Genomic DNA, 64,275 nt, shown 5'->3' on the forward strand with positions numbered 1-64,275 from the left:
CAGGCACGCTTCCCCAACCGTCCTATGAAAGGACATGTCAGAAAAGTGTTTTTGATATCATATCTTAACAAGACATACAAATCCCTGATAAAATAGTAGAAGCTTCTGTCGTACGATCTGCCTGTTGACTATGCCTTGTTGTCAGTGGCATTACCTCCCAAAGGGATAGTAAGAGATCGGGAATGGTCCCACTGTTCGGCCGAGCGGGGCAACCGCTCGGCTGGGACTCCTCAGCTTGGTCGACCTCTGCTGATTTTCCCCGTCGTGACTTGGTTCAGTAGATTGCTTTTGCCCGACCGGACAAGTGCTCTGATCACCATAACGTTCCTCCGATTCATAATGAGCATTTGATGTTCTTTGCGTAATGCTCCTAGCCGAACGGACGTTCTGCTCAGACAAGTTATAAGTACCTCGTGGTAATTTTGATGTGATCAACCAAGTTAAGTTAGGTCCTGATATGTTTTAATACCCTGTGTCTAAGTGTGTAGGAACTTGGGAGCACAGAAGTCGAGCGAAAGATGCAGCTAGCGAGAATGACAGTACAAGAGAGAGCCGACGGGCTCGGTACGTCTGAGGGACGAGATGCTGCAAAAGAGTAAGCTGGCGGACGAGAAGGAAGCGCGTGGCGGTTCCGAGAGACAAGAAGCCAGAGCGAAAGGACGCTCGAGAAGGCTGGAAAATGGGTTCGGGTGAGCTCTATTCCGGATGGCAATTATCACCCAAGCGAGCGAAGCCGAAGCGGAAGACCCGGAGGAAAAGTCAATCGGAGGTTGACTGTGCTTCGAAGGCCCTGACCGCCCGGACCCAAGGCGCCCCAGGCGCGTTCCCTGGTCGAGCTGGATCTGCTCGATCCTGGTGCCCGAACCTAGTCCAAGCACTTGGACTAGAAAGTTTATCGCTTTGTCAGCTGCCGCGATCCGTTGCGACGGGGATAAAATTTTCTCCACCTCCAGGTACCCCGATCAGGGCTATAAATACAGTCTTGATCCTAGAAGCTAAAAACAACACTTGAAAATGATTCCATTTTCGTTTAGCTTTATAATTGTGAGCTTTAACTGCTGTAATAAGATGCTCCGCCCAAAGGAGATTTTTAATGATCTTTAATTTACTTGGATTAGCAATCCGCTGATTGCAAACCAAGTAATTATTTCATGCCTCTTTCTTTTAATTAGGTTCTTAATTCTTTTATTAAGTGTTTATTTTAATCAAGCTATAAGTTTTGAGAAAGGTGTTTCTAGTTTTTTATTTCAGACAATTCACACCCTATTGCCGACCTTCAAGGGTCCAACAATTGGTATTAAAGCAAGAACGCTTCAGAAGGACTAAGCGCCGACCGAAGCATAAGAAATGGTCGGACCAAGTATCTACTCACCGAAGTTCAAGGGGGAGTTTGCAATTTGAAGAAGAAAGATGGAGGTATTCTTCAAAATGAAATTTTATTTACTACTAATATTAAAATATGATTTTGTAGCTCTAAAAGACAAAGAAAAATATCAATAGACCAAGAAGGAGCAAGCAGATTTCGTAGCAAATAGGCGAGCTGAATTTCATCTACTGAGCGTGCTACCTCCTCAAGAAGTTAATAGAATCAGCGCCTACAGATCAGCAAAGGAGCTTTGGGAGAAGTTTCTAGAGCTATACAAAGGTACGCTCGAAGCCAAACTCACGAGACGGTACCTGCTCCGGAACCAGATTTGCAACCTCCAATTGGAGGAAGGAGAAATCGTCGCACACCTCCACTCAAGAATCAAGGAGCTCATCACCGGGCTCACGAATCTCAGAGAAAAGATAACCTATTGAGATTCGCTAAGGTACACGCTTAACGCATTTTCTAGGACTTCGGAATGGTTAACCCTAATAGATGCATACTTCATCTCTAGGGACTTAGAGATAAATGATTTAGAAGAATTATTTTTAACATTTGAGATTCATGAATCTAGAAATGCAAGTCTAAGAATGAAGACAATGCAGAACATTGCCCTTAAGGCGAAAACTGACGAACAAGAGTCTGAAACATCCCTTGATGATGATGAAACGACGTTCATGGTACGGAAATATAAAAAGTTATTTAAAACTAATAAGTTTAATCAAGTGCAGGGTAAAAGAAGGAAAAGAAGAGTAAGATGAGACCACTGTAATGAAGAAGGACACGTGAAAGACAGCTGCCAACTAAAGAACAAGGACACAAGCAAAGACAAGAGACCAACCCAGAAAAGGCACAAAAACCTAAAGGCGACGTGGGACGAAACTTTATCAGAATAAAAAATTGAAGACTTCGCCGGACTTGCATTGATGGCAAGTCACCAAGAAGACGACAGAGTAGTTCATTGGAGATGAGCATCAAAGCATTGATGAAGGGAGAGGAACATCAGGAAAAAGCAGCTCTACAGGGGGAGCATCAGATTCTGAAATCGACAAGATAAGTCAGGTACGATCTTTACCTCCAGACCAGTTATTTAAATTCATAAAAACGTTGTTAAAAAACGCATGTAAATTAGAGATTGAAAATATTAAATATAAAAAGGAAAATGATGAATTAAAACTAACCTTAGCAACATCCCGTCGATTAGAAGATTTCGATAAGATAAAAATTGAATATGAAAAGCTGAAAATAGAAATAGAAAATTTGAAAAATTTTACATGCTCACTTGTTCAACCAGCTCGAAATTATTCAGGACTTAATTTATATTATATATATCATAAGAACTAAATCAGAAAACTATCACCAAAACATATTCTTAAAAAAAAATTTATTAATCTGGTAGGAAGGAATCTATTTTGAATTCTAAAATCATGCTTGGATTGAATTTTTATGTCTTACATTTGAATTGACTTAATATTTTTTTTGCTTAGAATTGGCTAAATAATTTTTTGATATAATTTCTATTTGAAATAAATTTGATCCTAATTTTTCTGAGAAATAAAATTTCATTACTCATCTATGAAAAAATTTCAAATTTTTTTGACGATTGTATTATTTTTCTATATTTTTTTAAACAAAATTCATATTTTTCAATTTAAAAATATCTTATCATGCTATTTTTTTTACAAAATTTATTTTTCTATGACACTTTATCATTTTCTCTATCTAAAAAAATATTTTTAAATTTTTTTTTATCATTAGTGAATTTTCTATGAATTAATTATCTAAATGTAAATTTTAATATTAAAAATTTTATAAAATTAAAATTTTGAAAGTTAAGTTTTTTTATAAAAATACTTCCTCTATTATATTAACAAAAAATTTCTCACAATTTTTTGAGCTCAGAAACCATTTTTAAGAAAATTTTAGCGAAAATGAATCATTATAGAAAAGAATTTATTACTGCTTAAATTTAATTCAAGTTTTCTTGAAAATTTTATTTTAACTTTGGATATTTAAGCTTATTAGTTAAAAAAAATTCATAATTTTTTGAATAATAAAAAGTAATTTCTTTCAAAAAAATTTTAGATTTTTTTTATGATAATCATTATATTTTATTATCCCTTAGATTTTGTTTCAATTTATTTCTAGTTATTTGCATAGATTACCTCATTTTAATGTGATCAAAGGAGGAAAATTAAATATTAAGTATAGGAGGAGGGTGCATTTTCTTTTAGGGTGTTTTTTTTAAAATCATGTACTTACAATTTTATAACTGTTATTTGTTTGTCATTTACCCTAACTTAACTTAGGGTTGCTCACATGAAAAATGGGGAGATTGTAAGTATCCCATGGTAATTTTGATGTGATTAACCAAGTTTAGTTAGGTCCTGCTATGTTTTGATGCCCTATGTCTAAGTGTGTAGGAACTTGGGAGCACAGAAGTCAAGCGAAAGACATAGTTAGCGAGAAAGACAGCACAGAAGAGAGCCGACGGGCTCGGTGCATCCGAGAGATGAGATGTTGTAGAAGAGTACGTTGGAGGATGAGAAGGAAGTGTGCGACGGTTCCGAGAGATGAGTAGCCGGAGCGGAATGACTCTCGAAATGCTAGAAAATAGGTTCGGGTGAGCCCTATTTCGGATGGACGATATCACCCAAGCGAGCGAAGTCGAAGCGGAAGACTAAGAGGAAAAGTCAACCAACTGTGCTCCAGGGGCCCAGACCGCCCGGACCCAGTGCACCCCAGGCGCATGCCCTGGTCGAGCTGGATCAACTCGATCCTGGTGCCCGGACCTGGTCCAAGCGCCTGGACCAAAAAGTTTATCGGTTTGCTAGTTGTCATGATCCATCATGATGAGAATAAAATTTTATCCCCCTCCAGGTACCTGGAACTCTTCAAGACACCCCGATCAGGGCTATAAATACAGCCCTGATCCCAGAAGCTAAAAACAACAAAATGATTCCATTTTAGTTTAGCTTTGTAATTATGAGGTTTGACTGCTGTAAGAGGCTGCTCCGCTCAAAGGAGATTTTTAGTGAGCTTTAATTTACTTAGATTAGCAATTCGTTGATTGTAAACCAAGTAATTGCCTCTTCCTTTTAATTAGGTTCTTAATTCTTTTATGCAAGTGTTTATTTTAATCAAGCTATGCATTTCGAGAAAGGTATTTCTGGTTTTTAATTTCAGGCAATTCATCCCCTCTTGCCGACCTTTTAAGGGACAAACAATTGGTATCAGAGCAAGGATGCTTCAGAAGGACTAACGACCAACCGAAGCACAAGAAATAGCTGGACCAAGTATCTACCCACCGAAGTTCGAGGGGGAGTTCGTGATTTGAAAAAGAAAGATGAAGATATTCTTCAAAACGGTTTTTGATTTACTACTAATATTAAAATATAGTTTTATAGCTCCAAAAGACAAAGAAGAATATCAATGGACTAAGAAAGAACAAGCAAATTTCGTAGCAAATGAGTGAGCCGAATTCCATCTACTAAGCGTGCTACCCCTGCAAGAAGTCAATAGAATCAGCGCCTACAAATCAGCAAAGGAGCTTTGGGAGATGTTTCTAGAGCTACACGAAGGTACGTCCGAAACCAAACACACGAGACGGTACCTACTCCGGAATCAGATCTGCAACCTCTGATTGGAGAAAGGAGAAACCGTCGCACACCTCCACTCAAAAATCAAGGAGCTCATCACCAGACTCACGAATCTCAGAGAAAAGATAACCAACCGAGATTCACTAAGGTACACGCTTAATGTATTTTCTAAGACTCCGGAATGATTAACTCTAATAGATGCGTACTTCATCTCTAGGGACTTAGAGATAAGTGATTCAGAAGAATTTTTTTTAATATTTGAGATTCATGAATCTAGAAATGCAGGTCTAAGAACGAAGATAATGCAGAGCATTGCCCTTAACTCAAAAACTAACGAACAAGGGTCTGAAACATCCCTTAACGATGAAGAAATGACGTTCATGGTAAGGAAATTTAAAAAGTTATTTAAAACTAATAAGTTTAATCAAGTACAGGGTAAAAGAAAGAAAAGAAGAGTAAGATGCTATAACCGCAATGAAGAAGGGCACGTGAAAGACAACTGCCCAAAACTAAAGAACAAGGATAAAAATAAGGACACAAGCAAAGATAAGAGACCAACCCAGAAAAGGCACAAGAACCTAAAGGCGACGTGGGACGAAACTTCATCAGAATCAAAAATTGAAGACTTCGTCGGACTTGCATTGATGGCAAGTCACCAAGAATACGACAAAGTAATTCATTGGAGATGAACATCAAGAGCATCGATGAAGGGAGAGGAACATCAGAAAAAGCAGCTCTACAGGGGGAGCATCAGATTCTGAAATCGACAAGGTAAGTCAGGTACAATCTTTACCTCCAAACCAGTTATTTAAATTCATAAAAATGTTGTTAAAAAACGCATGTAAATTAGAGATTGAGAATATTAAATATAAAAAGGAAAATGATGAATTAAAACTAACCTTAGCAACATCCTGTCGATTAAAAGATTTTGACAAGATAAAAATTGAAAATGAAAAGCTGAAAATAAAAATAGAAAATTTGAAAATTTTGCATGCTCGCATATTCAATCAGCTCGAAATTATTCAAGACTTAATTGATATTATAGATATTATAAGAACCAAATTAGAAACTATCACCAAAACATATTCTTAAAAAATTTCTTATTGGATTCCAAAATCATGCTTGGATTGAATTTTTATGTCTTACATTTGAATTGACTTAATATTTTTTTTCTTAGAATTGGCTAAATAATTTTTTTGTATAATTTATATTTGAAATAAATTTGATTCTAATTTTTTTGAGAAAGAAATTTTCATTACTCATCTATGAAAAAATTTCAAATTTTTTGACTGTTATATTATTTATCTATAATTTTTTAAACAAAATTCATATTTTTTCAATTTAAAAACATCTTGTCGTGCTATTTTTTTTTTGTAAAGTTTATTTTTCTATGAAACTTTATCATTCTCTATCAAATAAAATATTTTTAAATTTTTTTGACTGTTGGTGAATTTTCTATGAATTATTTTTCTAAATATAAATTTTTAATATTAAAAATTCTTGAAAATTAAATTTTTGAAAGTTAAGTTTTTTATAAAAATACTTCCTTTATTATATAATCATAAAATTTCTCACAATTTTTTGAGCTCAGAAACTATGTTTAAGAAAAATTTAGCAAAAATGAATCATTATAAAAAAGAATTTATTATTGTTTAAATTTAATTCAAATTTTTTTGAAAATTTTATTTCAGTTTTGGATTTTTAAGCTTATTAGTAGAAAGATTTTCAGAATTTTTTGAATAATAAAAAAATAATTTCTTTCAAAAATGTTATTATAAATCAAGAAACTTAAATTTCTTGTTTTTTTTATGATAATCATTATATTTTATCTCTTAGATTCTGTTTAAATTTATTTCTAGTTATTTGTATAGATTACCTCATTTTAATGTGATCAAACAGGAAGAATTAAATATTAAGTCTAGGGGGAGGGTACATTTTCTTTTAGGATAATTTTTTTTTAAAATCATGTACCTGTAATTTTATAACTGTTAATTGTTTGTCATTTACCCTAACTTAACTTGGGGTTGGTCACATGAAAAAGGGAGAGATTGTAAGTATCCGATGATAATTTTGATGTGATCAACCAAATAAAGTTAGGTTGTGTTATGTTTTGATGTTCTGTGTTTAAGTGTGCAGGAACTTGGGAGCACAGAAGTCGAGAGAAAGACGCAACTAGCGAGAAGGACAACACGGGAGAAAGCAACGGGCTCGATGCGTCCGAGGGATGAGGCGCTGCGGAAGAGTACGCTAGCAGATGAGAAGGAAGCGTGTGGCGGCTCCGAGACATGATAAGCCAGAGCGGAATGAGGCTCGAGAAGGTTGGGAAATGGGTTCGGGTGAGCCCTATTTAGGATGGTCAAAATCACCCAAGCGAGCGGAGCCGGAGTGGAAGACCCGGAGGAAAAGTCAACCAAAGGTTGACTGTGATCCAAGCGCCCGGACCGCTCAGACCCAGGGCGCCCCAGGCGCGTGCCCTAGTCGAGCTAGATCAGCTCGGTCCGGGCGCCAAAACCTGTTCCAAGCGCTCGGACTAGAAAGTTTATCGCTTTGCCAACTGTCATGATCCGTTACGACGGGGATAAAATTTTATCTCCCTCCAAGCGTCTGAAACCCTTTCAGGTGCCCCGATCAGAGCTATAAATACAACTCTAATCTCAGAAGCTAAAAACAACACTTGAAAATGATTCCATTTAAGTTTAGCTTTGTAATTGTGATCTTTGACTGCTGTAAGAGGCTACTCCACCCAAGAGAGATTTTTAGTGAGCTTTAATTTCCTTGGATTAGCAATCCGCTAATTGCAAACCAAGTAACTCTTTCTGTGCCTATTCCTTTTAATTAGGTTCTTAATTCTTTTATGCAGGTGTTTATTTTAATCAAGCTATAATTTTTGAGAAAGGTATTTCTGGTTTTTGATTTCAGGTAATTCACCCCCTCTTGTCGGTCTCCAAGGGACCAACACAAGTCACCTGGCAGATCGGACACTTCAGGACTGATCGACGATTGGAGTCGATTTCTACTCGGCCAACTTTGGTGGGGCTGTTGACCACCGTTGATCATGTTGACCACCTGAACTTTGACTTCCACATTGACTGCTGTCTCTACATTTGACCCACGCTTGGTGGGCACCCGTTATCACCATATCACAAGCCTTCTCCTCAAGTCTAGTCGAAGGAGGCTTCTCCCCAAGCCAATAGTGTCTTCGATGAACTTTCCCTGATCGAGTGTTCTCTATTCTAAGGCTGCCAATCGACTTATATTATCTTCACAGTCGTCGTTCTACCTCATCTTATTAACTCGAGCCTAGAATCACAGCTCGGCTACAATGAACATTGAAGCTTTCTTGCTGATCTAGGTTTAGAGCCACCACTCGGCTATCATCTGACCTGGGTTTAGAGCTGTCGTTCGACTATTTCTTACTGACTTGGGTTTAGAACTGTTACTCGGCTATCATTTGACGGACCTGGGTTTAGATCCGTCGATTGGCTATCATCTGATGCACCTGGGTTTAGAGCCGTCGCTCGGCTATGGTAGTCGACTTCTGAGTTTATAGTCGTAGGATCGAAAAGACGCTGGGGGGGGGGGGGGGGGGAATAGCGTTCGTCAAAAAATCAAGAGTGAATTAAAAACAAGTACGCAACGGAAGGAAAGACAATAATGCTAACAAATCAAGTTTTACTTGGTCAGAATCTTCGACGACTCCTACTCCAAGACCCACACTTTACGAGTACTTTCATTGAGAAATCCACTATCAGTTCATAAATATATTACAGGAATTGGTTACAAGAACTGAAAAGAATAATGTTACCAACACAAAAAGGAAATATGAAAGACTCTTCATTCTTCGAACTTTGGAGCAACCTTTCGGTGTCGTTGGAACCTTTTTGAAGCAGCACATAAGAGAGAAACTTGTAGTAGTTGTTCTTTTTAAGCTCCTAGTTGAAGGCCTTTATATAGGCCCATTCCGGGAGCCTGGAACCCCTCCGGGCACTTGGACCACGTGGCTCGGCCAGTCGACATGCTCCACATCAGCTTGTGGATGAATTTTGCTATCCAGGCGCCTAGACTCCGGGCTCTCAGATCGCCAGGGCTCCCTAGGCACCTACCCGGGCGAGACTGGTTCGAGCACTCGGATCTTTTTTAGCTCCTTCTTTCTTTGCAAAAAAGAGTTAGTCCTGGGCAACAAAAATAGATTCATCCTGCAAAATAGAGTTAGTACAACTCAGCAGATAGGAGTAGTAATTAGACCTTGTCTCCTCGAGACCAGGATCTAGTCAAGACCTCAACTTAGGTTTCTCAAATAGCTCTAAGTTTGATTGAAGCCTACAATTCCCTCAATGGGGAACGCGTCCTCACTGGATTTCTCCTCTAGTTGCTTACCTTCACTTACCAAATGCAGTCACTTGACTTGCCTTTGACCCACCAGGTCTTCTCGCCAATTATCAGGTCTACAGACCCAACTGGATTTGGGTCGGTTGTCAGGTTCTGAGGACCCAACCAGACTTGTCGCTAGATATCGGGCCCAACATACCTATCTAGACTTGTCACCAGCTATCGGATCCCATGGACCTAGCTGGATTTCAGCCTGGTGTCAGGTCCTTCAGACCAGTCAACTCCAGCACACTTAGTAGAAAGGTTAGACAAACAACACATCTAACTTTAACCTATTTGTCATACATCAAAACCAGATTATTACTGCAACCTACACCAACATATAGCCACCGTTCTACTTTTGTTCTTATTGACTCATGGGTTCATAGTCGCTGCTCAACTGTTGATCCGGGATTTATAGTCGTCGCTTGCCTGTTGTCGCCGACTCCCGAGTTTATAGTTGCCGCTTAACTTTTGATCTAAGGTTTATAGTCACCGCTCAACTGTTGATGGCGTAGACTCTCGGGTTTATAGCTACCGCTCAACTTTTCTTCTAGGGTTTATAGTCGTAGCTCGACTGTTGATTTCATCAACTTAAGGGTTTATAGTCGTCACTCGCTTGTTGATTTTGTCGACTCAAGGATTTATAGTCGTCGCTCGATTGTTGATCTGGGATTTATAATCGTTGCTCGACTATTGAATTCATTGACTCAAGGGTTTATAGTCGCCGCTCGACTGTTGATCCTGGGTTTATAGTTGCCGCTTGACTTTTGTACTTTTCTTGAATAATTTCATATCTCGAGGGTTTATAGTCGCCGCTCGATTGTTGATCTGGGATTTATAGTTGTCGCTTGACTTTTTGATCTAGTCGCTCGACTATTGATCCGAGGTTTATAGTCGCCGCTCGATTATTGAATTCATTGACTCAAGGGTTTATAGTTGCCGCTCAACTGTTAATCTGGGGTTTATAGTTACCGCTCGACTTTTGTTCCAGGGTTTATAGTCGCCGCTCGACTGTTGTTGGTGAAGAGTCAAGGGTTTATAGTTGCCGCTCGACATTTAACTTGGCCGATCGACGCAAGAGTCTGTGATACTTGTGATTTTTTATTTATCGTTCCCATGCACTTATAGGATATATGTTTACACAAGTGTATCTAAATTTAACCACGCACCTCTCACCTGGCTCTATAGGGTTGGAGGTGGTTTGCGCTCCAGGCCTGCTCAAGCTTTCTCTCATCTTTGTCTTGCAAATAGTAAGTTCCCGATCAGAGCTTCTGAATAACTTTGTAGGGTCCTCCCCATGGGGCTTCTAGCTTGGTGACGTCGCCAACCGACTTCACTCTCTTTCAAGCCAAGTCGCCGACCTAGAATGACCTCGATATCACCCTCTGGTTATAGCTCTACTACCTGCGCTATCGGTATACCATTAGTCGAACCGCAGCCTTTTCGCACACTTTATCTATCAAGTTGAGCTCCTTGAGGCTCCGATCGGCATTTCCATCATCATAAAGCTGCACCCAGTCAGACTCTACTCCGACTTTCACAAGAACCACTGCTTCAGCCCCATATATTAGGTGGAACGGGGTTGTGCATATCGCCTGTCTTGGTGTGGTGCGATGAGCCCAGAATACCTGGGGAGTTCATCGGCCCAGCTGCCTCTAGCGTGGTTGAGCAAAGCCCGGAGTCCTCTAAGGATCTCCCTGTTGGTGACTTCTGCCTGGCCATTACTCTACATATAAGACACTAAGGTGAAAGTCTGTGGAATGTCATAGCCTTCACACCAATGCTTGAGCCTCCTTCTTGCGAACTATTTCCCGTTGTCTGAGATGAGCCGGCGAGGGATGTCGAACCAACATAAGATGTTTTGTCATATAAATTTGATAATCATATACTCAATTATGTTGGCTAGCGGCTCGACCTCCATCCATTTCGAGAAATAGTCTACTACCACTAGTAGAAATCTTCGCTAACAGGTTGCCATGAGAAATAGTCCAACGATGTCTATGCCCCACTGGTCGCCGCAGATGTTTTCATCTCCTCGATAGGTCAGTGAGGGATGTTATGATACTTCTGGCATGCCAAGCAAGTGACAACCATCCGAGTGGCACCATTTTGCAATGTGGGCCAAAAGTACCCTGCCAGTAGGATCTTTTGGGCCAGTGATCTACCACTCAGATGACTGCTGCAGGAGCCTTGATGAACCTCTTGCAAGATGTACTCAATGCCCTCCGATCCAACGGACTTGAGCAGCGGCCTTGAGAAAACTCTGTTATATAACTGATCTCTAATCAGAGTGAACCACTCGACTCTCTTTTTTAACAAATGAGCTTTCTCCTGATCGGCCAGTGTAGTGCTCGATCAGAGGAATTCTATTAGGGGTGTCTTCCAGTCACTCGGGAAGTTTGTCTTAGCCGTCTTGTCGATGTGTACCATCAATAAGACTTGTTCGATCAGCTTATCAATGACAATCAACGATAACAAACTAGCTAACTTAGCCAACTTGTCTGTGGCCTGGTTGTCTGACCGGGGGATCTTCTGTACAATCACTTCTTGGAAACTTACCTTCAACTTCTCAAAAGCTTCAACGTATAGCTTGAGCCGGGTGTTACTTATCTCGAACATGCCCAGTAGCTGCCGAGCTGCCAGTTGAGAATCTTAATGAATGAGGACTCTTATGGCCCCTACATGTCGAGCTGCCTGTAGGCCTGCTATTAGAGCTTCATATTCTGCCTCATTATTTGTAGCCCAATAATCCAACCGTATGGATAACTGCATCCTATTCTCTCACGGTGATATTAAGAGGATGTCAATCCCACTACCTTGCCGAGTGGGTGAACCATCCACATATATCTTCCAAGTCACGTCTGACTCGACATTCTGGACCTTAGTGACAAAATCAACTAAGGGTTGGGCCTTGATTGCCATCCGTGGTTGATATTGTATGTTAAACTCGCTTAGCTCGATTGCCCATTTGATTAGCCGTCCGGACGCTTCTCGATTAAGGAGAACTCTTCCTAGTGCGTTGTTAGTCACACTATGATCGAATGTGAGAGAAAATATGGATGAAACCTCCGAGCAGCGAGTACTAGCGTGTACACCAATTTTTCGAGACTAGTGCAGTGGGATTCTGCATCTTTTAATATATGACTTAGAAAATACACAGGTTGTTACTCAAAGCTGTTTTGCCGCCCCAACACCGAGCCAACCGCATACTCTGTGGATGACAAATAAATCCAGAGCAGCTAGCCGATGTTGGGTTTTGCCAATACAAGTAGGGAGGTAAAGTACTCCTTAAGCTCCTCCAACGTCTTGTCGCACTCCGCGCCCCACTAGAATTTCGTCGCACGACGTAGTACCTTGAAGAACGCGTGACTTTGGTCAGACGATTTGGAGATGAATCTTGATAATGCGGTGATCCGTCCAGTCAACCGTTGGGTCTCCTTCAAGTTGCAGAGTGGGGCCATGTCCTACAACGCCTTCACCTTGCTCGAATTTGTTTTAATCCCCCCTTCGGTGATAATATAGCCAAGCACCCACTCTTTGCTCTGAACAGACACTTGTTCAGATTCAGCTTTATTCCATATGCCCTCAGAGTTCGATAGATTTCTTCGATATCTACACAAACGTCTGGAGCTCAGAGAGATTTTATCAAGATGCCATCAACATATACCTCCATGTTATGGTCAATCTATCGTCGAAACACCTTGTTATCAATATTTGATAAGTAGCGTCGTCGTTCTTCAGCCCCGACATGACGTTGTAGCAATAGGTACCATCGGACGTAATGAAGTTGACATTCTCTTGATCTTCATGGGCGAGCGACCCTTAGTGGTAGCCCTGGTACATGTCGAGCATGCAGATAAGCTCCCAACCCGCCGTGAAGTCCACTATTTGATCTATTCGGGGTAGGGAATAGAAGTCCTTCAGGCAGGTTTTGTTTAGATCATAGAAGTCGATGCAGACTCACCATTTGTTTGTCATCTTGGAGACCAACACGACGTTAGCCAACTAACTCATAAATTATACCTAGCGGATGTGACCATCTGCAAACAACTTTTCTATCTTCGCTCGGATGATCTGATTTTGCTCCAAGTTGAAGTCTCTCTTTCTCTATTTCACTGAATGAGTGTCATAATCTATTATGTTGTGCTAACTCTGTTTTGTAGGGTAAAATTTATTTTTTGATTGTCTGGACTAAACTTTTCTTGCGGGTGGAAAGGTTGAAGAAAAGGGGTCTGGGCACCCGAAGTTGGTCCGGGTGTCCGGACCAAGCTCGCCTGGGTAGGGGCATGGGCGCCCGAACTCGGTTCAGGCGTCCGGACCCAAAAATTGATCCACAAGCTTACGTGAAGTGCGTCGATTGGCCGAGCCACATGGTCCAGGCGCCCGGAGGGGTTCCAGGCGCCCGGAATGGACCTATTTAAAGGCCTTCGACCTGGACCTTTAGCACAATGACCGTGCTGAGTAACACTAGGTGAGATGCCTGGGAGCTCGTGTGTCGACTAGGCGAACACATCGTAGTTTTGCCTAAGACAGGTGACCAACTCTGCCTTCTTCTCATCTGTCATATTAGCGGCGACAAATGTAGTGGCTTTAGCTAGGATGAATCTGAACCTCCTCCTTTTCATTATAGATCAGCGCGGGAGGTTCCTCCATGATGGTGTTCACCTCCAAACGTTGGATCTTCCGCGTGGCCCTTACCTTCGATTTTACCATCTCGACGTAGTACAGTCGAGCGGTCAACTGGTCACTTTTGACTTCGCCCACCTCATTGCCCACCGGGAACTTTATATTTTCGTAGAAAGTAGGCACCACAACTCGAAACTCATTTAGGGCCGGTCGGCCCAATATGACATTGTAGGAAGATGACACATCTACTAGAATAAAATTTGTGGTCCTGATCCTCTTGAGAAGTTCCTCTTCGAGCAATATGGCTAGCTGAGCCTGGCCAATTGGCAATACTTCGTTGCTTGTAAACTCATAAAGCGGGGTTGTCGTGGGCTGCAATTCGCTCCGGTCGATTTGCAATTAGTCGAATACCTTTTTAAAGATTATATTCACCGAGCTACTTATATCAATAAAAGTTCGGTGAATAATATAGTTAGCTATTACCGTTCGGATGATTAAGGCGTCATCGTGAGGGATCTCCACTCTCTCTAGGTTCCGAGGGCCAAAGTTGATCTTCATCTCTCGACCTACTCCTTGTTGCATCCTATAGCATGTATCTTTAATCACCAAGCATGCGACTGTTGGTTGCTACTTGGAACACCGTTCTGTTTCCCCTGTACAAAAATTTGTACAAGCACAGAACTTAACCTATCTACCCATGTGCTCTACTGAAGTTAGACTTAGATTGCAAACGATGCTTAACATTATTAATCCAAGTTGCTCTTCAGAAGTTAAACTTAGATTGGAAACGATACTTAACATTTTTACTCCAAGTTTAACCTATGTGTTCTTCAAAAGTTAAACCATATTAAAGAAGTTAATTAAATATCTATTTCAAAAATTGGCTTCCAGGTTAAACATGACGAGACACTAGACTTTCTTGGTTATGGGATCATCCACCACTTCCTAGACAAATCCTTTCAAAGAAATTAGATTTTTAACTTCTTACAGTAATCCTAGGTTTAACTAAAGAGACCTTAATAGAAGCACAAGATCGAAACACGAAATCGAAACATGAAATCAAAAATCTAAAAATGATAGCCTCTTGTGTTGGAATTTCAGGATCCACACAAAGAAAACAAACTAGTACGCAGCGGGATAATAGACTAGTTGTACCTTTCTTTGTAGACAAAAGACCTCTTGATCTTCTGTTGTATTCCTCTTCTCCTCTTGGACGTCGTGTGGGCGACGATCTACCAAGATGAAATCCACCCGAACCACTTCTTCTCCTCCAAGACTCTCGAGCCACCAAGGGATTCCAAAATAGGAAATTTCCTTCTTCTTCTTCTCCTCCAAGCAACCGACCACCAAGTGTTTCTCCTCTTCTTCTTCTTCCTCTCCAAGTAATCGGCCACAAGGATTTACCAATCCTTGATGCCGCCAGCCCTAAGGAAGCAAAAGAGGAGACAAGAAGAAAGGTGCCGCCGGCCCTTATGGGAAAGAAAACAAAGAAAGAAGATGAAGGGAGAGGGTTGCCCAGGGGGCAAGGCTTAGGTTATGTGTCTAATGAGGCACCCTCTCATTCTCTTTTATAATCTCTGGTCATGGTAAAAAAGGAAAGTTTTAAACATAATTAAAACTTTCTTATTAATGGCCTCCCCTTAAAAAAGAAAATTTTAACAACAATTAAAATCTCTCTTTTCTAAATTTCCTATTGTACATGGCAATAAAGGAAAGTTTTAAAATTAATCTCTCTCTTTTAAAACATGTAGACAACTACAAAAAAGGAAAAATTAATTAAAACTTCTCTTTTAAAATCATGGTTACAAAAAAGGAAAGTTTTATTAAAAATTAAAATATCTCTTTTAAACATTATAAATAACTACAAATAAGGAAAGATTTTAACAAAATTAAAATCTCTCTCTAATCTTTTGTAGATAGTTATAAAAGGAAAGATTTTAAAATTTTAAAACTCTTTTTTAAACCTATGAGGATGACTATAAAAGGAAATTTTAAAATTAATTTTTTTTTTTAAATCCCTTCATGAATGGCTACAAAAGGAAATATTTTAACAAAAAATAAAATCTCCCTTTAGTTCTAACGGTGTGGCCGGCCCCATGCTTGGACGCCAAGCATGGCTTGGCCGACCACCTCTTGGGCTCCAACCAAATGCTTGGCCAGCCCCCTTGCTCCAAGCAAGGATGTGTCCGACCTATTACTTGGGTAAGAAGTGGACTTGGTGGATTCAAGGCTTTATAGAGGCTACAATAGGGACCAAGAGGAGAAATTAGTTTTGGTCTCCCGATGAGCTTAAGCTTTCTGTGTTCGCGCCGAACACCCAACTCAAGTTCATCAATAATAACTCATACCACTAAAGAGTTATTATTGAACTATCGCATCAATCCCAAATTACATTATGAGCTTCTTCTTATCATGAGTGCATTAATCTCCATGTGTTTAAGATATCGAATGCCCGCTAATTAAATGAGTTACTGACAACTCACTTAATTAATATCTATCTCCAAGAGTTGTACTACTCAATTTCATTGTCATGCCAGACTAGGTCCACCTGCAGGGTTTACATGACAATCCTTATGAGCTCCTCAAGGGGACATCATCAACCTAGATTACTAGGACACAGTTTCCTTCTATAATCAACAACACACCATATAAATAATATTATTTTCCAACTTATCGGGCCTATTGATTTAACGAACTAAATCTCACTCATTGATAAATTAAAGAAATACATACTAAGTATATATGCTTGTTATTATATTAGGATTAAGAGTACGCACCTCCGTAATAACAGAGGTTTTGTTCTTTTATGTAGCCAGTATAAAAAGAAACTTCCTCAAATGATCCTGCTCAATACACACATAGTGTACTAGTGTAATTTTATAGTTAAGATAAACTAATACCAAATTACACTACAATCATTCCAATGGTTTACCCCATTCCATCTTAGTTGTGAGCTACTATTTATAATTTATAAGGAACTGATAACATGATATTCTGTGTGACACCACACACCATGTTATCTACAATATAAATTAAATGGACAACTACATTTAATATAAATGTAGACATTTGACCAATGTGATTCTTATTTCAAAATAAATGTTTACAAAAAGCTAGACTTTTAGTATACATCCTAACAGCGACTTCCTTGCTCGGTTGGAATCATCGCCACTTGGCCCCCCGACAATCATTTTGATTTCGCCCGAGCGGCGTTGCTTCTATTTTCCTCTTCCCGAGCCAAGGATCTGGTCCACTCAACCGAAGCTCAGGTAGGACTTGCATTTCCCCTTCGCTGAGGTTGGTGATGGCACTGCTCGTCTACCGGTCTCTCTTCTTCTCTTTGCTTGTCCGACTGTCCGACTAGCGTTGATGTTGTCGATCGAGGGTTGGTGAGCGACGACGGTATCCTGGAGGAGCCGGTTGGTTGGAAATTGGCCTCAAGTCATAGCAGTCTCGAGTGTTGTGGGTCACCGATTGGTGGAATGAGCAAAATAACGACGCCCAAGTCCTGCCTTTTGCAACTTTGGGTCGACCTGCTGCTATGTGCTGCACGGCATGTGCTTTGGGCTCTTGGTGCAGTTGTGTTACTTCTGATCGGGGGCCTTTTGGTGGTTGATAATTGGTGGTCGACCGTCGTTCAGGGGGAGCAGTATGCTCAACCGACTCTTCCTTCCTTCGAGCCACTTGAGCTTCCTCCACGTTTATATATTCGGTGGCATGCCTGAGTAGGTGGTCAAACTCTTTTAGCGGCTTCCGAATGAGTGAACGAAAGAATTCCCCTTTGGTAAGCCCCTGAGAGAAGGCGCTTACCAATATCTCCGAGGAGACCATTGGAATATCTATGACCACCTGGTTGAACCACTTGATGTAGACCCTCAGTGCCTCTTTAGGCCCTTGCTTTACTGTGAATAATTAATGATCATCTTCTGGTGACAGCGATTGCTAGCAAAGTAATGCAGGAATGTCGCTCGGAAGTCCTTGACATTGTGGATTGATCTGATCGGTAGTCGTCTGAACCAGCGTCGCGTTGATCCTGAGAGGGTGGTGTGGAAGACTCGACATTTCACTCCATCGGTGTACTGATGAGTGTGGCTGCATTGTCGAATCTGATTAAATGATCTTTTGGATCAGTCATTCCATTATATTCCCCGATCATTAGTGGGGTATCGTGTTGCGGTAGTGGATCATCCAGATCCCCTGAGATAATTGCCCATTGATCCGTTCGGGCGAGTCATCGACCCGAGGTGTCTTTCCCTTCCTTCCGTCCCGGATAGGCGCGTCGTCCGAGGACAACTCTGGCTCTCTATCCGCTTGGCCATGTTCCTTTAAAGGAGTTTAGAATAGTGCCCGATGGAAGGGGATAAGCGCATTGGGCGTGTCCTTGTATGTGTCGGTCGACTTCTTATTCTTCCCCCAAATGGAAACATGTTCTGCTCGGTCTCTATTTCCTTCCTGCTACCCCGCTGCTGATGTCGCGGGTTCATCTACCTGGTGCTCAGCCATCGCCTACTGTTGTTGTTGCTCCACAATCTTGGCTGCCCGGGCTTGTATCTGTTGGATCATGAATTTCGATAGAGGGGGTGGGGGGTGAATATCGATTTAAAAAATTTCTAAAAGAGTGAGCACAGCGGAAAAGTAAATGCAACGCTAACACAGAACCTTTTTACTTGGTTCGGAGCCTGTGTCGACTCCTATTCCAAGGCCCATACTCGTTGAGTACTTTCGTTGGGCAATCACTAATAATTCGGAAGAATGTTTACAAAATTGACGTACAGGAATTAATTAGTAAAATAAAACAATACCGACAAGAAAAGAAATTAAAGGAATGACGCGTTGTTTGAGATTCGCAGCGTCGCAGGAGCATAAGTGAGCAGATCGTTCGTTCTAAGTTGTGTTCTGAGCTCCTCCTTTGACCCTCCTTTTATAGGATGCTCGGGGCGCCTGAATCCCTTCCGGGCGCCCTGGTGTGACGTAGCAGTCCCAACCAGCGAGCTCCACGTGTCGACGCTGCGTCTTGGATATAACTTGCCTCCGGGCGCCCAGATCCCTTCCGGGCGCCCGGACCACCTTTCTCCAGAAAAGTCCTCCTGCAAGACAAGGTTAGTCCGAGGTAAAATATCCTATAAAACAACGTATTAGCACAGTTTATAAATTCAACATAAACACTATGACTTAGATTCCGTCTTTCCGAGACCGGAATCTAGTCACGATCTCGATTTAGAGTTTCAAAATGGTTCTAAGTTGGATCGGCGCCTAAGTTCCCTTCCCGGGAATGCGTCCTCACAGTCACTACCTTCCAGTGACTTACCTTTACTCACCTGCCAGACGTTCGGTCAGCCCTTCGACCCGTCTGGACTTCTCGCCAGCTATCCAGTCAGCCCGTCGACCTAGCTGGACTTCGTGCCAAATGTCCGGTCAGCCCTTTGACCCATTTGGACTTCGTGCCAGGCGTCCGGTCAGCCCGTCGACCAGCTTGGACTTCGTGCCAGCTATTCGGTCAGCCCATTGACCTAGCTGGGCTTCGTGCCAGACATCAGGTCAGCCCGTCGACCTGTCTGGACTTCGCCTGCACACTCGATCAGAGTGTTAGACAACGACAAACCTAACTTAACCTAATTTGTTATTCATCAAAACCTGAGTTAGACCGTTAGTGTTAACCGCACCAATAGTATCAACATATCCAACTCCTCATGTGTTAGTGTCACCATCGTGGGTCGTCCAGCGTCATCTTCAAGTTTCGGATACAGGCTATGTTCCCATAGACGGCGCCAATGCGATCCTGTCCAAAAATTATGAAGAAGGCTAATTAGGGATGTGGCTCCTTGGTTGACTGTGTGTAGACTTTGCTTCGCTCTATAACTGATGTGCGTAAATATTATGATCGTTTATGCATGTTTTAACGCACATTCACTTGCTTTATACTATGTATTCTTTGCATGATCGTCTCTTTTATCATGTACTCATCATAAATACTCTTTTGTTCGGATATCAGCTCTTTGTTTGGTTTTGTGTTGACAGGGACAACTTTCAGAGCAAAAACAACGATTGTCGACGTACCGGAATGAGGCAGAGAACACGGTCGTGCAACCTCGCATGACCATGTGGCCAAACAAAAGAAGGACAGTGCATGGTCGTGTAACTCTTGCACGGCCATGCGGCCAAACAGAGAAGGATCAGAGCATGGTCGTGCAAACTTGCACGACCGTGCCCCCCACGACTAGCAGCCAAGCAAGGAACGGTCATGCAATCCTGCACGGTCGTGCCCCAGAAGCCGAGGCCCAAATCCACACAGTCATGCCAATTAGCACGACCGTGCAGCATGGCCAGAGGTAGAAGAAGGCACGACCGTGCTACATTCGCACGGCCGCGGCGCAGTGTCGTGCCCTAACTTATAAATAGGGTTTTAACCCTTCTCCTCAAGGGGGAAGGGGAAGAGCCAGGAAGCGAGCCGTCAAAGGAAGAATCATCTTGGTGTCGTTCCACGGCATCCAGGACCTCTGTCCAGCGATCCTTTATCACGACATCAACTCCAGAAGCAAAGGATTGGATCGAAGATCACTCGTCGTCGTTGGATAAACATACTTTCTCTTTCTCTGTTCTTATTTGAGAATTGTATGCTTAATTACATTATGTCTTCGGGTTTTTCTCCGACATCTATGGAGTAGATGTTAGGATCCGACGTACGGCTAGAGAGGGGGGGTGTGAATAGCCGACCCCAATCTTTCGCGTTTCTTCCTACGATTAGGTTAGTGCAGCGGAAATACAACGTAGAAAGAAAACAGGAGAAGAAAAACAAACCATATAACGAGGTTCGGAGATGAACTCCTACTCCTCAGCGTGTCCGTAAGGTGGACGAAGCCTATCAATCCGTCGGTGGATGAGTCCCCGGAAACCCGGCTAATAGATACTCCTTGTGGGTGGAGAAACCTCACCACAATCTTTGCAATAGCAATAGGAGTACAAATAGGAACAAGAAAACAGGAACAGAAATGTAAACAACACTTGCTTGCCTTCTTGAAGTCAGCAGGAACCCTGGTGAAGCAGCAGCTTCTCGGATCCAAGCCTAGCTAGAAAAACCAGCAACAGGAAGAAGCTCACGCGAAGCTTTAGCACCCAACGAACTCAACAAAGCTCAGCAGGAAGAAGAAGCAGAAGCTTCGGGCAGGAGAGAACTTCCAGAAGGAAGAAGAAGTAGCAGCAGAGAGAGCGATCACCGAAGTCCTGTAGCCCTCTTTTATACCTGCGAAGAAGAAGAGCAGAGAACTAGCCATTGCTACGCAACAGCTAGAACCTGGACCGATCAGGCTTCAGCCTGATCGGTCTGGGGCTTGCCTGATCGGTCGCGGGGACCGATCAGGCCCTGTGCTGATCGGTCCCCAGACCGATCAGAATGCTTCACAGAGAGTTGCCCAACTCTCTGTGTGGAATCTAATCGGTCCTCGGACCGATCCCAGCGTCCCTGATCGGTCCCACAGCCTTCTGTTTGTTATCTGATCGGTCACCAGACCGATCAGATACACAAACGTATCACTGGATCGGTCTGCAGACCGATCCAGAGCTTGATTTTTGCCCAAACCAAGTCCCAAACCTTCCAAACCAATATCCGGTCAACCTTGACCTATTGGTACTTCATCCCTAGCATCTGGTCACTCCCTTGACCTGCTAGAATTCCTCGCCAAGTGTCCGGTCAATCCCTTTAACCTACTTGGACTTTCCTCAACGCCAGATGTCCGATCATCCTTGATATATCTGGATTTTCCCTTGCCCGGCTTCACTCACCAGGACTTTCCACACTGCCTAACATCCCAGTTAGGACTTTCTCACTGCCTGGCTTCACTCACCAGGACTTTCCAACTGCCTAACATCCCAGTTAGGACTTTCCCACTGCCTGGCTTCACTCACCAGGACTTTTCCACACTGCCTAACATCCCAGTTAGGACTTTCCCACTGCCTGGCTTCACTCACCAGGACTTTTCCACACTGCCTAACATCCCAGTTAGGACTTTCCCACTGCCTGGCTTCACTCACCAGGACTTTTCCACTGCCTAACATCCCAGTTAGGACTTTCCCTCGTGCCAAGCTCCCTGCTTGGACTTTTCCAGTGCCAAGTCTCCATACTTGGATTTTTCCCGTGCCAAGTCTCCATACTTGGACTTTTCGCGTGCCAAGCTCCCTGCTTGGACTTTTCCAGTGCCAAGTCTCCATACTTGGACTTTTCAGGTCAACCAGGTCAACCTTGACCTACGGTTGCACCAACAATCTCCCAAGTTTGTATTCTTGTCAACACATCAGAATACAACTTTTCTACTCTCGTCAAACATTGTCAAACATCAAAATACAACTCGAGTCAGGTCACCCTTGACCAACTCGAGTCAGGTCAACCAAGTCAACCTTGACCTAAGGTTGCACCAATAGTAGATTCCTTGTTCTAGGATTAGGGAGTAGTTGTGGATTGGTTTTGATGTAAGACTCACATTTATGTCTTTATTCATTGTATGATTTCGCTTGCTTTGTTTCAACTATTATGCATGCTTGTTGCGTATTAATTGATTGTATAGGAATCGCTAACCTCGTAGAGAGAGTATCTAAGATCGTACACCCGAGGGGCCCTACTGACAGGGGTAACCCGTTCACGGACATCTAGGGTACTTTCTTGAAAGGAGAGACAACTTCTCCACAAGGAAGTAAGAGACCAAACTAAGCTCCTTATTTCTATCCTTAATGACACCAATTAGAGTTGCGTTCTTGTGATCTATCGAGACACCCTAGTGACAGGGGTTAACCGTAACAGAATTTCATAGGAATCTTCTTTATTTGGTACTTAAGGATAGATACTTTAGCTTCTGGCGAATGCATGTTGATGGACAATAAGTAAAGGATAGAATGTGATACATCAATACCACCACTATGAAACCGAACTCCTAGAACTTTTCATAAACCAAGTTAATTACTTCTTCTTTGTTAGTTCTCGTTTCTGCTTCCTAATCTCTTTTCTTTAGATAACTTACAACTATCGGTAGTTTAGCTAATCCTAAGTGAACCATTGCTAGTGCTTATAACTAGTCCTCATGGGATCGATAATCTTTATTACTGACGACGAATCCGTGCACTTGCGGAGACGTAACAATAACACAAGAAACGTCAGTGTCGGGGCAGGGAAGGGGTCCTCTGCGTTGGCCCTCCGACGCTTAAGTCAGTCATCGGAACAGCAGAAGAAAGAGGAGCAACAGTGAAAGCACAAGCGTGAATACTGAATAACACATACCTCCACAGTGCATGAACCCCCTTTATATAGTGCCCTAGTGGGCGACGTGCATGCTCCTCAAGGCGCGAGCACGCTTCCCTAACCAGCCTATGAAAGGACATGTTAGAAAAGTATCTCTGACACCATATCTTAACAAGACATGCAAATCCCTGATAAGACAGTAGAAGCTTCCGTCGTACGATTCGCCTGTTGACCATGCCCTGTTGTCAGCGACATTACCTCTCAAAGGGATATTAAGAGATACGTGAATGATCCCACTGTTCGGTCGAGCAGGGTAGCCGTTCGGTCGGGACTCCTCCGATCGGTCGACCTCTACTGCTTTTTCCCACAGTGACTTGGTTCAGTAGATTGTTTATGCCTGACAGGACAAGCGCTCTAGTCATCTTAACATTCCTCTGATCCGTAATGAGTATCTGATGTTCTTGTTGTAATGCTCATGATCGGTCGGACGTTCTGCTCAGATAAGTCATCTGGCAGATCGGACACTTCAGGCCCGATCGACGGTTGAAGTTGATTTTCGCTCGATCAACTTTGGTGGGACCGTTGACCATTTGAATTTTGACTTTCACGTCGACGATTACCCCTACATTTGACCCGCGCTTGGTGGGCCCTATCGCAGCATCAATTTACAATTGATTAAGAATCGTGTTATTTGCTATCACGTCCATTTGGGTGATTAATTAATATATATGTAATACATTTATATTATTGTTTTGTCTTTAATGTGTCTCCTTATGAATGGTTGGTTTGTACACTTACCAATGGTTTAGCGGATAATAGCTTAGAGAGGTAGATCTTCAATTAGTTGATACATCTCTTTAAATAGTAATAGTCAACATAACCTTTAAAATGCACCTCTTCGAGTTGTTGATGGAATAAGATATTATTTTGGTTTATTCATTTTTATACGTTATTATAGCACTTAGTTGACATCCCCTTTGGTAATCTATGCACGTTTTCATGGACGGAGAGGTAGCTTGAAGGGTGATAACGAAGAGGTTGTAACCCTTGAATTCAAATCAAAATTGGTGAGTATATAATTAAAAAAAAAAACAGACTTTTTGCTACGACCGGTGCTGCGGAAGACACACAGTAAGTGCAGCAATGAGAGGGACTGAGCCCTCTCGCTTTCTATCTGGGCCTGTCCACAAGGGCCGCCCTAGTATTGGGACCACAATCAGCTTCCAGTGGTTGGAACTCAGCTATAACTGTGGGTTGCTAGGGCCCAGTTCGGGCTGTTGTCGTCCCTCAATTGGCTAATTGGGTGCCTGCCCTAACTTAGATGGACCAATATCTTTATGCAAGCATTTTTCTAATCCAATTAGTCTTACGTTATATTTACACATGCAGACTGCACTCAAAATTGTTGACGCCACAGTCAACCAAAAAATTACAGAAGATAGATATCCGATAAGATAATAGGTAGATGTTATTCCTAGAGGCGTCAACTCAGATTAAGGCATCGTCTTTATCTCATTACTTATGGGTTATGGCCCGTTCATTCTAAATTCTAAATTCAAATTCAATATTCCATCTATATATCTCACACAGTATGGTTTCAAACAAATTGATTTGATTCGGCTGATTTAATTAAAGAGGTTTGGACAAATTAATTAGATGAGCATGTAGGGTAATTTCATTTAATTAAATGAGTTAGGCAACTCATAATAGAATAACCAATGAATTCAATAAATCTAAAAAAAAATATACTAGTTATAATCACATGACTCAAACTTAATTATCTTGAATCTAAACCCCTAAAACTGAAAGTTTAATTGTGTTGTGTAAATAGACCACGACGCATTTTGCCACCTCTTCCCTACAGAGTGACGAGACCTTTTCGAGCAATCATAATTTGAAAAAAATCATATGTTGAAACTCTACCCAATTAACATATTCAGAGTTGGAGGACAAGAACTCAGTACGATAAAGCAGGACCGACAGGTCACAGGAGAGGAGCACTTTAATGTAACCTGAAGGAGGAGGACCTTCCAAGTTGCATGTGCCACAGACGAACTGTAAACAACCTGTGCTACGCATGCTTTTTCGTGTCCAAAGAAGAAATGAAAATTGCAATAAAAGGGAACCAAACTTGTCTAGTGCAATGTTCAACGCAAATCGATCAGCTATTTGAGGTGCTTCTGTGCACCACCATGAATCAATCACACTTGAAGCAGCCAATGAAGTGTAACTTGTTGTTCTGGAGTTATTTCTAATTAACAATCGCAACGCCAAGCAGTAGAAGATAGTGAAGCTTCGGAGCAGCAAATTACGAAGCTATGTTTACCTGATAAGCAACCGAAAAGCACGAATCCAGTTCGGCATCGCCGTCGACGCCGGCCGGGAAGTTGAGATCGAACAAATTGGCCATTTCCAGCGGCTGCTGCTGGATCATGAGATGGCACCTCTTCTTCGTTGATTCGAAGCTTGCTTCCGAGACTTCACCGCCGTCCACCGTTTCTTCCTCGTTTGCAATCCGATGGGCGGAATCGATCTTGCTTCTACGGCAACCATTCGTCCTCTTGTGGCTCGCTCGATGGCCGCCGAGAGCTTGGTAAGATTGGAAGGTGTTCTTGCAGTCGACGCATTGGAATTGGCTCCTTTGATCATCCAATTGGAACGTAGCGCCGAGCGAGATAGAATCTGAGTTGTTCTTACGATCCCTTTTGTAGGGGAAACCCTTCCCTGATACCTCACTGGAGGAGCATTTGAACTCATCGGCTGGAAAAGAGTAGATCTTTTGATTCTTGAGCAGATCAAGATCACCGGCAAATTGATCATGGGAAACTTTTGTCTTTTTTATCCCTTTCCTCGGAAGATCCAACTCCGCTTCCTTGACGGAAGAGTCGCTGCTGCCCTCGCTGCCGCCTCCGTCCCAGCGTCTGCAATCCCTCGACAGCATCATAAGCCCGATCGCTCCATCCTCGTCCTCGCGCTCGTAATCCGAGCTCGAGAACGAGCACGAAGTCATGGCCGGCATCCGCATCCTTCTCCCGGGCGAGATCGCTGCCGACGCAATCCTACAATCGGTCTGTCTGTCCGGCTCTGGTTTCAGAAAGTGACACTCGCAGTGGCCGAACAAAGCCCTCCAAGTCAAGAACTCCTTCCCGCACTCCCCGCACCGCTTCTCCGCATCCGCCCCGTCGCCGGCGTCCGACATCCGCCACGTCTTCTTGGGGTTCGCCCTGAGTCGGTAGGAGCCCGGTGGTGTCCGCGGGTCCTTGCCGCCTGCATCCGCCGAGATATTGTGGTGGGACCGCATGTGGCCGCCGAGGGATTGCCCACTGGGGAAGCTCTTCTGGCACACTTTACATGGATGCGCCGGCGGCCGGTCTCCCTCCATAGGCGACCAAACAGAGGAAAGCAGGGCAGAAAAGGGAAGAGGTAATTGCGGAGCTTACAAGGGATCAAGAAGCGGCTTCCTTTTCTGACTCATCCAACCGCGCGAGGAAGAGAGACCTAAGCAACTCCACACCAACTCATCGATCCAACTCAGTCTCCGAGTCTCCCAGCTGTGACCGCTGCTTGCTTCCTTCTCTGTTCTTAAGAAGTGTAAGGAATCGAGGGATGAAGCAGGGAATTGGGTCCGCAAGGCTTCCTTTTGCGGTTTATATATAGAGTGGGGAGGAATTTGGGAGGAGAAATTCATGCACGGAAGCAAAATTAACTAGTCAACAGGAGTATGGTGGCCTTCGAAATGGAAATAGAAATGGAAATGGAAATGGACGGTCGGGATTGTGCCATGGATATGGCTGGATCTTCCAGCGAAGCCAACTGCCCTTTACTTTCTTTGTCGATGGACAAAAACAAAACAATGGATGGGAAACTGGGTTGTGTTTTGGCCTGAGTGCCATGTGTTGGGTGATTGTTTGTTGTAGCTCAGTGAGAAGTCTTGTGTTCGACTGGAATTTAAGATGGATTTCCCTGATAATTGATTTCTATGGGGGTAAGGCCTTTTAAAAGATCAACTTTCCTTTAAACTGAGTACATTTCTATTCATACAAGCTACTCGAGCAGTTTAATTCGAGCTTAAGACACGCGGTATCTAAAATTTGACGGAGAAAATTCTATACAACGGAAATAAAAACTCAACCTCAAGTCGTCCACATATATTAGCGGAAAATCTACTCGGTGCACGACTCCAACTGCAATGCTCTGTGATTCACTTCCTATACAGAGCAGTGCTTGGATGAAGATGACGCAAGGAATCGTGGCCACTCGCACATCCTACCTCGGTGTGACCCCACCCACCGCTCTGCGATCTGCTTCGCCTATTCCATAGAAAGCTTGTATCCGTTTGTTGATCTCGGAGCTGTGCTAGGATGAAAACGAGTGAAGGGACCGTGGCTACTCGCACAAGGGCATCAATCAAAGTCCAAGTAAATATGGGTATATAAACATCATTTGGACATAACAAATGATATTGAGGGTAGGTCAGTAAATATGAGATTAAAAGGATGTAAGATATCTTTACTGATGATGACGATGACTATCATTTCACTAGGGTCACGAGCCCAGCCCTTTTTCCTCCGTCCGGTCCAACTTTTCTTTTTTCTATTTAATTAGAAATATTTCAACAAAGCTTTACAAAATTACATTAGGGCTCCTTTTATCTCATCAGTAAATTGCTCGTAAGATGCAAACAAAATCATGTACAGGGAATTGGAATAAACTTTTTCAAGCAAATCAGCAATCAATGAGTTTGGACGCTTTCCCATGTTTCTGCCTGAAATGGTTACATCCTTTCAGAGCCAGCTTGTCCAATGACAGGCATCGTGCTTCCTGCCAAGCTGATATAGAACTTCTACATGAATTCAAAAAGTGTAGATTCTCAATGAATAAATACAAACCAAATGATCTAAATATAATTAGCTATATAATTTCGTATAGATTTTAACTAGGAAATACAAACCAAAATATAGAAATGAAGTTCTTAGCTATAGAAACTATCTGTTCAAAAATCAAAGAATTTGAACTTGTGAGGAGCTTTTACATTGTGAATAAAGGGCATCCTTTTCTAATAGCAAAAGTAGGCAAACCTTTCGTGGGATTATTAAGCTACTAAAACCTCTTTAGTCATGCTCACCATGCATCCTTCATAATTTCTAAACCATCTAAGCCAAGTTCTTGCCTACAGCACAAGCAAAGCAGCACATGTTTTTAGTGCATTTCCCCCCCTTTTTTTTTTCAAAAAGGATCAAACATATATGTGTGAGACAACCTGTAACATGGGTTTTAGTCAGATGATTGGCATATCCTGCAACGGACTGTAGAACTTCTTCCTTTGCTTCGGATTCAAGAAATGCTCCAAGCACCTAACTTGATAGAGAAAAGTTTGTGGATTTTTGATCGATCCAACTAAATGAGCTCACTTGCAGGGGAAAAAAAAAAGTGTGTGATGCAGTGATCCAGATGATTCCTGTCTCTAATAAAGGTTATTACCATATAGGTCACGCACCTCACGATGATTTCATCATATATATCTAACCTTTCAAACAATATTTTTCGACCACAATATAACATTAACATAATTTTTGGGTCTCCAGGAGTTCAAAATCATATTAGGTATACACGGATCAACACAATAAAGATTTAGAAGATTAAGGTAAACTCAGACTAAAGTAAACATCTGATAGATAATCTTCAGCTAAGATTGTTGATAAGCATGTAGAGGTGCTAATGTACCTCTTGTTGAAGAAAAAAATGGAGGCTTTTTTTTTGTTTAGTAGATATTGTCAGCAAAAGTAATTCAAGAAACTAGCGAGGATATGGAACATTGTAGGGGGATCATTCTTAGTTGAATCATACATTTCTGTTGACGTCCACCTCAAATCGTGTTTGAAGGAAGGATATTTCATTGACAAAAAACTGAGGATCTACCATGCCTCAGATAAGGAACAAAATCGAAGAGAGAAATGAACATACAAGTGCTTCAAAAATTACAAGACTGTAAGTTGAGATATACTGTCTGAAGCAGTTAATCAGAGGAGTTTGTAATATAAACAGTAAAGCTACAAAGAATTGTCAGTTTGCTTTACCACATTACACTGCAACAGCTATACTCTTTACCCATGCATCCAGAGGCTTCCCGATGGAGTACACAATGAATCCTATCGCCCTGAGCTTTTCTGGATCAACAACATTGCGCCCATCGAAGATGAAAGCTGGTTTGCACATCGCTTCATATATCTTTCGGTAGTCCAATTCCCTGAACTCATCCCAATCGTTCAAGATGCAAACACCATGTGCCCCCTCAGCTGCCTCATACGCGTTTCTCGCTGTATGCACTTGCTTCATTTCTGTTGGGCTCAAGATCAGCAGCTGATTTGAGCTCGAGCGATCCCAATCGAGTTTCTGCATTGTGAGGTCATATATGAGTTGCTCTTCGCTCACCTGGGGATCATATATGCTCAGGGTGGCCTTGTCGTCCAACAACCCCTTGCAGACATCAATTACAGGTGTGTCTCTCGTATCGCCTGTGTCCTTTTTGAATGCAAACCCAAGCACAGCAATTTTCTTCCCCACGACCGTATTGAACATAGAGGAAATGACCCGCTTGACAAAACGGCTTTTTTGGAAATCATTGATCTTAAGCACCTGTTTCCAGTACTCAGCAACATCAGTTAGACCATTGCACTTGCAGATATAGACCAGACTGAGGATGTCTTTGATGAATGCTGACCCTCCAAAACCAAAACTTGCATTCAAATACATAGGTCCAACCCTTGAATCCTTGCCGACAGCACGGGCCACCTCAGAAACATCAGCTCCAGTAGCCTCACAGAGTGCTGAGATACTATTTATCGAGGAGATCCTCTGAGCCAAGTAGGCATTTGCCACGAGCTTTGATAGTTCTGCGGACCAAAGATTGATCGTTATGATTCTATCCTCAGGCACCCAATGAGCATAAACATCCTTCAGCACTTGGGCAGCCTTCTTCCCCTCTGGAGTCTCCAAGCCACCAATAAGCACCCGGTCAGGCCTCAGTAGATCTTGGACCGCTGTTCCCTCTGCCAGAAATTCTGGGTTCGAGAGGATCTGGTAGTTGATTCCTTTGCTGTTATGAGTAAGAATCTTCTTGAGAGATTCCCCAGTCCTCACAGGAACAGTGGACTTTTCCACCACAATCTTGTCGGACGTGGAAACATCAGCAATTGTGCGAGCAGCACTTTCCCAGTAGGTCAAGTCTGCAGCCTTGCCAGCCCCGAGGCCGAAGGTTTTCGTTGGTGTGTTCACTGAGATGAAGACTATATCAGCTTCAGAGACATGTTTCTCCACATCAGTGCTAAATGAAAGGTTCCTTCCTCGGCACTGGGCGACAATGTCATAGAGCCCTGGCTCATAAATTGGCAGTCGGTTACTATTCCATGCAGCAATACGCTTTACAGAGATGTCCACGACCGCTACCTCCACGGATGGACATTTGAGGGCAATTACTGCCATTGTCGGGCCGCCCACATAGCCTGCTCCGATGCAGCAGATCTTCATATTTCCACTTAACCAACCTCGTTCACAATCTGGATGGCGACGAGATCAAACAGCTGCAACAGGCAGATTTATATGATTCTTCGATCTACATATAGAAAAACTATGAATCGGCAAGAAAAGGTGATGACGCTTCAGTTGGAGTTCTTGTAGATTAGTTTATCAAAACTCCATGATAGACTTTGCATAGAAATAACAAAAAAAGAATACATTATTGAGAAAACATGGTCAAGGATAATTTAATGTGTAAAAGAACATAAAATCAAGATGATTTAAGAAGAAATGAATTCTGCATATGGTGACTGGCTAGTCTGTGACCAGAACGTTTAAGACATGGTACAAAGAAGACAAAAAAGATATCAGTATATTATACCAATACAATTAAACAGAAACACTTTGCTTAAGCTTCAATTTGCATTATTTCCACAACGAATAGTTTATTTTTTATTCCAAAAGCACAAGTTGAGAAGAAATACATATGGTGGAAGCAAAATAGTTCGTTCAACCAAATCCCATTATACCTCGTAATCAAGGAGAACTGCATAGGTAGGAAGATAAACAGCCTGTACAAAGTGGGTTTCACTATAATATAGAACCAAAATCACAGCTTAATAAAGGCCATCAAATTTCCTAATGGCTTTATCACATTAGCATTTAAAGAAACATTTAACAAAGAAAAACACGAGTAAAACAGCATTAGACGTTTGGATGCTTTCAGCAGGAGAATAAGAAAATCTTCTTACAGCACCTTCGAGTCTAATTTCAGCAGGAGAACAGGAAGAAGCGGATGCTTTCACTAAGAGATGTGAAAGAGAGCATACGGAGCAAAAAAATATAGAACAAGTGAAGATCGACTTCCTGCCTTTATAACAATCCCTTCTAAACTCCAAGCGCCTTTCTTTCCTAGAACACACTTGCAGAAAGTTTAATTTCACTGCTAAGCTGGAAGCCAACAGATTTCAAGGATCCTATGAGCAACAAAAGAAAAGGTGGCCACCTGTAGTATATCTACCATTTACCAACTTGTCCATTATTTCCCTGTAACTGTTGACCATCTGTTTCAACAATGTGTCCAACTTTTAGCTCAAAACCACAGACTTTCGGATTTTGCAACTAACTTCATTTTCATTCTATTAGTTACCATAGCACTAACAGGAAGAATGATCAATGACATCATGCTCTACAGATCATCCGGTACAAGCAGATAAGTAGGCATCCAACTTTTACTCTTGAGACAAGCCTGTGATAGCTAGTCTAGTGTCTGAAGAATCCACTATAATAAAACTTCTATTTGCTTCTGTGCATCAACGTTGGATTGTAGACTAATTGATGTTCTACGCATTGTGATAGGCTGAGAAGTAAACTTTTATTAGAAATTTTATGTGGGGATATATTTTCTCACTCTAACCTGATTTCACTAGTGTACCTGACCCACTAGGTAACTCAACTCTGTGTTATGAAAGGGGAGGAACCATCTCGCTTGTCACACCACGCAGGAGGTTGCTCAACTCCTAATAATACATTTATTGATCTAATAATACCTAACACATAAGTTTCATTTCAGGAGGCCATAACTCTAGTTTGTGTGTGTATGCGATTGGAAAAAAAATTTTCAAAGACAAAAATGGGAAACATGTATCTGAGTACGGTATATCTTCGACCAGTGTAGATTTTCGGCAACTCACTTTACAATTCATTTAATAAGAAGATTCTGTCCAACTCACATGCATCTTCGAACAGTGTAGATTTTCAGCAACTCATTTTACAATTCATTTAATAAGAATATTCTGTCCAACCAACGTGCATCTGCGAACAGACTAAATTTTCGGCAACTGAACAATGTATTGCTAAGTATTAGAACGATTCAATTCCTAACCGTGGTCGCTAGTTCTAAACCATGTCTTCACCACGAATCCACGATTCAATGCTAACACAGCACTGACTCTACAACTCCACGACAAGAGAAGATGCAAAACCTAGAAACAACTTTAAAAAAAAAAAAGCAAACACATGGAAGCTCACATTGGAAGAACGGCAATGGAGGTTAACAAAAAAAAAAAAAAGAAGGGAAATTTACAACTTTAGCCAAAGGAGGAGAAACACCGTACGTGCGTTAAAAAATCACACTAGAAAGGGTGTGCGATAAGCAATCTACACGGAAAATAAATTTTCAGAACAATTAAAAAAAATACCCCTTGAGATGCTTCACGCTGCAGCCTCGGTACGTTCGTTGGCGTCGACTTCAGTTTTCTTCACCAGTAAATACATTTTAAACCCTAAAAATTAAGGGAGATGCATTTGCTTCTCTACAATCTTTAATGGCCACCATTTAATGGGGATGAATAAAATATAAATACAAATTTAATAGGACGCGGTCATCTTTTCTAATTAATTGTTAATATATAAAGACTTAATAAGTAATTTAAAAATGTACTTTTATATCTAATATTAATTAATACTAATATTCTAACCCTACAGTTTTATTGCATAAAAATAATTTTAATTATTCATTCAATAATATTAATCCATATAGTTGTTAAAATTTAATAGTTTCTAGAATAATTTAAATAATTAATTAAAATATAAGTTGTTTGAGAACTTGAATTAGCATTTAGATTTAGGGAATAACCATAGATATTTGTGATTTTAAATAAATTCGAATTCCATTTGCATATATATATATATATTATTGTTACTCAAACTCCTCGATTATTCAATGCTCAAAATCAACCTAAACAAGTTGGTTGTTCATGATTCCATAGTTGGCACCGGAGGGCCAACTATCAAAGTTATTAAATTAAACTAATTTTTGACCATTTTATTCCGAAAAAAAGTAACCTAACGTCTTGACCGGTACCACCATTGGCCCGTTCATCTGTCAGGATCGCCTGCCGCCTGTCAGAACGGATTGCTCCCCATGGGCCATGGCCTATGTCGGATGGCAGTGTAAATATTCTGCGGCAAATTATCAAAGGATGCACGTAAAAATTTAAATTTATCAAAAAAATGTGTACTATTTTGATATTTATCAAAGAGTATATTTTTTTTTAAAGCATTTCTTATTTCACCCTCATGATAATTTGACTTTTTCTATTATTTTTCTTTTCTTCACTATATTTCTCTCTCTTCTATGTCGACAGAAGATAGGAATAACATTAGTCAATTTTTAATCACATTTTAATACATTTGAAGAAGCCAAAATAAATAATGGACACCATATTTGGACTCCTTGTAATTTTAGAAATCCACAGGAACTGAAATGGGTACAATCAGAGCTTTCTAGGTCGATTAGTGGGTTTCGGTCAAAACTCACTGATGGACCAAGAGAGCTCCGATTGCACTCATTTCAATTTCTCTGGATTTCTAAAATTGCAAGGAGTTCAAATATGATGTACATTATTTATTTTGACTTTTTATAGATATAAACAAGCAAAATCAAAAGCTCACGTTGGGCCTGATATGGAATCATATCAGGCCCAACGTGGACCTGATATCATTCCATATCAGGCCCACGTTGGGCCTGATTTGAGTCCATATCAGGCCCAATGTGGACTTTTTTGTCGATTCTTTGATTTTACTTATTAATATCTATAAAAAGCCAAAATAAATAATGGACATCATATTTAAACTCCTTGTAATTTTAGAAATTCATAGAAACTGAAATGGGTGCAATCAGAGCTCTCTAGGTCCATCAGTGGGTTTTGACCGAAACCCACTGATTGATCTAGAAAGCTCCGATTACACCCATTTCAGTTTCTATGAATTTCTAAAATTACAAGGAGTGAAAATATGGTGTCCATTATTATTTTTGACATTGGACCAGAGGGTTTGAAAACCCTAAATCTCTCTTTCTTTTTTTTCCCTTTTTTTTTAGGCCTGATATGAAGAGATATCATGCCCACGTTGGGCCTGATATCTCTTCATATCAGGTCCAATGTGGGTCTGATATCTCCCCATATCAGGTCCAATGTGGGCCTGATATGGGAGATATCAGACCTAGTAACAACAAAAAATAAAAAAATAAAAATAAAGAGAGATTTAGGGTTTTCAAAACCTCTGGTCCACCACTAGGAGTGCCAAAAATAATAATGAACACCATATTTGGACTCCTTGTAATTTTAGAAATCCACAGGAGCTGAAATGAGTGCAATCGGAGCTTTCTAGGTCGATCAGTGAGTTTCGGTCAAAACCCACTTATGGACCTAGAGAGCTCTGATTCCACCCATTTCAATTTCTATGGATTTCTAAAATTACAAGGAGTTCAAATATGATGTCCATTATTTATTTTGACTTTTAATAGATATTAACAAGTAAAATCAAAGAATCGGCAAAAAAGCCCACATTGGGCCTGATATGGACTCAAATCAGGCCCAACGTGGGCCTGATATGGAATGATATCAGGTCCAACGTGGGCTTTTATGCTGATTCTTTGATTTTGCTTGTTAACATCTATAAAAAGTCAAAATAAATAATGGACACCATATTTGAACTCCTTGCAATTTTAGAAATCCATAGAAACTGAAATGGGTGCAATCGGAGCTCTCTAGGTCCATCAGTGGATTTTGACCGAAACTCACTGATCGACCTAGAAAGCTCCGATTACACTCATTTCAGCTCCTGTGGATTTCTAAAATTACAAGGAGTCCAAATATGGTGTCCATTATTATTTTTGGCATTCCTAGTGGTGGACCAGAGGTTTTGAAAAACCCTAAATCTTTCTTTTTTTTTTGTTTAGGCCTGATATGAAGAGATATCATGCACACGTTGGGTCTGATATCTCCCCATATCAGGCCCACATTTGGGCCTGATATGGGAGATATCACGCCTAGTAACAACAAAAAATATTAAAAAAGGAAAAAAAAAAAGAAAGAGAGATTTAGGTTTTTCACTCCTTGTAATTTTAGAAATTCATAGAAACTGAAATGTGTGTAATTGGAGCTTTCTAAATCGATCAGTGGATTTCGGTCAAAACCCACTGATAGACCTAGAGAGCTCTGATTGTACCCATTTCAGTTTCTATGGATTTCTAAAATTGCAAGGAGTTCAAATATAGTGTTCATTATTTATTTTGGTTTTTTATAGATGTTAACAAGTAAAATCAAAGAATCGACAAAAAAGTCCACATTGGGCCTGATATGGACTCAAATCAGGTCCAACGTGGGCCTGATATGGAAATGTGGACTTTTTTGCCGATTCTTTGATTTTGCTTGTTAACATCTATAAAAAACCAAAATAAATAATGAACACTATATTTGAATTCCTTGCAATTTTAGAAATCCAGGTCCATCGATGGGTTTTAACCAAACCCCATCGATCGATCTACCCTACTTGGATTTTACTTGAAATCACGTTCCATATGAAGGTTTCAAATGTGATGAGCTATATATGGTCTCAAAACTTATTTATATTTCTATCTTCTACCGACAAAGAAGAGAGAGAAGAGAGAGAAGAGAGAGAAATATAGTGAAGAAAAGAAAAAAAAATAGAAAAAATCAAATTATCAGGAGGGTAAAATAGAAAATGTTTTTAAAAAAGTACGCTCTTTGATAAATACCAAAGTAGTATATGTGTTTTAGTAAATTTAGATTTTCACGTGTTCCTTTGATAAATTACCGAGTATTCTGGTCCGGAAAGGGTTCGGAAAGGGAAGGAGACCAAAAATTACGGACCGGCTCTCGTCGGAACGAGCCCAAAAGAAATTTCGCGCTGGCTGCTGCGCGTAATGTAGCCTGTACGCCGAGTCCGCCATATTTTTCTAAAATAAGATACTAAAATCTGGATTGAAGATCCTTAAAATAGTATTGCTGCGAGCTTGGGCCTACGCTAAGCGCCTGTGTTGTGAGTGCCCACTAAACTCTGATCCAATATCATCTTTGATACATCATTTCTTAGCTTGTAATTCTTTAGCACTTTTTTTTTTAGTTTTATGTATAATTGATAAATCTTTATGATATACTTTGGAATTTGTAAAAATGGAGAATAAGTAGGTTATAAAACTTAGATTCTACTTCTGTAACGCAACAAGAACAGCCTATGTTTGGTGGACCGACAACTCAAAAGCCACCACCTTTAGCTGGAGCAGTACAAAATCTTGAACTAGAAGAATAACATGTCTCTTTTCAAAAATAATTTGGCCTCTCAGCGTCTTCTAGAGGTCCCATACCAATCAGCAACTGGATTCTGTGTGCCTTACTGCTGGATCCAGTTCACCCAACCATGCCCATGAAGGTGTGTTGGGTTGAGTTCATCATTGGCCATCAGGTGTTTGATCTTCTTCCCCAACCCACTCATGGGTTTGTGGCCGTTCTCCAAAAGGAAACGGCCGAAAGAACTTCAGTAACTCTCTTCAAAAAGACTGCAGTCTGCAGAGGCCGGTGTGCCATTTGGTTGGTGAAAAATTAAGAAGCCTTGCAGTAATTACATACATCCACATCTGTCTCTGCCATTTCATCTTTCGAGTTCTTGCTCACTTTTCTGCTCTCTCTCTGTTTCCACTCTCAACTGTGTGTTTCAAGTTTTTTGCATCTTCCCACTTGCCATGGCTGCTCATGCTGTAGCAGCTCTCTTCTTGGCTATGATTGGTGGATCAGGTAACCTTTATTTCACTTGAATCTTTTTACAAGAGTTTCTTTCTTTTTGGAATATTTTGGAGATCGCGATATCAGCGAACGTTTCTCTTTCATTCTCACGCTGTCCCACTTCCCAAGATCCATAGACTCCTCCCTCGGCTTTCTTTTTCAAGTTTTCCATGAAAAAGATAGTCCCTTTGTTTACTTGTGAATTGAGGGATGTTAATTTCTCAACTGTATTGATGTCTATTTTACTTGCACTTAAAAACTTGTGAGAAGAAGATGGTGTTTTTTCTTGGGAGGATAATCTGTGAACCAGAAGCTACTAGTGTTTACTTGAGACAGATTTTATTAGTGCTTACTCGAGAAAGACATAGCTATTATAGCATGTGAAAATCAAACTGAACAATCATTTTGTGCAAATCATTTGAAATGTTCAGAGGCGACTTGGTGCGTTTGTAAGCCTGAAATGGGGGATACTGCTCTCCAGAAGACACTGGACTATGCTTGTGGAGCAGGGGCTGATTGCAATCCTATTCTCCAAAATGGAGCTTGTTATAGTCCCAACACTGTGAGGTCTCATTGTTCTTATGCTACCAACAGCTACTACCAGAGAAAGGGGCAGGCTCAAGGGGCTTGTGATTTCTCGGGCACTGCCACTCTTACCACAACAGATCCAAGTAGGTCACCTGATCTGATTCTGAACACTGCTGTGCATTCTAACTAGCAAAGCCATAATTTTGATCTCATGGGTTGTATACAGGTTACAGTAGTTGCACTTACCCTGCAACTCAAAGGTAATCTTCTCAGTTAATTGGTATCTCCAGCCTGTTCTTTTTATGCTTTAGAATAAAAATTGCTTTCGCTTTTTCTTGTTTTCTCTTTATGTTTTTTCTTCATTCAGTGCTGCAGGCTCAAGCTCTACACCATCAACGAGCACCCCGGGCACATCAACCCCTACCTCCTTCACTCCATCCACTGGAGGCTTGGGAGGCTTGGGACCCTCAACCGGCATTTCCAGTGACACCAACCATGGCGGTCTGGTCCTAGAGCCAGGCATGGGTGCCCTCCTATTTGCTGCCACTGGTACATGCATGGCCTTGTTGAGCTGAGCAAAGTTGTAATGCTGGTACTTTGAGAGCTATCAGTGTGCAAATGTTTATCTTATGCTACTGCTGTAATTAAAATGCACTGATACACTGACATTCTTTTATCAACCAGTGGCCAGCATAATTGATCCCATGTTAATTATTTATTTTATTTTTAATTTTTAATTTTAATTGCCATAAGGAATTCAATGTATTCCATTTACTTTGATTAATTATAGAGTAATGGATCAGGATTTATGAAAATCTTTTACCAACTATCTAAGTAAAGTGGAAAGTACTCATACTCATAGTGTGATCTATTAGTCCAGCGTTCTTAGGTAAGCTATTTATTAAGTAAAATTTATTTATTAATTTGTTAAAGTTGGGATTGGATCCTTAAATGTCTGAAAAATTGAGAAGACATCTTATCACTGTACCATTACCCGAGGCAGAACTAGTTTTCAAATTTTGATGACATGATCTTTTTTTTTCTTGGCCCCAGGGTAATAGTGTAGCGACATGACAACTTATTAATTTCTCAGACATCTAAGAATCGGGTCTCAGTTTATGTAAATTAACGGATGATTTTTTTTTAATGGACAGTTGACCAAAGAACACTGGCTTAATGGGTTGTCCGTCATGAATGCTTTCTAATTTATTCTAGTGGCCAATGAAATTTTTTTATAGGATTAAATCGATCACGTATAGGATTATATGAATATATGAGGTCAACTAACAAAATTTGATGAGTTGGTTACCCTGAGCAAATGTGTCATGATTTTTTTTAGTATGTGCTTTTGATTCTTGTTGGAGAATTATTTTGACTAAAAACTGTGGAGATGACGCGTTGGGTATGTGACTCTGATGTTGACTTAGAGAAGACTTTGCTAAGGAGATATGATGACGCCTGGTACTTCTTTCAGCTCCTTTCTGCACACACTCGAAAAAAACAAAAGAACGTTCGGGCAAAGACCAGGGAAGGGGTCCCTGGCATAGGCTCTCCAACTTTTAAGTTAGTAGATGACCGAGCGAAAAATGGAGAAGAATTACAGTCAAATTGAGTGATCGTAGTAAAGAGTAATGTTGTGTAATAGTATGTAAAAACGTACCTCCTCTACGGAGAAAATTCCCTTTTTATATCACCTCTCATAACTCCATAATAATGAGGTGATAAGAAATATTCCATGTCAAAAAATATCGAGTAATAGAAGGTGTACAGTTTGAAATTTGTACAATTATTCTCCAAGGAATCTTCTGTTACAGGTATATGAATAGTCTCGTGTAACCTCCGCAATAATGATAGTTGTATAGTCACCTTCGTAAGAAGGTTCCATTGAATGCATATGTTATAACCGAAGAATATTCTCTGACGGATAGCTATCATTCTGACAATTTGTTGTGATTCTCTAACAACGTTGTCTCTTGGAATATAACCTAACCGGATACTTAGACAGACGGGATATCCTGATCATCTCTTGGATTTGTAATGAGAATTACCTTATACTCTGAATTGAATCATATAAGCATGACTGGCCATAAATCTAGTTGGCAATATGCTCGTAGGCTCATGCTGAAGATCTGATAAGTAATGAGGAACCAAGTCTTGCAAGTTTGGTCAGCTCTAGTTCCGACCGACCGTATAATAAGAGATTGACTATTGGATAACAAGGTGCTCGGACTCTTAAGTATGACTGGACATGTGGCGGTCTGACTTATATTGAAGGTTGCACTATACTGTAGAACTGAATCTATAAGTTGAAAGTAATACTGTAGAAGTAGGAACTGAACCCCATATGCTCAATCGACTCCGGGGTCGTTTGAGTTTAGTCTATATATGTCTTGGCATTGAATGGAGAGATAGATCTATTCATCCCACCCGGCTCCAGGGATGTTCAGCTGGATATATAATAGAGTTATGTTGTGCGGGTCAAAATTTCTGTCGGCCTTTGTGCCAACCGGTTGTTCACAAGTGGAGCACCAGCTTCTTCAAGTACGATCTGTAAGACCGTGATCGTTCGATAGAGGGGGGGGGGGGTGAATATCGATTCGAAAACTCGAGTATAAAAGTACGCAGCGGAAAAGTAAATGAACACAATTGATTTTACTTCGTTCGGAACCTGTGACGACTCCTACTCGAAGGCCCATGGTCCTTGACCACTTTCGTTGGGCAATCACTAGCAATTCGAATGTGATTACAAAAAGAGTGCAAGAAATGCTAATGAAACAAAACACAAAGCTATACCGACAGAAAAGAAAGCTTAAAGAGCAAGGGCGCGTTGTCGGAGCTTTGTTAGCGTCGCTGGAGTACAGAGCAGCAAAGCAATCTGGGAATTCTGAGATCTTCTTGAAGCTCCACCCCTGGGGCTTCTTTTATATGCTGCTCCGGGCGCCTGGATCCCTTCCGGGCGCCCTGGTGCGACGTGGCAAGTCCAATCAAGATGCTCCACGTGGCGAGGCGACGCAGAGGATAAAAATTGCCTCCGGGCGCCTGGATCCCTTCCGGGCGCCGGGACCTCCGGGCGCTCGGACCACCTTTTTCCAGAGATTCCTTCTCCTGCAAAACAAGGTTAGTCCGAGGCAAAACATATCCTGCAACACAGATTGTTAGCACAATTTATAAAGTATGAATTAACAGAAAAAATATGACTTAGATTCAGTCTTTCCGAGACCGGAATCTAGTCACGATCTCGACTTAGATATCCAGAAATGGATCTAAGCTGGATCGACGCCTAATGTTCCCTTCCTGGGAACGCGTCCTCGCAGTCACTCCCCTCCAGTGACTTACCTCACTTACCTGCCAGACGTCCGGTCAGCCCTTCGACCTGTCTGGACTTCTCGCCAGCTATCCGGTCAGCCCGTCGACCTAGCTGGACTTCTCGCCAAGCGTCCGGTCAGCCCGTCGACCCGCTTGGACTTCTCGCCAGCTATCCGGTCAGCCCGTCGACCTAGCTGGGCTTCGTGCCAGACATCTGGTCAGCCCGTCGACCTGTCTGGACTTTTCCTGCAGACTCGATCAGAGTGTTAGACAACAACAAGCTAACTTAACCTGATTTGTCATTCATCAAAACCTGGGTTAAATCGTTAGTGCAAACCGCACCAACAATCTCCCCCTTTTTGATAGAATGGCAACCTGGTTAAGTTAGTGAAAAGACGCAAAAATAAATAAAACAGGTACATGTTTTTTAAAGTTAGTTTTAGTGTTTTCAATTTGGTTTAGCTAACTTAACCACCTAACCCTCCCCCTTTGGCATTCATCAAAAATAGGCAAGGGTAAACAAGCATAGTGTAGAGTTACTGTAAAAATTCATTAATTTAAGAAACAGCTAATTTTGAAAAATATCTAAGTTTGATTCAAAATTCAAAGATGACCAATTTAAGTACAATTTTTAAAACCAAGTTAAAGATAGTCAAGATGACTTAGGGGAGTCAAGTTGAATTTACAAAGTATAAGTTTAAAGTTAATCAAGTTTAATTTTTCAAAAAACAAGTAAAATTTTAGCCAAAATAAATTTGTTAAGGCTAATTTGATAAAAGTTAAGTTTGGAAAGTTTAATTTTCAAGCATATGTTACAAAACTGAATAAGTAATAATTTTCAACTTTAAAATCAAGTTTAAAAATTAGGTGGGATTTTTAAGCTTCCAATTTTTTAAACACTCAGTTAAATTTAACGTTTTGAAGACTTGTGTTCAAAAAATAGATGTACAAAAATATACAAAATTTTAATTAATTTCTCCCCCTGAACTTGACACTTAAAATTAAACAGCTGTCTAACCAATTAGGTACTAACTAACTATCAGAAGATAGTAGCTTTCACTTGATTAGTCAGATTAAGTTGATTATAAGCAGTCAGTGTTTGACTTGACTGATGAACTTAATCTGATTAATGTCTGATTTGTATTTAACGTCCAGACTTATGCTGATGTACTGAAATAAACATCTTAAGTCCAGACAGTTGCATCTCACCCCTTTCTATGTTTGTCAAACACAAGCAAGGTAAACCTAAGGTGTTGGTGAGATGCTCAAAAACTAGTCCTATGGGTACATGCTTTCTAAGGATTCAAAACTAGTCTAAGGCCAAACCTGTTTTTGAAAATCTAAAAATGGAAAGTTTTGAAAACAAACAAGTTTAACTTATAATTTGAGAGAACCATTTTTTAAAATATTTTTGAACTATGAAACTCCTAGTCTATTAAGATTGAACATGATCAATTCATACCAGAAGGAACATTAGGTAGATCAATAAGTATACTACAAGTGATGTAAATGTCTGAAATGTCACAACTAGAGCTACTGAGATGAGGAAGGGGGTGGTCCGGATCCCCAGGAACGGAGTAGCGCCATCAGCTCAGTGTGTCGGGTCTCCCCGGTAGCTCGTAACTCGGCAACCTCTCACCGTATGTCCCGATGAAAATCAGAGTTCTCCTGCTGGAGACTCGCCATAGCTCTTTCTAGTCCGGTCATACGGTCGGCTAGAGTGCGGGGAGCGTGACGTGGTGCTCAAGCTGGGGGCGGTGGTGGAGCCGGTGCGGCTTCCTTTGGAAACAGTGCAAGCATGAACTCGTCCCCCTCTGCGTCTGGATCGGGCTGGTGTTGTGCCCCCCTCCGCCAAGACATAGTCCCGTCATCCCTATCTACGTGGATACCAGCTAAGGAGAAGTTCCTAACTGCTATAACATCGAACTCGGTCATATAGGCAATGTCTCCTCTAGTGACATCAATGTGCAACGAGGACATATATGCTGTCAGAATGTGACAGAACGGCATGTGGACTCGTCTATCAGTCACGTATCCAGCCGAGTATATAATGGTGGAGAAGATATGTAGGCTGATGTCAATATCTAATCGATGACTCAGGGCATAGAGTAAAAATGAATGGAATGGGCGCATCACAGCGATGTCCCGAGTAGTCAGTGGTAAAATGTAACAGACTAAGACCCTATAAAGAGCGTAGTCCTGGACTCGAAGTTCTACCGACCTAAACTGGGTCACAGTGGGATCTCGCTCTCCCCCAAAAAAATACGAATAAATCGTATCGAGAGTAATATGTGAGTAGGGATCTCCGAATGGTAGATCCCTGGGAGGATAGCACAAGAAAGAACAAGTAGATGGACGTAACTCTAAAAACTCTCGGATAATCGTAGGGGAAAACGTGATATCAGTACCCGCTGCCCTAGTGGTATAGGTGAGGTCGTCTACTTTCACTAGGTTATTGCAAAATTCAGCACACAGACTTATGTTTACTGGACTGGTACATTCGACAAGGTTCTTTAAATTATAGTGGTTTATAACCTCTATAACGGAGGCACACGAACCTAGAAAGAACGATCTATTTATACATTTAGTCCAAATGGCCTTATAAATGGTTGACTCAAACTTAAGCCTTAGTTCATCTGTGGGAAACCTAGGGTCAGTGCTAGCATTAGAGGGTCCAGCACCAGTATTTGTTCGTTTCCTACTATATATAAAAAAGATATTCTAAGAAAAAATGAGAAGACAAATTCTAATAAATTTTCAGATAGGGGAAGAAGATTTACCAAGGAGCCATCGACAAATATAGATCTGACGACCTCGGTTGAATCGCAGCAACGTCTTCACCGCAAGAAAATTTTGATTTAAAATACTCTCGCACTGAGGTTTGGAGTGAACCTTGGCAAGGGGTGCCCGCCTTTTTTTTTTTTTTCAAAATTAATTTTAAGATTTAGAGATTATGTTTAAAATTAATTTTTAAGTTTTTAAAATTAAAATTTTGAAATTAAGTTTTAAGTTTAAAATTAAAAGTTTCAAACTAATTTTTAAGTTTAAAGTTAAAATTTTGAAATTAAATTTTTAAGTTTAAAATTAAAATTTTGAAATTAATTTTTAAGTTTAAAGTTGAAATTTTGAAATTAATTTTTAAGTTTGAAATTAAAATTTTGAAATTAATTTTTAAGTTTAAAGTTAAAATTTTGAAATTAATTTTTAAGTTTGAAATTAAAATTTTGAAATTAATTTTTAAGTTTAAAGTTAAAATTTTGAAATTAATTTTTAAGTTTGAAATTGAAATTTTGAAATTAATTTTTAAGTTTGAAATTAAAATTTTGAAATTAATTTTTAAGTTTAAAGTTAAAATTTTGAAACTAATTTTTAAGTTTAAAATTAAAATTTTGAAATTAATTTTTAAGTTTAAAATTAAAATTTTGAAATTAATTTTTAAGTTTAAAATTAAAATTTTGAAATTAATTTTTAAGTTTGAAATTAAAATTTTGAAATTAATTTTTAAATTTAAAATTAAAATTTTGAAATTAATTTTTAAGTTTAAAATTAAAATTTTGAAATTAATTTTTAAGTTTAAAATTAAAATTTTGAAATTAATTTTTAAGTTTAAAGTTGAAATTTTGAAATTAATTTTTAAGTTTAAAATTAAAATTTTGAAATTAATTTTTAAGTTTTAAATTAAAATTTTGAAACTAATTTTTAAGTTTTAAAATTAAAATTTTGAAACTAATTTTTAAGTTTAAAATTAAAATTTTGAAATTAATTTTTAAGTTTGAAATTTAAAATTTTGAAATTAAAGTTTAAAATTAAAATTTTGAAATTAATTTTTAAGTTTGAAATTAAAATTTTGAAATTAATTTTTAAGTTTGAAATTTAAAATTTTGAAATTAAAATTTAAAATTAAAATTTTGAAATTAATTTTTAAGTTTAAAATTAAAATTTTGAAATTAATTTTTAAGTTTGAAATTTAAAATTTTAAAATTAAAGTTTAAAATTAAAATTTTGAAATTAATTTTTAAGTTTAAACAAATTTAAGCCTTATTCATCTCACCCGATCTATATTATCAATCAGGGAATCCTATGATTTTGTGAGATGAAATTGGATTTAATTATGGAGTTTTGGTTTAACTTGTGTTAGATTCAGATTTAGCTTTGGTCTCCACAAATAGGCAATCTTCGGATAAATTTCTAAGCTTGGTGAGTCACATGGACGTCATTAGTAGTAACCAACCTTTCGAGGTTTTCCGAATAGTCCTATCCACGGAGCTTAGTACTAAATCTTGGTCTAACTGGTTAGGATTCATTTAAGGGTAGTTTCGGTCAGTTCCACTTGGCCAAATGCACCAGATCGAAACCATATCTTTCTAGACATGCGATGCCCAAGCTTCCCTAACGTACTATCATCCAAAAACTTCACCAGTACCATGATTCAAGTTAGACTTGGTCTCTTTTTAACTAATCCTAATTACCCTGCCGGGTTAGTTAATTTTGGAGGTGCTAGCTATTCTGGAGCCTCCCCCTGAATTATTGACCCTTAATTTAAATTTTCGTTTTAGGTTTGTGTCTGTTTCTTTTATAGTTATAATTAACTTGGTGATAGTTTATATTTTGTTGAGTTTTAAATTTTGAATTTTTAGGTTTGTATTTTGGTTTTTTATTTGGTTTAATCGAGTTTATATAATATACTTTTTCTTTAGGTATATAATATTGATTAAGTCCTACTTGCGTGGTCAGACACGCTTTTGGAACCCAAGCTTGATTAGTTGATTTGTATTGAGTTATTAATGACTTAAAAGTTTTATTTGAGTTCGACTTGTATCCGAGTCCGGTTTTATTATAACATGCTTTTTGATTGTTCAGGATTAAGTCAAGATTTTTTGATCTTGTTGTAAATTTTTCTAGCATTTCTTTTAAATTGTTAATATCATTTTTTAATGATAAATTCTCTTCCTCAAGTGTTAGATCTTGAGTTGGATTTGAATTTTTGATTTGTTCCTTAAGGTTTTGATTTTCCTCAAGAAGTGATTTGTTTTCATTTTCTATTTTAATTAATTTACTATTTAAACAGGAAATAATTCTAAAAAAAATTTGTTTAAATTAAAATATACCTCATTTGGGCCTTCGGAAACGAGTACGGACTCGTGGCTTGTTTCGGGTTCAGACCCGTCTTCATCTTCCGACTCATCTTCTGTTTCAGCTTCGCGGGCCATCAGTGCGAGGTGGCTCTGATGTTTCTGCTTCTTCTTCCTCCGATTCGTCCGAGGAGTCGTCCCACGTTGCTTTGAGGGCCTTCTTTTTGGTTGGCTTCGGTTTGTCGAACTTCAGTTTTGGGCATTCGTTCTTGTAGTGTCCCTTTTTATTGCAGCCGAAGCAAGTCACGTTCTTTTGTTCTGAGGGAGAACTGATCTTTTGAAGGTCCTTTTTGCTGAAGCTCCTTTTTCTCCTGGTGAACATTTTTCTTACCAAGTTCACAAGGCGTTCTTCGTCTTCGGAGTCTTGGTCGGAATCTTCTTCATATTCAGGCTTGCTCTTCTTTTCTTTGGAGGAACCTGCAAATAAAGTTATACCTTTCTCGGCTCCAGCATTAGTTTGTTCATGTAATTCTAATTCACAGAAAAGCTCGTCTAATTTTAACTTAGAAAGATTTTTAGAAATTTTGTAGGCATCTACGATTGATGCCCACAAACTATTACGTGGAAAAGTATTTAATGCGTACCTTATTAAGTCTCTATTTTCCATCTGGTGGCCTATCGCATGAAGCCCGTTGAGGATGTCCTTGATCCTCGCGTGGAGTTGATTCACCGTTTCACCTTCCTGCATTTTTATATTAAGAATTTTATTTAAAAGCAGGTCTCGTTTTGTTACCTTGGCGTCCAGCTCGATCAATTTGTCCCACAGCTCTTTAGCGCTTTTGTGTGGACCAACTCTGTTCAGTTCTTCTCCGCACTGTAGAGTGTTGATCGCTTTATTTTCTGCTGACGCCTTTTTCTTCAAATATGCTGTCCAGTCTTCAGGATCCCGTAGGTGTCCGCTGGAATTTTATAGGGTCTCGTAACGCTCATCCCTGGTCGAAGTCTGCTTTGAGGTAAACCTCCATGCGCTTCTTCCAAGACGGAAAATCGTCCCGTTGAAGAGTGGAGGTCGAACTGTGCTGAATCCTTCTGTCGAGACATTTTAGTCCTGGTAAGAAAGAAAAGAAAACAAAAATCCCAAGACTTGGTCTTGGATTAGTAATGGAAGAAAAATAATAGTATCTAAATTGGTGTTGCACCAATTTAGATTTAATTGCAACGGAAAAAAATTCAAAGCAGATAATAATACCAGTTTGAAATTAAACGTAAAACTGAAAACCGAAAAAAAACCTGTATGATTGGTGGTTGCACCAAATCGAGCGGTACCGCTCCGATACCACTTGTAGGACCGTGATCGTTCGATAGAGGGGGGGTGAATATCGATTCGAAAACTCGAGTGTAAAAGTACGCAGCGGAAAAGTAAATGAACACAATTGATTTTACTTCGTTCGGAGCCTGTGACGACTCCTACTCGAAGGCCCGTGGTCCTTGACCACTTTCGTTGGGCAATCACTAGCAATTCGAATGTGATTACAAAAAGAGTGCAGAAATGCTAATGAAACAAAACACAAAGCTATACCGACAGAAAAGAAAGCTTAAAGAGCAAGGGCGCGTTGTCGGAGCTTTGTTAGCGTCGCTGGAGCACAGAGCAGCAAAGCAATCTGGGAATTCTGAGATCTTCTTGAAGCTCCACCCCTGGGGCTTCTTTTATATGCTGCTCCGGGCGCCTGGATCCCTTCCGGGTGCCCTGGTGCGACGTGGCAAGTCCAGTCAGGATGCTCCACGTGGCGAGGCGACACAGAGGATAAAAATTGCCTCCGGGCGCCTGGATCCCTTCCGGGCGCCCGGACCTCCGAGCGCCCGGACCACCTTTTTCCAGAGATTCCTTCTCCTGCAAAACAAGGTTAGTCCGTGGCAAAACATATCCTGCAACACAGATTGTTAGCACAATTCATAAAGTATGAATTAACAGAAAAAGTATGACTTAGATTCCGTCTTTTCGAGACCGGAATCTAGTCACGATCTCGACTTAGATATCCGGAAATGGATCTAAGCCGGATCGACGCCTAATGTTCCCTTCCTGGGAACGCGTCCTCGCAGTCACTCCCCTCCAGTGACTTACTTCACTTACCTGCCAGACGTCCGGTCAGCCCTTCGACCTGTCTGGACTTCTCGCCAGCTATCCGGCCAGCCCGTCGACCTAGCTGGACTTCTCGCCAAGCGTCCGGTCAGCCCGTCGACTCGCTTGGACTTCTCGCCAACTATCCGGTCAGCCCGTCGACCTAGCTGGGCTTCGTGCCAGACATCTGGTCAGCCCGTCGACCTGTCTGGACTTTTCCTGCAGACTCGATCAGAGTGTTAGACAACAACAAGCTAACTTAACCTGATTTATCATTCATCAAAACCTGGGTTAAATCGTTAGTGCAAACCGCACCAACACGATCATCTCTTAGGCTAGTCGTCCTTATACTGAGGGCCTTAGTGCCGAGTGAGGATCTAAGGCCTGATGAGGGTGACTCCCTGACTACTACCTCACCTTGACTTTAACTGCTACCTCACCTTGACTTTGACTTCCACGTCACCTCTGGGTCTGCTTGTAACATTCCATATCACTAGTCTCCCTTTCAAGTATAGTCGAAGGAGATTTGTAGCTGACTAATTAGACTCAAGTCTATTTTCGTTTGATCGACTAATTTAATGGTCCGTCTGGCCGAACGTGCTTCTGCTTGCTCGTTTTTCGCTGTGCCCAACTTATTTTTCTTGGAAAAATGCATGCCAAATGTTCAAGGTGCCAAGTGATGCGTCAGTGATACGCAGGAAGATTTTCTTAGAGAAATAATTTGACTATCTTGTCGATCATAAATGCCCATATATGGGCACATGGCACGTGTACTACCACCTCATCCTTCGAAGTGATAGTTAATGCATTGCTTTTCGTACGGACCAACGCCACTCCTTCCATTACCATCCAATGGCCACCAACGAGCAAATTGTTTTGATCAAATTGTTGAGATTGGAAGGTATCTTATGGCTCATGCTTAAAAACCCTAAGCGTTGCAAGAGAAAATTATCTGATCTATGTTTTCTCTCTTCCTCTCTTCTAGTGACTCTCGACGAACTCTTCCTTCTTACGATCAGTGTCAGTAAGTTCCTCCTATGATTCTTCTTCTTTGTTTTCTCTACATTTTACCATGGCCCAAGAATATTTTGCTCCTTGGTATACCATCACCTGCTTTGACTTCAATAATGGCGATGGAGAAATGATTTGCCTGTAATATGAAATCCCCCAAAACTATCGTATCCATCTTCCTTCTCCCAAGATTGTCCTCATCACCCCTCTAGGTTATGCCACTTTCTTTAAAGATCAAGTCTTAGCTGATATGTGCTCTTTCATTCCCTCTTTTATTTATGAGATAATTCATTACTTTAACGTTCCCCTTTAGCAGCTTGCACCAAATTCCTTCCGCACTATGTGTGAGATGTTCATTTTGTTTCATCTTTATGACATCCCCCAACTCCCCGTAATTTGTATTATTTTTCTTACCCCAAGAAATAGGAGCCGTGGATCTTTCTGTTCCAATCTCATCCTAAGGCAATGTTCTTTAAGGACTTACCTTCTTTAAATAAGAGATGAAAATCCCATTTCTTTTTTTGTTCAAACACCTGAATCTATTTCCTGGCCGACCATATGGCAATCCGCCCTTTCTCCCATTCCCAACCTTGAAAACTTTAAGCAAGATCCGACTTTCATCTTCGCCTCAAAGAAGCTAGCCGGTATATAATTCAAGGCCCCCAAGTTGCTGTGCAAGGGCCTGCTTTATATGTTCAAACTAAGCCCCGTTTAAGCGTCGCTTCCTTATTATTTCGGTATGCCTTAACAACTTAGCCATTAGGTTATCACTAACTAAGATATCTTTGTTTTATATAGTGGATGCTTTTTTCGAGACCTTGGTCTTCAAGCATATCCAACTGGAAGATGAGGAGTTCACTCGACGGGAGCAGATGCTTTTGGCCCCACTAGTGAGGCATCAGTACCTGGGTGGCTGAATCTAGTGTGGTGACTGCCCCAGAAGAGGTGCCTTTCGAGCCTCTCCCGGCTTCTGAAGATTCTCCTTCTAACGAAGCTAAGGTGCCTTTGAAGAGGAGGCGTAAAAGGCGTTGGCTCATCCCTTCAACCCAAGTTCCTGATGGGCGAGCATCTCTAATTAGAGTGCTTCCACCTCGTCTTACACCAATCTAGGAGGAAATCCCAGCTCAATCTTCTTAGCGGACTTTGTTTGCTCTTCTTTCCAACAGTCTAATTCAAGAGGTCACATCCCAATCGGTCGACTCTCCGGTTGCTATTTCACATTCACCATCCGCTCTTCCCATTACTCCTCTTGCTGAGGCTCCTCCCACTACCACTTCCTCCAATGAGTCAAAAAGTCTGTACCAATTCTCCACCATCTATGATCTATTGTCCGTTCAAATGATAACTTCTCCATTGGCTCCACAATCGGTCTGTGGTCGAATATTACTAAAGGGCCAACTAATGAGGCCTGGGAGCTAGCTATTAGTTGATCGAAGGAGTATACACCAATGGATATAGCGGATGGATATTCACATAACATAACCATAGTAGGTTTCATCTTTCCCATCTTTTTTCATTCCAAAAACGCCTCTAATGATGTTTGTTCTGCAACAATGGACAATCGAGATGAGTATGATACAAAGATAGGCAACTCTAGCCTTGGAAAATGAAGCTTTGAAGGAGCACTTGTCAAAGGAAGGGTCCATATATGCCCCTGCCTGCTCGCCATAGGAGTGTCAAGCTCAACTCGACCAGCTGAACGAGTTAGAGAGCCAACTTTAGGAAGCTCAGGTGACGATGAGGGTTGGGGTAGAGTGAGAATAAAAATCAGAGGTTGCCTTGAAGACTGTAGAAGGTAGGCTTCGATTTGAGACAGTCCAATGAATTAAAGTGGTGGTTGATCTGGATGGAAAGATCGTTGAATTTCAAAGTCTATCTTCTCAGTTGGAGGAGTTGAAAGCCACTCATGCTTTAGAGATGGAGGCTAAAGAGTCTAAGTTGACAACCAAAACACAACTGATGTCCGAACAATGACAAGATCTGGATGCCCAAAAAGCTGGGTTAGAGTCCTTGCAGACTGAATTAGAGGCTACCCAAGTTGCCCTAACTGTCTCTAAATTTGTGCTGGCAAGACTTTCAGTCGAACTGACAGCTTTCCAGGCAAAACTAGCAGCTTATCAAGCAGGGGAGGATGAACAGTTAGAGACAAGGAAAGCAGCCCACCTAAAAACTTGGGAGTTCAACATGTTGGGGATCGTATGGCCGACTAGAAGGGGGGTTGGATAGACGGTTCCCCCAACTCGATGTTTTCCTACGTATTCGTTAGTGCACAGCAAAATACAATACTAATATGAATACGGAAGTTAAATACTAAGAAAGAAATGTAAATCGCTAACACGTTTCCTTTAACGTGGTTCGGAAATTAGGGCTCCTACTCCACGATTGTCCGTAAGGTGGACGATCCCTCAATCCTTCAGTGGATTAGCCTCCGGCAAACTCTGTTATCTCAATTGTCCTTGTAGGTGGAGAAACCTCACCACAAATCCAACCAAGACCTCTTGGACACAAAGAAAACCTTGAGCACTTAGTGACAACTAATTAGGGTTAACCACCTCTAATTTCGTCAACTTTGGTCAGACTGTCGTGCACATCCTTCTCGTCTACCGGTATACTCTTCCGCAGCATCTCGTCCTTTGGATGCACCGAGCCCGTCTACTCCCTTCTCGTGCCATCCTTCTTGCTAGCTGAGTCTTTCGCTCGACTTCTTGTGTTCCTAAACTCCTGCACACTTAGACATAAGGATCAAATACAACAGGACCTAACTAAACTTAGTTGACCACATCAAAACTACCCCGGAGTACTAACAAACCCAACTTTGATGAAATTGATACTTTGAGAGCATTTTCAAGGTATTATCACACCTTGAAAATGAGAAGTTGATGTTTACTCTTTGGAAGAGTAAAATGTACCAAAATTTGAAGATCTAGACTTAATTAATATTAACACAAATAGAAAAAAAAAATCAAAGAAATGCCAAGTTGGGGATTTTTGACATTTGTCTTGGCAGTTGGGGGCAACTTAGGATTAATTTTAATTTAGCAATTAGTTAGTAATACTTAGATAAATAATCTAAGTATTTTATTTATACTAAATTGTCATATTTTGGTTGCCCATCATATGTCATGACATTATAGTTTACATTCATATTTTTATAAAAATATCATCTATCATGTTATATATACATCATGTACTTATAGTAGTAATTTTTTATAAAAAAATTACTGATTTGATGTATGTCATAATTCATCATGTATTATGTCAATTCCTTGTAATTAAGGACAATGACATTAATCAACAAATGATATCCTAGGTGAATGATCAATTTCAAATGCCTAGATAGTTATGTATGATCTCTTAGATTAAGGCAAAATCAATATTTATATCTCACAAGGGCTATATGTTAACTTGTATGTATTTTAGTACACATTAGATATAAGTGAGATGCTAGGATGGTGAACAAAACTCAAGCTGTTTATTTAGTGAATCCATTTGAGTTTTAGTTTCATCAAAACTCATAGTTTATATGTTATCCAATCATGGGGAAAGTAAATATACAAGTCATGTGTATTTAGTCCAAAGATCGTGGTTGGAAATTGGGTTTTGAAAATGATTTCAAAAAAAAAAATGAAAACCCTTGGTGAAGACTATTTGTTGATGTCAATCATTAAAAATGGAATGTATTTTATTAGAAAACTAGTTTTCCCTGATATAATATATCTTAAATAATGTCTACATGAATTTTCATAATTTTTAGAATTTTATAGAATTTTTTGAATATTTATGAAATTTTGATAAAATTGAATTTTAGAAATTAGATATAGTAATCAATTAAGAGAATTTCTTAATCGATTATGATGGGTCAGAATCGATTAAGCAGATTGCTTAATCGATTAGGATATGGCTAAATTGATTGGCAGCGTGTGCTAATCGATTAAGGTTGGTTTTAAGTGATTAAGAGATTTCCCTAGTCGCTTAAGTCCTTGATTTAAGCTTAAATAAGTTTATTTAATTTCATTAAGCCATGTTTAGTCGTGGTAACCATCTTTAACGTGAAATTCATTTATGAGCATTTAAGAGTAGTTTCCTTGTTGAAACAAGAAAGGATTGATTAAAGGACGTTGGAGTTTAGGACGAGGTTTAGTTTCAAAGTTGAATTTTAAACCTCAAAATTTTAAATTTTAGATTTTCTAAAGGTTTAGAAACTCCAAGTTATTATTGGTATAATGATAAAAACTTGGAACATGTTTTGAGCGGAAGCCACTCCATAAAGACATGACTTAGATTTTTTTAAAATCAACGAAACAATTGAAGGTTAGAAACCTTCATTGTTATGAATGCTCTAGGTTGAGCATGGGAGACAATGGAAGATGGAAAATCTTCATTGTCATAAATGATTAATGGTCAAGGGTGAGCATTAGGGCACAATGAATGGTATGGGACCTTCATGGTGATATTGTGAACAATATGTGGATAACTCTTTAGGTGAAGATTTTTTGATGTATGCCAAAGGAGAAGAATGTAGGGTTTAAGTTAGGAATTCTCTATATACAAAGGGGGAGATAGTGAAATCCTTATGTTAAGGGGGAGAATGAAGGAAACTCTCATTCATGTTTTAGCATGAGAAGAAGTTGAGGCTAGTGGTTTATCCTAACTTAAACGTATTATCAAATATAAAAAAGGGGGAGATTGTTGGTGTAATTGTCCCTAGGTCAAGGTTGACCAAGTTTGACTATGCTTAAGTTGGATCAAGCTTGAGTCCTTATGTTGAGTTTGATGTTTGACAATATATGAAGATTGTAGGTGCAATTGTCCATTGGGGATATTGGTCAAGGTTGACCAGATTAATGTGAGAAAAGTCAAGTAGGTTAAGGTTGATCGGATACTTGACTTGGGAAAGTCCTAACTGGAGGTTAGACAAGGGCAAGACCAACAGGATGGTTAGCAGAAGAAGAAAAGTTGAGTATGTTAAGGTTAATCGGATATTTAATTAGAAAGTCCTGGTGAGTGAAATCAGGCAATTAGGAAGTCCCAGTGAGTGAAGTCGGGCAGATGAATCTTGATAAATAAAGTCAGGTGAAAATCTCTAGTGAGTGAAACTAGGCAGTAGGAAAAATCCTAATGAGTGAAGCCAGGTGAAAAACTCTAATGAGTGAATCTAGGTAGAGGAAAAGTCCTAGTGAATGAAGCCAAGTGAAAAGCCCTAGTGAGTGAAACTAGACAAAGGAGAAGTCTTAGTAAGTGAAGTCAGTGAAAAACCCTAGTGAGTGAAGCTAGGTAGAGGAAAATCCTAATAAGTGAAGTCAGGTGGTGAAAATTCCTGGTGAGTGAAGCTAGATATATGGAATCCAGGTGGATCAAAGTTGACCAGACACCTAGTGTTTGGAAGTCCAAGTAGATCATGGAGGACCAAACACTTGGCACGAGATGGTAAATCCAAGTGGGTTAAGGTTGACCCGATAATTGGCATAGGAAGAAAAGTTCAGGTGGGTCAAGTTGACCTCACATCTAGTGTACGATAAGTCCAAGTGGGGCAAGGTTGACCAGACATTTGTCACGAGAAAAAAAATCCAAGTGAATCAAAGGATTAACTGGACACTTGGTGGAGAAGTCTCAATAGGTCAAGGTTGACCAGATGCTAGGCAATGTGAAATCCCAATAGGTCACGATTGATCGAATGTTGGGTAGACGAACCCCTAGACTTAGGTTTGGAAGTTAAGGGTCGTCATAATTGATTAGGCTAATTGATTACACCATGTTTTTAAGCGATTATGCTTTTGGCTTAATCGCTTAAGCATGGAATCGCGAGAAATAGAAGGGAACTGAATCACTTACCTTAAGTGATTCAGTAAGGTTTAATCGATTAGTCTAATCAATTAAGCTCCATTATGTGAGAAACAGAATGGTTAGTAAGCGATTAAGCAAGGAGACTTAATCGCTTATTCTTGGCGAATAGAAAGATTCCTAATCGATCTGACTAATCAATTAGGAAGGCTTAATTGATTGGGGTAGTCGATTAAGCTTCAAAAAAATAGTCGTTATATAGGTTGTTGATGTGGTAATCGATTAAGGAGATTCTTAATCGATTAAGGCGCCAATGGTAACCCTAGAAAAGGATTTTTCATGCACTGTTTCATCAGAGCTCTCAACACAAATTCTTGACAACTACACACTGTTAGGACCAAAAGTAGCTAGAGGGGGGGTGAATAGCTCGTCGCGTTCGCTCGGTGCTCGGCGTTGCTTGTTTCTTCAAAGATATGACAGCGGAAAATACACAAACAATCACACAACGCTAACACGGTTGGTTTACTTGGTATCCACCTCACAAGAGGTGACTAATCCAAGGATCCACACCAACACACACACCCTCCACTAATAAAACTCTCCTTTATGGTAACTACCAAGGGCGGAGAAGCCCTACAAGACTCAATACAAGAAGAGAGGGAAAGGATACAAGAAATACAAGCTTACAAGCTTACAATGAGTATAAACCCTAACCCTAGCTTCTCTTCTTGGCTTTGATCCGCCTCTTGACTTGGAGAACTTCCAAGATCCTTCAAGAACTGGTGATCTGAGCTTTGTGAGTGCTGTGGAGGAGCTGGCGAGAGATCTGGAGTGAATCGGTGAAGCGATGACGAAGACAACGTTCGCCTGCGGCTATAAACCCGACGCAACGGTCGGATCCCGATCGATTCGAATGTTCCCAATCGATCGAGGAGGCTTTGGATCGATCCACGGATTGATCCAGAGCGCCTCTGTGCTCTGGAAAAACGCCTGGATCGATCCACGGATCGATCCAGCGCTTATCGCGTGAAGCAGCAGCGTCCCAATCGATCCAGAGGCTTTCTGTTCGCTGGGAAAGGTCTGGATCGATCCACTGATCGATCCAGCACTTGGTTTTTGCCCAAAACCAAGTCCCAAACCTCCCAAACCAACATCCGGTCAACCTTGACCTGTTGGTACATCATGCCTAGCATCTGGTCACTCCCTTGACCTACTATGACTCCCTCACCAAGTGTCCGGTCAATCCCTTTGACCCACTTGGACTTTTCCCTTCGTGCCAAGTATCCGGTCACTCCCTTGACCTACTTGGACTTCCACCAGATGCCTGGTCAACCTTGACCCAACTGGATTTCCTTGTGCCAAGTATTCAGTCAATCCTTTGACCTACTTGGACTTCCCTATTCATGCCAAGTATCTGGTCACTCCCTTGACCTACTTGGACTTCCATCAGATGTCTGGTCAATCCCTTTGACCTATCTGTATTTCCTCGTGCCAAGTATCCAGTCAATCCTTTGACCTACTTGGACTTCCCAACACCAGATGTCCGATCATCCTTGATCCATCTGGATTTTCCCTTGCCTGGCTTCACTCACCAGGACTTTCACCTAGCTTCACTCACTAGGGTTTTCCATCTGCCTAGCTTCACTCACTAGGGCTTTCACCTGGCTTCACTCACCAGGACTTTCACCTAGCTTCACTCACCAGGACTTTCACCTAGCTTCACTCACTAGGGTTTTCCATCTGCCTAGCTTCACTCACTAGGACTTACATTTTACCTAGCTTCACTCACTAGGACTTTCCTTCTTCTGCCTAACTTCCTAGTTAGGTCTTCCCAGTCAAGTATCCGGTCATCCTTGACCTACTTGACTCTTCTTCAATCACACTGATCAGTCCCTGATCAGAGTCTCTCCACATAAACAACTGCACCTGCATTGTCCATGTGTCTACATGTATTGTCAAACATCGAAACTATGACCAAGACTCAAGCTTGGTCAACCCAGTCAACCTTGACCTAAGGGATATTGCACCAACAATCTCCCACTTTTTGATGTTTGACAATACCTTTAAGTTTGGACCATTCTGAGATAAGCTAATCCCATAGCCTTAACTCCATTCATGCCAAAGTATGAATGTTGGTTCCCTTCATTCTCTCCCTATGTCCTCCCCCATAGGTAATGAAGGCCTAACTTAAACCACACATTCTCCCCCTATTGGCACACATCAACCCATCCTTGAGCACACATTAACCCGTGCCTCAATTTTGGGCACACTTCAACAAATCCATTGTTGAAAACTCTCCCCCTGAAGAGTTGCCCCTCAATGTTCACAACTTCACTTGTTGTGAGCAATACGATAATGAAGGTCTCATACCCTTCATTCTTCCTACTAATTTCTTCCTTAATGTAGACAAATGCCCAACCTTGAGCATTTTTCAACTACTTGAGATCACTTGAAATACTGAGGATATCCACTCCCCATATCAAGTTCAAACACTCATCCATGAGCATTTTCTCAACGGAAGGTTAACTACCGTCCAAGGTTTATGAAAAGTAATTTTCATGCCTTTAAAGAGTCCCTCCCCCTAAAGACATGGTGGCAACTTCTGTCATTGCACCAACAATGACTTGGAATCCCTAAACCTTTAGGAAACCCAAATTGAGAAGTTTTGAGGTTCAAACATTCAAAATTTGAAACAAACCTCAACCTAAACTTCAACTTAGCCTTCCTTAACCAATCCATCCTTGTTTTCCACATGAAAACACCCTTTTTATGTATACAAATGTATTTTGAGGGGTTAGGAATGGTTACCTAGACTAAACATGGTTCAAAGATGCTGAAATCAGGCCTTCCCAGCCAAAATCAGCAACTTGAATCGATTGGAGTTGGGTTCCAATCGATTGAACCTCTCTGAATCGATCCACTGATCGATTCAGACTACCTGGATCGATCGGCTGATCGATCCAGCGAGCTTCTGCTCGTGGGAGACTTGCCTTCTGAATCGATCCACGGATCGATTCAGGAACTCCAATCGATCCATGGATCGATCGGAGCTCTGATAGTTGCTGAAATTCCATTTCAGTCAACTTCAGAAACCCCTAGAAAATTCTACAAAGATCCAAAAATCATGAAATTTCGTGTAGACATTATTTAGGGCATACTTAATCATGGAAAAATAGTTTTTTATGAAAATACATTAAATTTTCAAAGATTGACACAAACTTGAGAACTTACAAAAACTTTAGTGTTTTCTTCAAGTTTGTGTCTAACTATTCAATGGTGATTACTATCAAAAGATAGCCTTCACCAAGGTTTTCCAAAAGCATTTAAAAAACATTTTCAAAACCAATATCCCATCATGTTCCTTGGGCATAATGCACATGACTTGTACATTAGCTTTCCCAATGATGGGAAAACACATAACTATGTGTTTTGATGAATCTAAAAACTCAAAAGAATGCACTAAATCAACATCTTGAGCTTTGTTCATCATCCTAACATCTCACTTGTATCTAATGTGCACTAAAGCACATACAAGTCACCTTATAGTCTTTGTGAGATGTAGATTTTGGTTTTTGCCCTAATCTAGGGATCATGCATATCTATCTAGGCATTTTAAAGATATTAGACATCCACCTAGGATGTCACTTGTTAATAAGTGTTGTTAAATGCCATTTATCCTTAATTACAAGGAATTAAACTAATGCATGATAATGTTATGGCATACATCAAAATAAAATAACTTTCAAAAGAAAGATTCTTATAACTACATGATGTATGAATGTCATGACATGGTATTTTTGGATTTTGCATAATAAAACATGAATGCAAAAATAGACATGATGTCATGGCATATGATGGGCAAACAATCATGGCAAGATTTAGCATAAATAAAATATACCTAGATTGACTATCTAAGTATCCTTAAAATCTTAGCTAAACTTACAACTTAAACCTAGATTGCCCTAAAGTGCTTCATGAAAATGCCAAAGCCTAAATTGGCATTTCTAATTCCCTTGATTAATGCATGCCAATTGAAAATAAGCATTCCTCAAATGTTGGTATATTTCATTTTTCCACAAGAGTAGCACCTTTAAATTAAGGCCCGGATCGCCTTAAATTTCCTAAGAACATACCAAAATCCCAACTTGGTAGTTCTTATGAATTTCCCAATATGTGCCATTTAAGATTAACATCAATTCTTCCACCATTAGGCACATTTTACTCTTTCAAGGAGTAAATAATAATTCCATTTCATTTTCAAAGGTTAACAAAACCTTGAAAATGCTCCTTGAGTGTCAATTTCCTCAAAGTTGGGTTAACTACCCTTCTAATCAGAGTTGACACTCTCTAACCCATTTATGGGATAGAGAAAATGCTCCTAGGAACCCAACACCTATTGGTGCTCCTTGGATGCTCTAGGTACTCACTAGGAATAACTTCCCTAGATACCTTCCTAGTGACCTTGTTGGGCTTCTTAGAAGCCTTGGTCACATTTTCTAGGTCAACTCTAGGGATAGCCTCCCTTGTGACTTTGTTAGTGACTTTCTTAGACTTCTTAGAAGTCTTAGTCACTTTGATTGCAAAGATACTTCTAGGGATATCTTCCCTTGTATCTTTGACTTGACCTCTAGACTTAGGGTTTGTTCCATAGCTATATGGAACCCTATGATAACTAGGCACATCCCTTTTTGCTTTGGGTTTGTATCTCAAACCTCTATGGCCATTGGATGGCTTTTGTGCTCCTAGATCTAGGCTATGCTCGTTTTGCCCTTTTAGGATATTTTCCATTCGTTTTAGGGTCTTTTCTAATTTGTCAAGTCTTGACCTCAAGACTTGATTTTCCATCACTAAGTCCTTAGTTTTTGTTTCTCCATTTGATCCATGAGCATTTTTGTTTCTAGGCTTGTAACTAGAATCCTTAGAGTTCTTGCCTAGACTTTTGCCCACATTCCTAGCCCTAGGTGTAGTGGTTTTAGCATGAAAAGCTATATGTTTTTCCTTAACGCTATCATGCTTCCGATTTTCATGGTAAATAGCATTAAAATGATATAAGTTAGAACTATCATGCTTTTTACCATAATTTAAAGGGGTAGGCTCAATAAAAGTTACCTTTCTTTTTACCTTGGAGGCTCCCCCTTGAATTGAGCTTCCTTCATGAGCCTTGACCATCTTCTTCCCCTTGAGGCATTGACTTCGATAATGTCCTTTTTGTTGACACAAGAAGCACACAATGTGCTCTTTGCTCTTCTTTGTCCCAGGGGTGGTCTCCTTGGGCTTCACCTTGCCCTTTTGTGCCACTTGGCCCTTCTTCTTGGCCAGTTTAGGGCACTTGCTCTTGTAGTGCCCATGTTCCCTACACTCAAAACATATAATATGATTTTTATTATTAATTGAAATATTTATACCTTTGCTTGTAGGGGTGGCATCTTTTCCTTTGGATCCGGAGGTAGAAGCTTCCTCTTGATCGGACCTTGATTCTCCTCCATTTGATTTTTCTTGACTTGTGGAGGTAGAATCTTCTTCCTCCTCTTCGTCTCTTGACCCGGATGTAGAAACTTCTCCTTCTTCTTGATCCGGTGTCACCAAGGATTGCTCCCCCTCAATCCTAGAGGTGGAGGCTTCATCATCTTGAATATGAAACAAGGAGTATGCTCCCTCCTAGTTCCCTTCGTTGCATTCCCTTGAGGATGAAGCTTCTTGGATTTCCTATTCTTCGGAGGTTGAGCATCTCTCAACCTCGGAGTCCTCCTCTTGGTCTTGCTCCAAAGAGTCACCCTCTCTGGATACTTCTTGCTCTTGTACAGTGGAGGGGATCTCTTCATGAAGCTTGGCCAATTTGCTCCATAATTCCTTTGCATCTTCAAATTCTCCAATTTTGCAAAGGATGATGCTTGACAATAAATTGACCAAAAGCTTGGTCACTTTGTCATTTGCCTCGCACCTTTGGACTTGCTCTTGGCTCCACTTGCTCCTCTTGAGAACTTTGCCCTTTGAATTTCTTGGAGTCTTGAAGCCTTCCATTAGAGCAAACCATTGCTCTATCTCCATCATAAGAAAGTTTTCGATTCTTCATTTTCAAGAATCGAAGCTCGTGGAAGTGTACGGTGGAGCCACCCTTGTGTCAAATCCAAGTCCATCTTGGAATTGCATCTTGAAGTTGAGCTTCTTGAAATCTTTGACTTTTGATGAATTTGCTTCAACTTCTTCACCCTCTAGCTTTTCTTGTTATGCTTGACCCTTCCGGCGATGATTCCGGTGAAGAGCGGCCTTGCTCTGATACCACTTGTTAGGACCAAAAGTAGCTAGAGGGGGGGGGTGAATAGCTCGTCGCGTTCGCTCGGTGCTCGGCGTTGCTTGTTTCTTCAAAGATATGGCAGCGGAAAATACACAAACAATCACACAACGCTAACACGGTTGATTTACTTGGTATCCACCTCACAAGAGGTGACTAATCCAAGGATCCACACCAACACACACACCCTCCACTAATAAAACTCTCCTTTATGGTAACTACCAAGGGCGGAGAAACCCTACAAGACTCAATACAAGAAGAGAGGGAAAGGATACAAGAAATACAAGCTTACAAGCTTACAATGAGTATAAACCATAACCCTAGCTTCTCTTCTTGGCTTTGATCCGCCTCTTGACTTGGAGAACTTCCAAGATCCTTCAAGAACTGGCGATCTGAGCTTTGTGAGTGCTGTGGAGGAGCTGGCGAGAGATCTGGAGTGAAGCGGTACCGAAGGAATCACATGTCAACGGCTATAAACCCGACGCAACGGCCGGATCCCGATCGATTCGAATGTTCCTAATCGATCGGGAGGCTTGATCGATCCACGGATCGATCCGCAGCGCCTCTGTGCTATACGCCTCGGATCGATCCACGGATCGATCCAGCCCTTATCGTGGAAAAGCCCCAATCGATCCACCGATCGATTGGGACTTCTGAATCGATCCACCGATCGATCCGAGCTTCTGATTTGAAAGGTCCGGATCGATCCATCGATCGATCCAAAGACTTGTTTTTGCCCAAAACCAAGTCCCAAACCTCCCAAACCAACATCCGGTCAACCTTGACCTGTTGGTACATCATGCCTAGCATCTGGTCACTCCCTTGACCTGCTATGACTCCCTCACCAAGTGTCCAGTCAATCCCTTTGACCCACTTGGACTTTTCCCTTCGTGCCAAGTATCCGGTCACTCCCTTGACCTACCTGGACTTCCACCAGATGTCTGGTCAACCTTGACCCAACTGGATTTCCTCGTGCTAAGTATTCAGTCAATCCTTTGACCTACTTGGACTTCCCTATTCATGCCAAGTATCTGGTCACTCCCTTGACCTACTTGGACTTCCATCAGATGTCTGGTCAATCCCTTTGACCTATCTGTATTTCCTCGTGCCAAGTATCCAGTCAATCCTTTGACCTACTTGGACTTCCCAACACCAGATGTCCGATCATCCTTGATCCATCTGGATTTTCCCTTGCCTGGCTTCACTCACCAGGACTTTCACCTAGCTTCACTCACTAGGGTTTTCCATCTGCCTAGCTTCACTCACTAGGACTTCCATTTTGCCTAGCTTCACTCACTAGGACTTTCCTTCTTCTGCCTAACTTCCTAGTTAGGTCTTCCTGTTGGGGTTGCAAGGTTGCAAACATAGTCCCATATTGGAAACACATGGGAAAGATCATGGGTTTATAAAAGAAAAGATATCTCCATTGGCATGAGGCCTTTTGGGGAGAGCCCAAGAGCAAAACCATGAGGGCTTAGGCCCAAAGTGGACAATATCATGCAATTGTGGAGATATCTAAATTCTTTTCGATCCTACAAGTGGTATCAGAGTCAGGTTCGCTGTAAGGTTTAACCATCGACTGTGCACAAGAGCTATGGTCCGATTGAACCATGTGAGTACAATATCGACCTCGAACAAAGAAAGTGGGGCTCCATGTTCGGATCAAGAGGACCACACACTAGGAATGGTGAGGAGCTAGGCAAGGAAAGTCCTAGTAGGCTGGACCAAGGGAAGTCCTAGTCATGGCTAGGCAAGGAAGTCCTAGTAGGTGGGGGGAAGTCCTAGTAGGTCGGGTAGACCGAGGGGCAGGAAGACCTGGTGGGTCGAGGATCGGACGTGGGAAGCCTATGGTCCTTTGATTGAGGGGGGATTGTTGGGGTTGCAAGGTTGCAAACATAGTCCCATATTGGAAACACATGGGAAAGATCATGGGTTTATAAAAGAAAAGATATCTCCATTGGCATGAGGCCTTTTGGGGAGAGCCCAAGAGCAAAACCATGAGGGCTTAGGCCCAAAGTGGACAATATCATGCAATTGTGGAGATATCTAAATTCTTTTCGATCCTACACTTCCCAGTCAAGTATCCGGTCATCCTTGACCTACTTGACTCTTCTTCAATCACACTGATCAGTCCCTGATCAGAGTCTCCCCACATAAACAACTGCACCTGCATTGTCCATGTGTCTACATGTATTGTCAAACATCGAAACTATGACCAAGACTCAAGCTTGGTCAACCCAGTCAACCTTGACCTAAGGGATATTGCACCAACACACACCAGTTCTTGGAGACTTAGAAAGAAGTGTTGCTACACTTTTAAGTTGATCAAGAGGTGTCTACAAGCAAGAAGAGAGTAAGCTATGATTTCATCATTGTAAATCTTATAAGATTTCATTTGTATTTGTTTGTATATTTCTCTTCTTGTATCTTCTTTGTGTGTGAGGTTGTTCGAAACTTCTCCGCCTCCGGATTATTTGCAAGAAGGACCACTTTCATAGTGGATCTGTGAAAGAGGGCTAGATCCTTGGATTAGTCACCTCGTTTGAGGTGTATACCAAGTTAATCCATCTTGTTAACATTAGTGGAGCTTGCTTTAGGATAAGCTGCCAAATCATTTTCGACTCTTAGCGATCGAAGAGTAATAGGAGAGACCAACCCAGAAGATCTGCTCAAGTTCAAAAATGCAATTATCCTCCACTAGTACACAGATAATGTTAAGTACACAGATAATGTTAAGTGTCGAGTGTTCCTGATTACCCTCTTAGGCTCTGCATAGAGATAGTTCAATCGGCTGCCAGCTGACTCCATTAGCTACTTCAAGGATTTCCGTAATGCATTCCTCCACCACTTCGCTAGCAGTCGTCGATACCACAAGA

At 40.7% G+C, this 64,275-nt stretch overlaps 3 protein-coding genes across 6 annotated transcripts; 1 reads left to right on the forward strand and 2 right to left on the reverse strand.

Moving 5' to 3' along the window:
• Positions 1–25,496: 25,496 nt before the first annotated feature.
• On the reverse strand, positions 25,497–26,570 carry LOC122041411 (zinc finger protein ZAT1-like). Its single transcript, XM_042601085.1, has one exon. The coding sequence runs from the start codon at positions 26,568–26,570 to the stop codon at positions 25,497–25,499; it is 1,074 nt and encodes a 357-aa protein (XP_042457019.1).
• A 1,280-nt stretch (positions 26,571–27,850) lies between these two features.
• On the reverse strand, positions 27,851–31,667 carry LOC121975640 (UDP-glucose 6-dehydrogenase 5-like). 2 transcript variants are annotated; one of them, XM_042527415.1, is made up of 3 exons: positions 31,461–31,667; positions 29,266–30,768; positions 27,851–28,031 (listed from the first exon to the last, which is right to left on the reverse strand). In XM_042527415.1, exon 2 carries the CDS (start codon positions 30,713–30,715, stop codon positions 29,270–29,272), a length of 1,446 nt encoding a protein of 481 aa, XP_042383349.1. In that variant the 5' UTR covers positions 30,716–30,768; positions 31,461–31,667; the 3' UTR covers positions 27,851–28,031; positions 29,266–29,269. The 2 variants fall into 2 exon arrangements, with proteins under 2 accessions (XP_042383349.1, XP_042383341.1); XM_042527407.1 differs by lacking the exon at positions 27,851–28,031 and having other exon boundaries at positions 29,019–30,768.
• Positions 31,668–36,891: 5,224 nt separating this feature from the next.
• On the forward strand, positions 36,892–38,521 carry LOC121991942 (PLASMODESMATA CALLOSE-BINDING PROTEIN 3-like). 3 transcript variants are annotated; one of them, XM_042546133.1, is made up of 5 exons: positions 36,897–37,125; positions 37,228–37,302; positions 37,722–37,961; positions 38,045–38,078; positions 38,186–38,521. In XM_042546133.1, the coding sequence occupies exons 2-5, from the start codon at positions 37,251–37,253 to the stop codon at positions 38,391–38,393; spliced, it is 534 nt and encodes a 177-aa protein (XP_042402067.1). In that variant the 5' UTR covers positions 36,897–37,125; positions 37,228–37,250; the 3' UTR covers positions 38,394–38,521. The 3 variants fall into 3 exon arrangements, with proteins under 3 accessions (XP_042402147.1, XP_042402067.1, XP_042401995.1); XM_042546213.1 differs by having other exon boundaries at positions 36,892–37,302; positions 38,194–38,498; XM_042546061.1 differs by having other exon boundaries at positions 36,901–37,302.
• The last annotated feature ends 25,754 nt before the right edge of the window (positions 38,522–64,275 follow it).

Source organism: Zingiber officinale, chromosome 1B (assembly GCF_018446385.1).
Source record: "Zingiber officinale cultivar Zhangliang chromosome 1B, Zo_v1.1, whole genome shotgun sequence".
NCBI classification, from domain to species: Eukaryota; Viridiplantae; Streptophyta; class Magnoliopsida; order Zingiberales; family Zingiberaceae; genus Zingiber; species Zingiber officinale.

Bases quoted from the DNA above. Each gene is read 5' to 3' on its own strand.
- LOC121975640 (XM_042527415.1), bottom strand. From the start codon at position 30,715: ATGAAGATCTGCTGCATCGGAGCAGGCTATGTGGGCGGCCCGACAATG.
- LOC121991942 (XM_042546133.1), top strand. From the start codon at position 37,251: ATGGCTGCTCATGCTGTAGCAGCTCTCTTCTTGGCTATGATTGGTGGA. The intron at 37,303-37,721 runs GTAACCTTTATT...TGAAATGTTCAG, and splicing joins GGCTATGATTGGTGGATCAG to AGGCGACTTGGTGCGTTTGT. The intron at 38,079-38,185 runs GTAATCTTCTCA...TTCTTCATTCAG, and splicing joins ACTTACCCTGCAACTCAAAG to TGCTGCAGGCTCAAGCTCTA.
- LOC122041411 (XM_042601085.1), bottom strand. From the start codon at position 26,570: ATGGAGGGAGACCGGCCGCCGGCGCATCCATGTAAAGTGTGCCAGAAG.